The sequence below is a fragment of the Somniosus microcephalus genome, chromosome 33 (assembly GCF_052327205.1).
Source record: "Somniosus microcephalus isolate GS21.2 chromosome 33, FLI_Smic_1.0, whole genome shotgun sequence".
In the NCBI taxonomy this organism is placed as follows: Eukaryota; Metazoa; Chordata; class Chondrichthyes; order Squaliformes; family Somniosidae; genus Somniosus; species Somniosus microcephalus.
The window spans coordinates 3,221,145-3,292,194 of record NC_141019.1 but is presented as its reverse complement, the minus strand read 5'-3'; the positions used below and the strand labels follow the sequence as shown (position 1 = coordinate 3,292,194).

The following is a 71,050-nucleotide window of genomic DNA, read 5'->3' as shown; positions in this document are numbered from 1 at the left end:
AGAAAGGGGAAATAAAGTGCTGAAAGGATTGGGAGAGGCAGAGAGCACTAAAGTAAGAAATAGTAAGGTATTAGGTGGGATCAAACTAAGAGAGAACACAGGATGGTCTAAGAGAGTGCCTTTTGAGAGTTTGGGTAAGTGAGAGAGTTCGGGTAAGTGGGGTGTGAGGTGCTGTTTTTGTTCTGTTTTCATCTTGCTTTTCCTGCCAGCCTCAGGATTAGCAGACATCGCGGAGGTGGAGCAGCGAGGCGAGGCCCAGTCGAGGCAGCCGGGAGCAGCAGCGGGTGTCGAGTCGGAGCGGCGAGGCGAGGCAGCCTAAACAGGCTCCACAGGCAACATTCCAAGGGGAGGCCAGAATTCAAAAGTGACATCACAGCCAAGCTGGTAGGTGATTGGCTGGTTGGTGAGTACTTTTCCTTCCCTTTTAAAGCTTTATAAGTTGGTAAGTTCAATTAAATAGAGGTGTGATATTCATCATCTAGAATCGGGGCAGAGGGTATATAAAAATAATAATAATAAATTTAATTAATTACATAGAATGGCAGAGCAGGTGATGTGTTACTGCTGCAATATGTGGGAGCTGGTGGACACCATTGATGCTCACGGTGATCACATTTGCAGTAAGTGTTGGCTGCTCAAGGAACTCCGGCTCCGTGTTGATGAGCTGGAGTCCGAGCTTCAAACACTGCGACACATCAGGGAGGGGGAGAGTTACCTGGACTCTGTGTTCCAGGAAGTAGTCACACCAATTAGATTAACTAATTCAGATGTATTCCGTGGTCAGGGACAGGAGGGTGTGACTGTGAGTGAGGCAGGTATGGGGATCCAGGAGGTAGTGTTGGAGGAGCCGCAGCCCTTGCTCTTGTCCAACAGGTTCGAGGCTCTTACTCCCTGTGAGGACAGGAACAGGGACTGCAGGGAGAATGAGCAACCTGGCCACATCACCGTGGAACGAGGGGCCATTCAAGTGGGGGGAGTAAAAAGAAATGTTGTAGTGGTAGGGGATAGTATCATTAGGGGGATAGATAGGGTTCTTTGCAGCCGAGAGCGAGAGTCCCAAAGGCTGTGTTGCCTGCCCGGTGCCAGGGTTAAGGACATCTCCTCTGGACTGGAGAGAAACTTGGAGTGGGAGGGGGAGGATCCAGTTGTCGTGGTCCATGTTGGTACCAACGACATAGATAGGCCAAGGAAAGAGGTTCTGCTGAGGGAGTATGAGCAGCTAGGGGCCAAATTAAAAAGCAGAACCACAAGGGTAATAATCTCTGGTTTACTACCTGAGCCACAAGCAAATTTGGCTAGGGTAAATAAACTTAGAGAGTTAAATACGTGGCTCAAAGACTGGTGTGGGAGAAATGGGTTTTGCTTCTTGGGACACTGGCATCAGTACTGGGGCAGGAGAGAGCTGTTCCGTTGGGACGGACTTCACTTGGCCAGTGCTGGGACTAGAGTCCTGGCAAATCGAATAACTAGGGCTGTAGAGAGGGCTTTAAACTAATTAGTGGGGGGGGGGAGGTTTCAAGAGAGCGAAAAATAAAAATGTCAGTGGAGAAGGCAATAGAGCAAGGTAGCAGTGGGGGAATTAAAAACCAGAGCGTGTCAGGAAGGGACAGAATGTATAAAGATAAAGGTAGAGTAGTAAAGGGGGTAAAAGCAGGAATAAATTGTCACAAAACATATTTAAAAGTTCTTTATCTGAATGCACGCAGCATTCATAACAAAATAGACGAGTTGACGGTGCAAATAACTACACATGGGTATGATCTGGTGGCCATTACGGAAACATGGCTGCAAGGTGACCATGACTGGGAACTAAACATACAAGGGTATTTGACAATTAGGAAGGACAGACAGGAAGGAAAGGGAGGTGGGGTGGCTATGTTAATAAAGGATGGAATCACTGCAATAGTCAGAAATGATATTGGGTCAAAGGATCAGGATAGTGAAATAGTTTGGGTGGAGATAAGGAATAATAAGGGGAAAAAGTCACTAGTGGGCGTAGTCTATAGGCCTCCTAACAGTTGCAACTCTGTTGGTCGGAGTATAAATCAGGAAATAGTTGGGGCTTGTAATAAGGGAACAGCTATAATCATGGGGGATATTAACTTTCATATTGACTGGACAAATCAAATTGGGCAGGGCAGCCTTGAGGAAGAGTTCATAGAGTGCATTAGGGATGGGTTCCTTGAGCAGTATGTAACTGAACCAACCAGGGGGCAGGCAATCTTAGATCTGGTCCTGTGTAATGAGACAGGATTAATAAAAAAATGTCCTAGTATAGGATCCCCTTGGAATGAGTGACCATAACATGGTTGAATTCCGAATTCAGTTGGAGGGTGAGAGAGTTGGATCTCAAACCAGCGTACTAAGCTTAAATAAAGGAGACTATGAAGGTATGAGAGCAGAGTTGACTAAAGTGGACTGGGAAAATAGATTAAAGTGTAAGACGGTACATGAGCAGTGGTGTACATTCCAGGAGATATTTCACAACTTTCAACAAAAATATATTCCAGTGAGGAAAAAGGGGCGTAAAAAAAAAGACAGCCATCCGTGACTAAGTAAAGTAATAAAGGATAGTATTCGACTGAAAACAAGGGCATATAAAGTAGCCAAATCTAGTGGGAGGATAGAAGATTGGGAAGCATTTAAAAGCCAGCAAAGAATAACTAAAAGATTAATTAAGAAAGGGAAGATAGATTATGAAAGTAAACTAGCAAAAAATATAAAAACAGATAGCAAGAGTTTCTACAGTTACATAAAAAGAAAAAGGGTGGCTAAAGTGAATGTTGGTCCCTTAGAGGACGAGACCGGGAAATTAGTGGTGGGGAACATGGAGATGGCAAAAACGCTGAACAAATATTTTGTATCAGTCTTTACAGTAGAGGACACTAATAATATCCCAACACTGGACAAACAGGGGGCTATAGGGGGGGAGGAGCTAAACATGATTAAAATCACTAAGGAGGTGGTACTCGGTAAGATAATGGGACTAAAGGCGGATAAATCCCCTGGACCTGATGGCTTACATCCTAGGGTCTTGAGAGAAGTAGCGGTAGGGATTGTGGATGCATTGGTGGTAATTTTCCAAAACTCCCTGGATTCAGGAAAGGTCCCAGCAGATTGGAAAACTGCTAATGTAACGCCCTTATTTAAAAAGGGAGGCAGACAAAAGGCTGGAAACTATAGACCAGTTAGCCTAACATCTGTGGTTGGTAAAATGTTGGAGTCCATTATTAAGGAAGCAGTAACAGGACATTTGGATAAGCATAATTTAATCGGACAGAGTCAGCATGGTTTTACGAAGGGGAAGTCATGTTTAACAAATTTGCTCGAATTCTTTGAGGACGTAACAAACAGGCTGGATAAAGGGGAACCAGTGGATGTGGTGTATTTGGACTTCCAAAAGGCATTTGACAAGGTGCCACACAAAAGATTACTGCACAAGATAAAAAATCACGGGATTGGGGGCAATATACTGGCATGGGTGGAAGATTGGCTATCAAACAGAAAATAGAGAGTTGGGATAAATGGTTCATTCTCGGGTTGGCAATCAGTAACTAGTGGTGTTCCGCAGGGGTCAGTGCTGGGACCCCAACTCTTTACAATCTATATGAACAATTTGGAGGAAGGGACCGAGTGCAGCGTATCCAAGTTTGCCGACGATACAAAGATGGGAAGGAAAGCAGTGAGTGAGGAGGACATAAAAAACCTGCAAAAGGACATAGACAGGCTAAGTGAGTGGGCAAAAATTTGGCAGATGGAATATAATGTTGGAAAGTGTGAGGTTATGCACTTTGGCAGAAAAAAATCAAAGAGCAAGTTATTATCTAAATGGAGAGAAACTGCAAAGTGCTACAGTACAAAGGGATCTGGGGGTCCTGGTGCATGAAACACAGAAGGTTAGTATGCAGGTACAGCAGGTGATCAGGAAGGCCAATGGAATCTTGGCTTTTATTGCAAGGGGGATGGAGTATAAAAGCAGGGAAGTCTTGCTGCAGTTATACAGGGTACTGGTGAGGCCATACCTGGAATACTGCGTACAGTTTTGGTTTCCATATTTAAGAAAAGATATACTTGCTCTCGAGGCAGTTCAGAGAAGGTTCACTCGGTTGATTCCGAAGATGAGGGGGTTGACTTATGTGGAAAGGTTGAGTAGGTTGGGCCTCTACTCATTGGAATTCAGAAGAATGAGAGGCGATCTTATCGAAACATATAAGATTGTGAGGGGGCTTGATCGGGTGGATGTGGTGAGGATGTTTCCACTGATGGGTGAGACTAGAACTAGGGGGCATAATCCTAGAATAAGGGGCTGCCCTTTCAAAACTGAGATGAGGAGAAACTTCTTCACTCAGAGGGTAGTTAATCTATGGAATTTGCTACCTCAGAGAGCTGTGGAAGCTGCGACATTAAATAAATTTAAAACGGAGATAGACAGTTTCCTAGCTGATAAGGGAATAAGGGGTTACGGGGAGAGGGCAGGGAAGTGGACGTGAGTCTAAGTTCGGATCAGCCATGATCCTATTAAATGGCGGAGCAGGCCCGAGGGGCCGTATGGCCTACTCCTGCTCCTACTTCTTATGTTCTTATGGGTTTACAATGTATGTATGTGAACACCGAAGCGTAGTAAACAAGGTAACTGAGCTGCAGGCACAAATAACCACATGGGAATATGATGTTGTGGCAATAACTGAGACCTGGCTCACAAAAGGGCAGGATTGGGTATTAAATATTCCTGGTTATAAAGTGTTCAGGAAAGATGGGGAAGTAAAGATGGGAGGTGGTGTGGCAATATTGGTTAAGGAGAATGTTAGTGCTGGAGAGGGAGGATGTCCTCGACGGATCAAGGACAGAATCTATTTGGTTAGAGTTAAGAAATAATAGAGATGCCATTACACTACTAGGTGTATTCTATAGACCACCAAATAGTGGGAAAAATATGGAGGAGAAAATTTGCAGAGAAATTATAGAGAGATGCAAGAACTATAGAGTAGTAATAATGGGGAACTGCAACTATCCTAATATAGACTGGGATCGTAATAGCGTTAGGAGCAGAATTTCTGAAGTGTGTTCAGGAAAACTTTCTTGATCAGTATGTTTCCAGCCTGATGAAGGATGAGGCATTGCTGGATCTGGTTCTGGGGAATGAGGTAGATCAAGTGGAGCAAGTGTCAGTAGGTCGTCGTCATACGTGTCTTCACACTGTTCCCTTTGGGGAACTGTATGAAGTGGTGGAAGGATTTCTGGCCGCGATTAATGCTCCTACCGTGACCGTAACCATCTTCGTACCAGCCATTAGGGTGGTTAGTCCTATGGCGGGAGGGTTTTACGGGCTCCCACAACCCATACGGGGGGGGGGGCCACCCACACCCACAGACGCAAGTATCCCGCTGGATGTCAACCCAGAATTTAGAGCCGGAGCTCCGACTCCACTTGCCGGGACTGTCTGGAGCGGGGTTCGAAACCCTACGCCTTCTGGCTCAGTGGCGGGGATGCTACCGCTACGCCAAAGGCCCACTCCCATCAGTAGGTGAACATTTAGGGAACAGTGATCATAGTACCATAATGTTTAGATTAGCTATGGAAAAGGACAGGAAACAATCTAGAGTAAAAATGTTTAACTAGGGGAAGGCCAATTTCAGTGGGATGAGAACGGTCTGACCCGGGTAAACTAGAATCAATGATTGGCAGGCAAAACTGTAATGGAACAATGGGCTGCCTTTAAAGAGGAAATAGTTCAGGTACAGTTGAAGTACATTCCCTCGAGGGGGAAAGGCAGGGCAACTAAAGTCAGGGCCCCCTGGATGACGAAAGAGATAGAGAATATGATGAAGCAGAAAAAGAGTGTGTATGACCGATGTCAGGTTGCAAATACATCTGAGAATCAGGCTATATATAGAAAGGTCAGAGGAGAAGTGAAAAAGAAAATAAGAGGGGCAAAGAGAGGGTATGAGAATAGAATGACAGCCAACATAAAAGGTAATCCAAAAGTCTTCAATAGGCATATAAATAGTAAAAGGGTAGTAAGAGGACAGGTGGGGCCGATTAGGGACCTAAAAGGAGATCTATGCATGGAGGCAGAGTGTTGAGGTACTAAATGAGTACTTTGCATCTGTCTTCACCAAGGAAGAGGATGCTGCCATAGACATAGTAAAAGTAGTGGAGATACTTGATAGTATAAAAATTGATTAAAAAAGAGGAGGCATCAGAAAGGCTGGCTGTACTTAAAGTAGATAAATCACCAGGAGCGGATGGGATGCATCCTAGGATGCTGAGTGAATTGAGGGAGGAAATCACGGAGGTACTGGCCATAATCTTCCAATCCTCCTTAGATACGGGGGTGGTGCCAGAGGACTGGAGAATTGCAAATGTTACACCATTGTTCAAAAAAGGGTGTAAAGATAAACCCAGCAACTACAGGCCAGTCAGTTTAACCTTGGTAGTAGGGAAGCTTTTAGAAACAGTAATCAGGGACAAAATTAACAGTCACTTGGACAAGTGTGGATTAATTAAGGAAAGCCAGCACGAACTTGTTAAAGGCAAATCGTGTTTAACTAACTTGATTGAGTTCTTTGATGAGGTAACAGAGAGGGTTGATGAGGGTAATGCAGTTGATGTGGTGTACATGGATTTCCAAAAGGTGTTCGACAAAGTGCCACATAATAGGCTTGCCAGCAAAATTGAAGCCCATGGAATAAAAGCGACAGTGGCAGCATGGATACAGAAATGCTAAGTGACAGAAAACAGAGAGTAGTGGTGAATGGTTGTTTTTCGGACTGGAGGAAGGTATACAGTGGTGTTCCTCAGGGGTCGGTACTAGGACCACTGCTTTTCTTGATATATATTAATGACTTGGACGTGGGTGTACTGGGCACAATTTCAAAATTTGCAGATGTCACAAAACTTGGAAGTATAGTGAACAGTGAGGAGGAGAGTGATAGACTTCAGGAAGATATAGACAGGCTGGTGAAATGGGCAGACAGGTGGCAGATGAAATTTAACGCAGAAAAGTGTGAAGTGATACATTTTGTTAGAAAGAATGAGGAGAGGACATATAAACTAAAGGGTACAATCCTGAAGCGGGTGCACGAACAGAGAGACCTGGGGGTATGTGTGCATAAATCGTTGAAGGTGGCAGGGCAGGTTGAGAAAGCAGTTAAAAAGTTTCATGGGATCCTGGGCTTCATAAATAGAGGTATAGAGTACAAAAGTGTGGAAATTATGATGAACCTGTATAAAACACTGGTTCATCCTCAACTGGAGTATTGTGTCCAATTCTGGGCACCACACTTTAGGAAGGATGTGAAGTCCTTAGAGAAGGTGCAGAAAAGATTTACGACAATGATTCCAGGAATGAGGGACTTCAGTTACAGTTTGCCAACCTGAAAATGACCCATTTATCCCGACTCTGTTTTCTGTTATTTAGCCAATCCTCTATCCATGCTAATATATTACCCCCAGCACCATGAGCTCTTATCTTGTGCAGTAACCTTTTATGTGGCACCTTATCGAAAGCCTTTTGGAAATCCAAATACACTACATCTACTGGTTCCCCTTTATCCACCCTGCTTGTTACATCCTCAAAGAACTCTAATAAATTTGTCAAACACGATTTCCCTTTCATAAACCATGTTGACTCTGCTTGATTGTATTATGATTTTCTAAATGTCCTGCTACTACTTCCTTAATAATAGATTCCAGCATTTTCCCAATGACAATTAAATTTGCAGTTTTCCAATCGGCTGGGAACTCTCCAGAATCCAGGGAATTTTGGTAGATTACAACCAATGCATCCACTATCTCTGCAGCCACTTCTTTTAAGACCCTAGGATGCAGGGCATCAGGTCCAGGGGCCTTGTCAGCCTTTAGTCAAATTAGTTTGCCTAGTATTTTTTTCCTAGTGATAGTGATTGTTTTAAGTTACTCCCTCCCTTTTGCCCCTTGATTTTCCACTATTATTGGGATGCTTTTAGTGTCTACTGTGAAGACAGATGCAAAATATTTGTTCAAAGTCTCTGCCATTTCCTTCTTTCCCATTATTAATTTCCCAGTCTCATCCTTTAAGGGACCAATGTTTACTTTAGATACTCTCTTCCTTTTTATATACATGTAGAAGCTCTAACTGTCTGTTTTTGTATTTCTTGATAGTTTATGCTCATAATCAATTTTCTCACTCTTTATTATTTATTAGTCATTCTTTGCAAGTTTCTAAAAAATTTCCCAATCTTCCGGCCTACCACTAATCTTTGCAACATTGTATGCCTATTCTTTCAATTTGATACCCTCCTTAACTTCCTTAGTTAGCCACAAATGGTTCATCCTTCTCGTGGAGTCTTTCTTTCTCACTGGAATATATCTTTGTTAAGGTAGTTTGGGAAACTACATTAAAAGGTATGACAGTGGATGAGTAAAGAATTAATACATCATTTACAACAAATATACATTCCTTTAAGGCACAAAAACCCCACAGGAAAAGTGGTCCAACCGTGGCTAACAAGAGAAGTTAAAGATAGTATTAGATCAAAGGAAGAGGCTTATAATGCTACTAAAAAGAGTAGTAAGCCTGAGGATTGGGAGGATTTTAGAATTCAGCAAAGGAGGACCAAGAAATTGATAAAGAAAGGGAAAACAGAATATGAGAGTAAACTAGCAAGAGACATAATTACAGACTGTAAAAGCATCGCTAGGTATGTAAAAAGGAAAAGATTAGCGAAAGTAAATGTGGGTCCCTTACAGGCTGAGACAGGAGAAATTATAATGGGGAATAAGGAAATGGCTGAGAAATTAAACAAATACTTTGGGGTCAATTTTCATTGACCCGTGGAGTCGGGATTGGAGGCATGCGGGGGTTAAAGTCCCGAAATCAGGGGTCCCGACACCATCCCGCCCCCATGTAAGTTTCAAAGGAGGTGGGTACCCGCCCTGCACTGGGACCCGCCTACCTGAGGCGGGAAGGGATTAGTGCCAATTAACTGCCTGTTAACAGGTAGTTAACAGGCAGTTTTTAGCCTAATCCCTATTTTAAAGCTTGAAGTGTGGGATTCCCGACGGCTCCAAACCATGCCAAGTTAGAGGAGTCGGGCCGTCGGGTTGAAGGACTTGGAGGGGTCGAGATGTCAGTGCTCAGGTGAGTGATGTGTGCATGAGTGCAAAGGTAAGTGTGTTTGGTGTGTCTAAAGTATGTAAAGAAGTTTAAATTACCTGTACTTACCTTTTCAGCCTTCCTTCCTTTAGGTTCGGGGAGTCCATCATCTCACCGGCACAGAAAGCAGAATGGCTGCGATCTGTCAAAAGTGACAGCCTGCAGCTTTCTGTGCCGGTGAACATAAGAAGAACATAAGAACATAAGAAATAGGAGCAGGAGTAGGCCAATCGGCCCCTCGAGCCTGCTCCGCCATTCAATAAGATCATGGCTGATCTGATCCTAACTGCCAATCCACTATCACAGAACCATCTCCTGAATCTAACAGAATTAGACACACGAAATAGGAGCAGGATCAGGCTACACGGCCCCTGGGCCCGCTCCGCTACCCACAGGGCCATGACCGATCCGAACCTAGACTCATGTCCAAATTCCTGCCCGCTCCCCATAACCCTTTATTCCCTTTACTTCTAGGAAACTGCCTATTTCTGTTTTAAATTTATGTAATGATGTAGCTTCTACAGCTTTTTGGGGCAGCATATTCCATGGACCTACCACCCTCTGAGTGAAGTAGTTCCTCCTCATCTCAGTTTTGAAAGAGCAGCCCCTTATTCTAAGATTATGCCCCCTAATTCTAGTTTCACCCATCATCGGGAACATCTTCCCCGCATCCACCCGATCCAACCCCTTCACAATCTTATATGTTTCAATAAGATCGCCTCTCATTCTTCTGAACTCCAATGAGTAGAGTCCCAATCTACTCAACCTCTCCTCATATGTCCATCCCCTCATCCCCGGGATTAACCGAGTGAACCTTCTTTGTACTGACTCGAGAGCAAGTATGTCTTTTCTTAAGTATGGACACTAAAACTGTACGCAGTATTCCAGGTGCGGTCTCACCAATACCTTGTACAACTGAAGCAATACCTCCCTATTTTTATATTCTATCCCCCTAGCAATGAAAGCCAACATTCCATTGGCCTTCTTAATCACTTGCTGCACCTGCATACTAACCTTTTGAGTTTCGTGCACCAGGACCCCCAGATCCCTTTGTACTTCAGTACTTTCCAGTTTCTTGCCATTAAGATAATAACTTGCTCTACGATTTTTCCTGCCAAAGTGCATAACCTCACACTTTCCAGTATTGTATTCCATCTGCCAAATCTCTGCCCACTTACTTAGCCTGTCTATGTCCCCTTGCAGGTTTTTTATGTCCTCCTCACTCACTACTTTCCCTCCCATCTTAGTATCATCTGCAAACTTTGATATGTTACACTCGGTCCCCTCCTCCAAATCGTTAATATAGATTGTAAAGAGTTGGGGACCCAGCACTGACCCCTGCGGAACACCACTAGTTACTGATTGCCAGTCTGAGAATGAACCATTTATCCCAACTCTCTGCCTTCTGTTAGATAGCCAATCCTCTATCCATGCCAGAATATTACCCCCAATCCCATGATTTTTTATCTTAAGCAATAATCTTTTGTGTGGCACCTTGTCAAATGCCTTTTGGAAGTCTAAATACACTACGTCCACTGGTTCCCCTTTATCCACCCTATATGTTACTTCCTCAAGGAACTCCAGCAAATTTGTCAAACATGACTTCCCCTTCATAAAACCATGCTGACTTTGTCCTATTAAATTATGATTATCCAAATGTCCTGTTACTGTCTCCTTAATAATGGACTCCAAAATTTTACCTACCACAGATGTTAGGCTAACCGGTCTATAGTTTCCAGCCTTCTGTCTACTGCCCTTTTTAAATAAGGGTGTTACATTAGCAGTTTTCCAGTCTGCCGGGACCTTTGCCGAGTCCAGGGAGTTTTGGAAAATTATTACCAATGCATCCACAATCCCTACCGCCACTTCCCTCAAGACCCTAGGATGTAAGCCATCAGGTCCAGGTGATTTATCCGCCTTGAGTCCCATTATTTTACCGAGTACCACTTCCTTAGTGATTTTGATCGTGTTTAGCTCCTCCCCCCCTATAGCCCCCTGTCTGTCCAGTGTTGGGATATTCTTAGTGTCTTCAACTGTAAAGACTGATATAAAATATTCATTCAGTGTTTTTGCCATCTCCATATTTCCCACCATTAATTTCCCGGTCTCATCCTCTACGGGACCAACATTTACTTTAGCCACCCTTTTTCTTTTTATATAACTATAAAAACTCTTACTATCTGTTTTTATATTTTTTGCTAATTTACTTTCATAATCTATCTTCCCTTTCTTAATCAATCTTTTTGTTATTTTTTGCTGTCTTTTAAAGTTTTCCCAATCCTCTATCCTCCCACTAGATTTGGCTACCTTATATGCCCTTGTTTTTAGTTGAATACTATCCTTAATTTCTTTACTTAGCCACGGATGGCTGTCTTTTCTTTTACACCCTTTTCTTCTCAGTGGAATATATTTTTTTTGGAAGTTGTAAAATAACTCCTTAAATGTACACCACTGATCATGTATCGTCTTACCCTTTAATCTATTTTCCCAATCCACTCTACTCAATTCCGCTCTCATACCTTCATAGTCTCCTTTATTCAAGCTTAGCACGCTTGTTTGAGATCCAACCTTCTCACCCTCTAATTGAATATGGAATTCAACCATGTTATGGTCACTCATTCCAAGGGGATCCTTTACTAGGACATTTTTAATTAATCCTGTCTCGTTACACAGGACCAGATCTAAGGTTGCTTGCCCCCTGGTCGGTTCAGTTACATACTGCTCAAGAAACCCATCCCTAATACATTCAATGAACTCATCCTCAAGGCAGCCCTGCCCAATTTGATTTGTCCAATTAATATGATAGTTAAAATCCCCCATAATTATAGATGTTCCCTTATTACAAGCCTCAACTATTTCCTGATTGATACTCCGTCCAACAGAGTTGCCACTGTTCGGAGGCCTATAGACTACGCCCACTAGTGTTTTTTTCCCCTTATTATTCCTTACCTCCACCCAAACTGTTTCATTATCCTGATCTTTTGACCCAATATCATTTCTCTGTATTACAGTGATTCCTTCCTTTATTAACATAGCCACCCCACCTCCCCTTCCTTCCTGCCTGTCCTTCCTGATCGTTAAATAACCTGGTGGCCTAGAAATTCAGTAGCGTTCGCCAGCCGTTAACGCCTTAAGAGGGGTAGATTTCCAGCGCTAGGCACTTAGCGCCCGGGCGCAGTCCGATCTGCGCCTACGCCCAACTTCAGTTGACATTTAGCGCCGGCGCAAAGTGTTTGCGCCCGCTCAGCTGCGCGCGCAGCTTATGACGTCATTTCGTCGTGCAACGCTGTTTGTGCGCCCCAAACCGGAAATTCAGTGGCGCCCGCCCAATGTGGGCGTGGCGCTGTTAAGAAATGTGAACTGGAACGCAGCAGAGGCCCTGCGGGCCTCGGGGAGCGCTAATTAAAGGGCACTGAGACTGAACTATAAAGGCCAGCCATTTTGCTGCAATGACTTTAGTGCTTTGGATTTCTGGACAGAGACCAGGGAACAGACCTTACTGATTTGGGACAACATAGGAGAGGTATTTTTGGCTTCTGGCCAGAGCTTGGAAATTAGACTCATTGTGATTTCACTGTTTGCAAGTTTATTATGGGGGCTGCATGGGGTTCCAACCCTCAGTTCCAGCATTATGTGCGAAGGGCTCGCAGACGCTGTGTGAGAGGGCCAGCCATGCCTAGATGCAGAGGGGCCATCAGGCGTCGGCAACGTAGGCCTTACCCACTCAGGGAATACCGCCAGCAGGTGTCCTATCTCACCATGACTGCCGCGCATTGTGTTAAGAGGCTGCGCTTCAGAAGGGAGGTGGTTGCAGAGATCTGCCAGCTGCTTCACAGAGATCTGCGTCCACAGCTGATGTGCAGGACGTCTCTGTCGGTGGAAGTGAAGGTCACGGTGGCTCTGAACTTTTATGCAAGCGGCTCCTTCCAAGCCGCTGCTGGGGACATAGCGAACATCTCCCAGTTCGCCGTGCATCGCTGCATCCGGCAGGTCACCGATGCCCTTTTCGCAAGGAGACACCAATTCATCTCCTTCCCCATGACCCTAGAGAGGCAGGAGCAGCGTGCAGTCGGATTTGCCAGGATCGCCGACTTCCCCATGGTGCAGGGCGCCATTGACTGCACGCATGTGGCTATGCGGGCACCTATCGACAATGCCGAGGATTACCGCAACCGGAAGGGCTACCATTCCCTCAATGTACAGCTGGTGTGTGACCACAGGCAGCGCATCCTAGCTGTCAATGCCCGCTTTCCAGGAAGCAGCCACGATGCATTTATCCTGCACCAGACTACTGTGGCTGACATGTTCGAGGCACAGCCTCCACTAAGGGGATGGCTTATCGGGGACAAGGGCTACCCTTTGTGTACATGGCTCATGACCCCGCCCCGCGCGCCCAGGACCCCTGCGGAGGAGGCATACAACGAAAGCCATCAAGCCACAAGGAACATCATAGAGCAAACGATTGGCGTCCTCAAGCAACGGTTCCGCTGCCTGGATCATTCCGGCGGATCTCTACCATATTCGCCGGATAGAGTCTCCCAGTTCGTCGTCGTTTGCTGCATGCTGCACAACCTGGCTATCCGCAGGACTCAGGCACTGCCACCTCGCGTTGGACCACCACCTCAGGAGGACGAGCAGGAGGACCATGAGGAGGAGGAGGAGGAGGAGGAGTACCATCCCAGGAGGGAGCCACAAGGTCCAAGGGCCGTCCGCCGGCGGCTTATTGAACGACACTTCTAGGCCCCCTGTCAGGGAATGGCTTGTGGCAATGAACGCACCTGAATGCAGCCGCTCCGCAAGCCCTCAGCCGGTTAACGCAACAACCACTTGAAACATGACACATGGACAAGCTGAATAAATAAAAAGCTTTATTTAACAAACTCAGGGCCCTTCCCACATGAAACACAAAAACAGACAAGACCCCCAAAAAACAGTCTCAAACATATCTCACTCCCACAACCTGGGGAGGAATAACAAAAATTGTCCTTCCAATTGGCCTTCATCCTCGGCCTTACCAAAATAAGCCCCCCCGCTCCAGAACACAAACACCCCCATATAAAAAAACATTTGCCTTCATCTTCGGCCTTACCAAAATAAGCCCCCCCCTCCAGAACACAAACACCCCCATATAAAAAAAACAGTTGGCAACACACTCTACTTGGTGTGCCGAGAGGGCGAGTCCTTGTGCAGGCTTCTCCGGCCCCTGCCCGACCTGCTGCTCCACCTCAACCTGGGCCCTGTGGGTGTTGCAAGGCTGGGGGAAGGCTCCTGAGGGGCACAATGCGTGACGGCAGATGCCCTTGGGGGTCGGCCTAGACGAGGTCCGGCCCTGGAGGGGCGGGCTGCTGACTGCTGCAGCTGTGGCTGGCCAGCATCAGTCTCTCCAGCAGCTCGTCGCACCTTGGCTGGGGGAGTGGCAGTGGCAGCTGCAGCAATGGGGGCAAGCTGGCTGATGCCAGGCGCTCGCTGGTCGCCAGAGACACTGGCACTCGGCCGGCCTGGCACTGCAGCAAGCGCAGCAATCTGGTGAAGGCCAGACCGCTGTGCTGCAGCAGGGCGGCGGGTGCCCTGGCGATGCTTCCGTGACACAGCGAGTGTGGCAGAAGTGAGTGCGCGAACTGCCCTGGTCTGTGCCCGCATCAGATCAGCCAGTGTCTGGACGGCACCACTCATGAACTCGCGACTCGCGTCCTGTGCTGCCGCGAGTTGGTCGACACCCCTGGCCTGTGCTGCCGCGAGTTGCTCGACACCCCTGGCCTGTGAGTCCCCGAAATTGGCCACACTATGAGCCAGGGACTCAATGGCCTGAGGCAACTGTCCCACAACCCCCATGAACTCGTTGTGGCGCCGCTCCGAGGCCGCGGACATTTCATCAAGGAGGCGCACCTCCTGGGCGAGGACCGTCTCCGAACTGGAGGGCGGACTCTCCCTCTGGGGAGAAGGCCGCCGAGCTGCCCGACCCTTCCCGCGTGCCTGGACGCCACTGGGCCCAGCAACTGCCCTCCCGTGCAACACTTCCCCCCTCTGGGGAGAAGGCAGCCGTGCTGCCCGACCCTTCCCGCGTGCCTGGACGCCACTGGGCCCAGGAGCCACACCCCCCTGCAACACTTCCCCCTGGCTCTCCTCCAGGCAAGACGTGTCCCCTCCATTGCCATCCCCTGGCGCGGATGAGGGTTCCCCCCCGATGTGCCGCCTTCCTCTTGGTCCTCGTCGTCCTCCTCTTCCGAGGGACTGGCACTCTCAGCTTCAGGGACCTCCTCCTCACCAGCTGAAAGCAGGAAGGCACAAGAGTAGCTTTAGAGTGAGGACAGGGCGTCAGCGAGGGAGGCATGAGTGGTGCCATTATGTGCATTGGTGGGACAGTGGCAAAGGATGTAGATTTGAAGCGCAAGGGGAACCAGAGAGGTCCAAACGGTCATGTCCTTACCATTGGGTCCCAGCACAGGGTCGGCATCTCCAATATCAACGGGGCCAGTCACCCGGCCACGCACGAGTCAAGCCACGCTCTCCTCCAGCTGACTGAGCTGCTGGAACTGGGGACGGCCTCCCCCGGTGACAGTCTGGCTCTTCAAATTCCGCGCCAGCTTGGCCTGCAAGAGAAAGGACGGCCTCTAAGTACAGTGTGGTGCCCTGTTGTTGTGTGCACTGCCTCCCATGGTGGAATAGCTTGGCCAGTGTGGTGCCCTGTTGTTGTGTGCACTGCCTCCCATGGTGGAATAGCTTGGCCAGTGTGGTGCCCTGTTGTTGTGTGCACTGCCTCCCATGGTGGAATAGCTTGGCCAGTGTGGTGCCCTGTTGTTGTGTGCACTGCCTCCCATGGTCGAATAGCTTGGCCAGTGTGTTAAGTGCAGAGAGTGCTGTTGATGATCATGCCAGTGCCATAGCTGCGGGAGGAGGGCTGGCCATTAGGCCTTTGAGGTCCCTTTGCCCATAATGTGAGGTGCACATGCAAGGATGAGGAGGACACTGGAAAGGGTACTCACCCTGACCATCCGAGTGAGGTCGTTGTACTTCTTGCGGCATTGGTCAGCAGTCCTGGGGACATCGCTGTTGGCTGACACCCTCAGGGCGATTTCCCTCCAGGCTCTCCTGTACTGCCTCCTGGGAGCCTTCTTGCCACTGTCCGGGCACAAGATCTCTCTGTTCTTTTCCAACCCCCTAAGCAGCACCCTCAAAGCATGCTCTGAGAAGCACTGCGCTCGTTCACGGGCCTTCTGCATGGCTTCAGGCGCTATTTGGGTCCACCAGCAGTGTTCAGGCCTAGCTGCAGGGCTCCACTATCCAGGGCGTGGCTGCAGACAAAGTCGACCCTTCCCCCTTTAAGAGCTGGCCGGCGCCAGGGTGTCTGCTGTCAATCAAAACATGACCGCACCTGCGCTGCGCCCGGCCTCGGCGTTATCAGTCCGCACCGCCGGCTTAGCGCCTAAAGATAGGGGTGCAACGCCAGTTTTAGCGCTCGAGCAAACTCCTTGGCCAAAGCTACTGAATTTCGGCGAAGTGGCCTCCACTTTCCGGCGGGCGCTAACTTTAGCGCCCGCCCGACTTTACCGCCCCAAAAGTGGCTATACTGAATTTCTAGGCCGGTATGTTTAATTCCCAGGCATTGACACCCTGCAGCCATGTTTCTGTAATGGCCACAAGATCATACCCATATGTAGTTATTTGTGCCATTAACTCGCCTATTTTGTTACGAATGCTACGTGCATTCAGATAGAGAACTTTCAAAGATGTTTTGTGACACTTAGTTCCTGCTTTTGCCCTTTTTATTACTTTACCTTTTACTCCATACCTTCTGCCCCTTCCTGACACGCTCTGGTTTTTAATTTCCCCACTGCTACCTAAGTCTATGACCTTCTCTGTTGTCATTTTTATTATTTGCTCTCTAGGAACCTCCCCCCCCACTAGTTAGTTTAAAGCCCTCTCTACAGCCCTAGTTATATGATCCGCCAGGACTCTAGTCCCAGCACTGGCCAAGTGAAGCCCGTCCCAACGGAACAGCTCCCTCCTGCCCCAGTACTGGTGCCAGTGTCCCAGGAAGCAAAACCCATTTCTCCCACACCAGTCTTTGAGCCATGCATTTAACTCTCTAATTTTATTTGTCCTCGCCAAATTCGCTCGTGGCTCAGGTGAGATTTCTAACTGAGTCTGTGTAGAAGGACTCATGTTAGAAGTAAGACTGTCAGTGTTTGACAGCTTCAAACAGCTGTGAAACACTGATATTTCATCTGTCAAAATCTCTTGACAGATGAAATTTCAGTCTGTGATGTCACCTGTTGCAGGGTGGCCCTTAATTGGCCTGCTGAGCACGCTGGGCGTGCGCAACAAGGTCAATCAAGTTAAAATCGCGTGGATTGGCCGCATCTCGATGGAGGCGGGACTACAACCCCGAAAGTTGTAGTCCCGCCTCCTTCCCGACTTCTGAATGAAAATCACCCCCTTTTTGTCTGTCTTCACGGAAGACCCAAAAACACTTCCCAGAAATAGTGGACAACTAAGGGTCTAACGAGAACGAGGAACTGAAAGGTATTAATATTAGTAAAAAAGTAGTATTGGAGAAATTAATGGGACTGAAAGCCAATAATTCCCCTGGACCTGATGGCCTACATCCTAGGGTTTTGAAAGAGGTGGCTATAGAGATAGTGGATGCATTGGTTGTCATTTTCCAAAATTCCATAGATTCTAGAACGGTTCCTGCAGATTGGAAGGTAGCAAATGTAACCCCACTATTTAAGAAAGGAGGGAGAGAGAAAATGGGGAACTACAGACCAGTTAGTCTGACATCAGTAGTAGGGAAAGTGCTAGAATCTATTATTAAGGACGTGGTAACAGGGCACTTAGAAAATAATAATAGGATTGGGCAAAGTCAACACGGATTTATGAAAGGGAAATCGTGTTTGACTAGTAGAATAGATAAGGGGGAGCCAGTGGATGTGATGTATTTGGATTTTCAGAAGGCATTCGATAAGATGCCACACAAGAGGTTATTAAACAAAATTAGGACTCATGGAATTGGCGGTAATATACTAGCATGGATTGAGGATTGGTTAATGGACAGAAAACGAGAGAGTAGGAATAAGCGGGTCATTTTCAGGTTGGCAGGCCGTAACTAGTAGGGTACCGCAAGGGTCAGTGCTTGGGCCTCAGCTATTCACAATCTACATCAATGTAGACGGGACAAATATCCTTGCGGGGAGGTTTGCTGGCACTGTTCGGGGGGGTTTAAACTAACTTGGCAGGGGGATGGGATACAGAGTGGAGCTATAATAGGGGGTGATGTACAGCCAAATATAGAGGAAAAAACAAGTCAGAGTGGAAGGCAGAGCAAATATGTAGCGGCACAAGGGAGTATGGCAAGGCTGCATGGCATTTATTTTAATGCAAGGAGTCTTGCGAATAAGGTGGATGAACTGAAGTTGTTAATGAACACATGGGAGTATGATATTGTTGCTATCACGGAGACATGGTTGAGGGAGGGGCAAGACTGGCAGCTCAATATTCCGGGGTATAGAATCTTCAGGCGAGACAGGGGGGGGTTAAAGAGGAGGGGGTGTCGCAATATTAATTAAGGAGTCAATTACTGCTGTAAGGAGGGATGATATATTAACAGGTTCCTCTAATGACGCCATATGGGTTGAACTTAAAAACAAAAAGGGGGCAAGCACTTTGCTGGGAATGTACTATAGGCCCCCAAACAGTCAGGGGGAGATAGAGGAACAGATATGTAGGCAAATCTCAGAGAAGTGTGCAAATAATAGGGTAATAATAGTGGGGGATTTCAACTTCCCCAATATTAACTGGGATAGCCAGAGTGTGAAAGGCTTAAAGGGTGCAGAATTCTTAAAGTGCATCCAGGAGAGCTTTTTGAGCCAGCATGTAGAAAGTCCTACAAGAGAGGGGGTGGTACTGGACCTAATTCTAGGGAATGTGGCCGGGCAAGTGGTAGATGTGTTTGTAGGTGAGCACTTTGGTGACAGTGACCATAATTTGGTGAGATTTAAGGTAGTCATGGAAAAGGACAAGGATGGACCGGAAATAAAGGTTCTAAATTGGGGGAAGGCCGATTTTAATATGATAAGGCAGGATCTGGCCAGTGTGGACTGGGATCAGCTACTTGAAGGAAAATCCACATCGGAGCAATGGGAGTCTTTCAGAAAGGAAATTGAGAGAGTACAATGGCAACCTGTTCCCGTAAAGGTCAAGGGTGGGACCAACAAGCCCAGGGAACCCTGGATGTCAAGGGATATACGAGAATGGATTAGGAAAATAAGGGGGGCTTTTGGCAGATACAAAGGACTAAAAACAGAGGAAGCCCTAGAGGAGTATAAAAAGTGCAGGGGGATACTTAAAAAAGAAATTAGGAGAGCGAGGAGGGGCCATGAAATAACACTGGCGAGCAATATAAAGGAAAATCCTAAGGTGTTTTATAAGTATATTAAGGGCAAGAGGATAACTAGGGAAAGAGTAGGGTCCATTAGGGACCAAAGTGGCAAGCTGTGTGTAGAGCCAGAAGATGTAGGTGGGGTTTTAAATGAATTTTTTGCATCTGTGTTCACCATGGAGAAGGACGATGTGGACATAGAAATCGGGCAGGGGGACTGTGATATACTTGAACATATTAGCATCGAGAGGGAGGAGGTACTAGCGGTTTTAGCAGGCTTAAAAGTGGATAAATCCCCAGGCCCAGACGAGATGTATCCCAGGCTACTATGTGAGGCAAAGGAGGAGATTGCAGGGGCTCTGACACAAATTTTCAGAACCTCTCTGGCCACAGGGGATGTGCCAGAGGACTGGAGAACAGCCAACATAGTACCATTATTCAAGAAGGGTAGTAGGGATAAACCAGGGAATTACAGGCCAGTGAGCCTAACATCAGTGGTCGGGAAATTATTGGAAAAAATTCTGAGGGACAGAATTAGTCTCCACTTGGAGAGGCAAGGGTTAATTAGGGATAGCCAGCATGGCTTTGTCAAGGGAAGATCATGTCTGACCAATTTGATTGAATTTTTCGAGGGAGTGACTAGGTGTGTGGATGAGGGTAGTGCAGTGGATGTGGTTTACATGGATTTCAGTAAGGCTTTTGATAAAGTCCCGCATAGGAGACTGGTCAGGAAGGTAAGAGCCCATGGGATCCAGGGTGCCTTGGCACATTGGATCCAAAACTGGCTTAGTGGCAGAAGGCAGAGGGTGATGGTGGAAGGTTGTTTTTGTGACTGGAAGCCTGTGTCCAATGGGGTACCGCAGGGATCGGTGCTGGGTCCCTTGCTGTTTGTGGTCTACATTAATGATTTGGATGTGAATGTAAAAGGTATGATCAGTAAGTTCGCAGATGACACGAAAATTGGTGGGGTGTTAAATAGCGAGGAGGGAAGCCTCAGGCTACAGGACGATATAGATGGGTTGGTCAGATGGGCGGAACAGTGGCAAATGGAATTTAACCCTGAAAAGTGTGAGGTGATGCATTTTGGACGGACTAACAAGGCAAGGGAATACACAATGAATGGTAAGACCCTAGGAAAGACAGAGGATCAGAGGGACCTTGGTGTGCATGTACATAGATCCCTGAAGGCAGCAGAACAGGTGGATAAGGTGGTTAAAAAGGCATATGGGATACTTGCCTTCATTAGCCGAGGCATAGAATATAAGAGCAGGGAGGTTATGATGGAGCTGTACAAAACGCTGGTAAGGCCACAGCTGGAGTACTGTGTGCAGTTCTGGTCACCACACTATAGGAAGGATGTGATTGCTTTGGAGAGGATGCAGAGGAGATTTACCAGGATGTTACCTGGGCTGGAGAGCTTCAGCTATGAAGAAAGACTGGACAGGCTGGGGTTGTTTTCCTTGGAGCAGAGAAGGCTGAGGGGGGACCTGATTGAGGTGTACAAAATTGTGAGGGGCTTAGATAGGGTAGATAGAAAGGAACTTTTCCCCTTAGTAGAGGGGTCAATAACAAGGGGGCATAGATTCAAGGTAAGGGGCAGGAGGTTTAGAGGGGATTTGAGGAAAAACTTTTTCACCCAGAGGGTGGTTGGAATCTGGAACTCACTGCCTGAAAGGGTGGTAGAGGCAGGAACCCTCACAACATTCAAGAAGCATTTGGATGAGCACTTGAAATGCCATAGCATACAAGGCTACGGACCAAATGCTGGAAAATGGGATTAGATTAGACAGGGCTTGATGGCCGGCGTGGACGCGATGGGCCGAAGGGCCTCTTTCTGTGCTGTATAACTCTATGACTCTATGACTATGACTCTATGATTTGGATGAGGGGACCAAATGTAATATATCCAAGTTTGCTGATGATACAAAACTGGGTGGGAATGTAAGTTGTGAGGAGGCAAGAACATGGCAAATGGAATATAATATGGAGAAATGTGAAGTTATCCACTTTGGTATGAAAAATAGAAAAGCAGAGTATTTTTTAAATGGTGAGAGATTGGGAAATGCTGGTGTTCAGAGGGACCTGGGTGTCCTTGTACACGAATCACTGAAAGTTAACATGCAGGTACAGCAAGCAATTAGGAAAGCAAATGGTACGTTGGCCTTTATTACAAGAGGATTTGAGTATAAAAGTAAAGACGTTTTACTGCAATTATATAGGGCCCTGGTGAGGCCACACCTGGGGTATTGTGTATAGTTTCAGTCTCCTTACCTAAGGAAGGTTATACTTGCCATAGAGGGAGTGCAACGAAGGTTCACCAGACTGGTTCCTGGGATGGGGGGGATTGTCCCATGAGGAGAGATTGAGTAGACTAGGCCTATATTCTCTGGAGTTTAGAAGAATGAGAGGTGATCTCATTGAAACATACAAAATTCTTACAGGGTTTGACAGGGTAGATGCAGGGAGGATGTTTCCCCCTGGCTGGGGAGTCTAGAACCAGGGGTCACAGTCTCAGAATAAGGGGTCAGACATTTAGGACTGAGATGAGGAGAAATTTCTTCACTCAGAGGGCGGTGAATCTTTGGAATTCGCTACCCCAGAGGGCTGTGGAGGCTCAGTTGTTGAGTATATACAAGACAGAGATCGATAGATTTTTGAATATTAAGGGATCAAGGGATGTGGAGATAGTACAGGAAAGTGGAGATGAGGTAGAAGATCAGCCATGATCTTATTGAATGTCAGAGCAAGCTCGAAGGGCCAAATGGCCTCCTCCTATTTCTTATGTTCTTATGTTGAGCGTTATGAATTATCTCCTGAAAAGTCTGCCACTGCTTATCTACCATCTTACATTTTAATCTATTTTCCCAGTCCACTTTAGCCAATTCTGTCTTCATACACTTGTAATTGCCTTTATTTAAGTTTAAGATACTTGTTTCAGTCCCAAGTTTCTCACCCTCAAAGTGAATGTGAAATTCTATCATTTTCTGATCACTCTTCCCTAGAGGATCCTTGATCCTATGAGATCATTAATTAATCCTGTCTCATTACACATTGCCAGATTTAAGATAGCCTGCTCCCTGGTTGGTTCCACAATGTATTGTTCTAAGAAACTGTCCTGAATACACTCTATGAACTTGTCCTCAAGGCTACCTTTGCCAATTTGATTTGTCCAATCTATATGAAGATTAAAATCGCCCACGATTATTGCAGTACCTTTCTTACAAGCCCCCATTTTTTCTTGATTTATACTCTGTCCTACAGTGTAGCTACTGTTAGGGAGCCTATAGACCACTCCTACCAGTGACGTCTTTCCCTTATTGTTTCTTATCTCCACCCAAACTGATTCTACATCTTGATCTTCCGAGCCAAGATCATTTCTCACTACTGTACTGATCTCATCCTTTATTAACAGAGCTACCCCACCTCCTTTTCCTTTCTGCTTATCCTTCCGAAATGTCAAATACCCCTGAATATTCAGTTCCCAGCCTTGGTCACCTTGCAACCACTTCTATGTAATGGCTATAAGATCATACCCATTTATTTCTATTTGTGCCGTCAATTCATCTATCTTGTTACAAATGCTTCGTAACTTCAGATAAAGAGCCTTTAATTTTGTCTTTATACCATTTTTCCCTACTCTGACCCTATTTGCTGGTGCACTTTTCTGTTTGTATGCTCTATCCCTCCTGTCACACCCTGGTTATCATTACCCCTATCGCTACCATGCACTATTGCCTTGTCCTTTCTCTTTAACTTTCTAAGTTTCCCCTCACCTGAACCCTCCCCCCCCCCCCCACTATTTAGTTTAAAGCCCTATCTACAGCCCTAGTTATTCGATTCGCCAGGACACTGGTCCCAGCACGGTTCAAGTGAAGCCCGTCCCAACAGAACAGCTCCCTCTTTCCCCAGTACTGGTGCCAGTGCCCCATGAATCGAAACCCATTTCTCCCACACCACTCTTTGAGCCACGCATTCAACTCTCTGATCTTATTGACCCTATGCCAATTTGCTCATGACTCAGGTAGTAATCCAGAAATTATCTTTGTGGTTCTGCTTTTTATTTAGCCCCTAGCTGCTCATACTCCCTCAGCAGAACCTCTTTCTTAGTCCTACATATGTCATTGGTACCTACGTGGACCACGACAACTGGATCCTCCCCTTCCCACTCAAGTTCCTCTGCAGCCCGGAGATGTACTTAACCCTGGCACCGGGGCGGGCAACACGGGACATTCCTTTTCACTCCCCCAACTTGAATGGCCCCCTGTACCACAGTGCTGTGGTCAGTTTGCTCATCCTCCCTGCAGTCCCTGCTCTCATCCACAAAGGCTGCATGAACCTCGTACCTGTTGGACAATGCAAGGGCTGAGGCTCCTCCAATGCTACCTTCTGGATCCCCATACCTGCCTCACTCTTAGTCACACCCACCTGTCCCTGACCACGGACCAGATTTGAAGTATTTAACCTAAGGGGTATGACTGCCTCCTGGAACAAAGTGTCCAGGTAACTTTCTCCCTTCCTGATGCATCGGAGTGTCCGAAGCTCAGACTCCAGCTCATCAACTCCGAGCCGAAGTTCCTTGAGCTGCAGACACTTACTGCAGTTGTGGTTGCTGTGGATCACACTGGGGTCCATCAGCTCCCACATGCTACAGCTACAACACATCACCCGCCCTGCCATCTCTATTGTATTTTATTTAACTAATTAGGTTTTCAAGTTTTGAAATACTCAATTGTCTGTTAATAGTTTTTAATTTAGGTACTAACCTTGTTTAATTTATTAAATTTAATTATATGCTTTAGGTCTTTACTGTAACTTAGTCCACAGTCCTAATTTAACCCTAGTTGTTTATATATTTTTTTATATATCAGGCAGCACCTCTTACCCCCACCTCACCGGATTCCCTCACTCACCAAATTCCCGAGTTTAGTGCTCTGTAGAAGCAGTACTCCGTAAAACTGGACTCCGTGCTACTTACCTCCATTTGGCACTGAATCCTTCACTGAAACATATCTCACCCATAGGCGTAAAAACTCGTCTGCGTGAGCAGCACTCCTGAATGGGGTGAGCTGCTGGTGCTGGTCACGTCTCCACAGAAAAGAATTCTGAAAGTTACCTTTCGTTGCTGGCCGTGTGGGCCACTTAAGAATTCAGGGCCAGGCAGGCCCGACTCCTGTCTCGCTTATCACTGTCTAATTTCAGCAAGGGGTCCTTCAGTAGGCGTTAGGCCTGTGATTAACATATTCAAGTGGCCCAACGCCTATTTTAGGCGTCCGCCTGCGGTGCAGGCCCCACAAATTTAGCAGTGGGACCAACACCCGCGTAGATTGGTCGCAGGGCTTCCCGCTATGGAATTGGTACGCCCCAAAAAATGGGCACAACGCATACCACTTTCTACCCCTAGTTGGTTGCTCCTTTTCTTTGGTCACTTCATCGTGCCACGTACCATTCACCCGTCAAGAGAGCATAAGACGGGCCGAACAGCCTCCTTCTGTGTTGTATGATTCGATGAACTTGTTCCCAGCCTCGCTGCGTTGTGGTTCTGAGGCATGGTGATCGCTTTTTATGGTTGTTCTGTGGCACTCACACACAGAGAGGTATCCGTGCCAAAGCTTGAAGGAGAGGGACTGAGGTGCATTAGTCTGGGTTTGCTCAGACCTACAATGTGTTTCTGTTACTATCAGCTCCATCTTAGTGCTATGTATATTGATTATTAACTGCAGTTGATGATTAACTCCTGGGTATTCATACAGAGTGGGCTCTACAGAGTCTCTAAAGCAAAATATAGCTAACAATCACTCCATTAATGTATTTCTGTAATGACTCCCAATGTACTTCAATTGAGCGTTGTTACAATTATTGTACCAGTGACTTCTTGCCATGAGTTGCTTCTGTGAAAGTAGAAAGAACAATTTCCATGTTATTTAATGAAATTCCATTTGATATCTCATTCCATTTGACCGGATTCAATTTTGACTTATCGGAGGTACTTGCCTGCTCCTCGCTGCGCCCCGCTTCCTGCTGATCTTACCAGCCGTGGCTCAGTGGGCAGCACTCTCGCCTCTGAGTCAGAAGGTTGTGGGTTCAAGTCCCACTCCAGAGACTTCAGCACAACAATCCAGGCTGACACTCCAGTGCAGTGCTGAGGGAGGTGCTGCACTGTCGGAGGTGTCGTCTTTCAGATGAGACATTAAACCGTGGCCCCGTCTGCTCTCTAAGCTGGATGTAAAAGATCGCATGGCACTATTTTGAAGAAGAGCAGGGGAGTTCTCCCCGGTGTCCTGGGGCCAATATTTATCCCTCACTCAACATCACTAAAACATATTGGGGGAAAAGTTCAGTTGTTTGCGCCTCCCATTAGCGCCTTAAGAGGGCGCTAATGGGGCGCAAAGCAACTAGCGCCCGGGCCCGGCGATATTTGCGCCGCTCGCAAAATTAACTAGACATTTTGCGGCGGCGCTAAACACTACCGCCACGATCTCCTGCGCCGGCAGATCGTGACATCAGTCGAGTGCGCATCGCCCCGGTAGCGCCCGGGACCAGATGTTGAGTGGCGCCCCCTGCCTTACCGCCTGCCGCTAGCAATGACAGGTTGAGGGGAGCGTTATGCAGTCAGAAAGGGACTGGGGGAGCGCTACTTAAAGTTGACCGCTTCCTGCCTTTTTTTGTTGGTGACATTTTTGCACCACGCATTCTGAGAGAGAAAGAGAGAGAGAGAGAGATTCAACGCTGTGTGAAGGAGTTTTGGGTACTGAGCAGCACTTTGCAGGTTCATTTTGATTTGCCCTTCCTTGCTTCGCCAGCGCTCTGAGGTAGCGCCTCGCTGCTTGGCCTTTGCGCTTTAAGACAGGTGTGATGCGCCTAATTTAGCGCTCCAATCACCTCCAGGGGCGATAAAAGCCAAGCTTGCCGTCGGAGGCGATAATTAGCGCCAGGCGCTAAACTTTGCGCACGGCCGATAATGGCGTCCCAAACGGGGCGATACTGAATTTTTCCCCCATTATCTGGCCATTAACACATTGCTGTTTGCGGGAGCTTGCTGTGCGCAAGTTGGCTGACGCATTTCCTACATTACAACAGTGACTACACTTCAAAAAAAGTACTTCATTGGCTGTAAAGCGCTTTGGGACGTCCTGAGGTCGTGAAAGGCGCTGTAGAAATGCAAGACTTTCTTTTTACCAAAGCAACTTGCGGACATGCCTAGCTACAGAGCAAGCAAAAGCTGATTGGCAACTCGTGAAAGGCTGACAGCCCTGAATACAGGCCTATGTCGAGGGCCACTGGTTTAGGATGACTGAATGAGGTAAACTCCGTTTTCATTACACAGGATTCCAGGACTTTTCCCGTGGTTTTAGCATCACATTTGGCCTGTTGCTCTGTGAAAACCAAAAGCTGGTAAACCTGATAGTGACACTTGCAAACAAGCCATCTACAAGATGCACTGCAGCAACTCGCCAAGGCTTCTTTGGCAGCACCTCCCAAACCCGTGACCGCTTCCGCCTAGAAGGACAAGGGCAGCAGGCGCATGGGAACACCACCACCTCCAAGTTCCCCTCCAAGTCACACACCATCCTGACTTGGAAATATATCGCCAATCCTTCATCGTGGCCGGGTCAAAATCCTGGAACTCCCTCCCTAACAGCACTGTGGGAGCACCTTCACCACACGGACTGCAGCGGCTCAAGAAGGCAGCTCACCACCACCTTCTCAAGGGCAATAAATGCTGGATTTGCCAGCAACGTACACATCCCAGGAACAAATAAAGAAAAAGACCCGAAAATGCCCCCTTTTGAACATGAGTCTCCCTCTCCTCCCCACAAAAAAGACAGGACCGCAGCATAAAATGAATGCGTTATCATTTATTCTCCAATACAAATAAGACTTCTACTTATTGACTTCCACCAAAGATTTGTAAGAGCTCAGCAAACAGTGCAGAAGCGAACTTTGATGGACGACCTTTGTCTGATGTAACCTTTACAGGTCCCAGAGTGTACATTCCACTCATGTCGGGAACCAAATGTTACACACGCGATGCAGACGTCAGGCAGCTGCGTTCAACCTCCTTATATCTCGGTACTTCGTCACCACGGAGACGGGGCTTCACGGCCTCCATGGAAATATAGCTTTTTTGTATTCAAATACAGTCAGCACCAAAGAGATAATGTTCAACAAACATCGATTAATGAACCAAGAGCGGTGAGTAAAGCACAAACTGGACCATGTATGGGGGGTAGGGTGGCCAACCCTCCAGGATTGCTGGGAGATAAGCCATTGGGGCATTAAGTTAAAAATCATTTTCTTTCAACACTTTTGTTTGTTAGTTATACAAATGTTGGAGATGGGAAAGAAAAGGTTGTTTGACGGACAGTCAAGAGTCATCCAATCGGGTAACGAAGAGGCTGTTCGCTTTCCAATTGGCTAGGAAAGTTGTGCGCCGTGAGAATGGGCGTGTCGGGCGACCAATGGCGGGAGCCTGGGGGGCGGTGGAGGGGGGAGGTCATGTGATCAAACCTCCAGGAATAGAAGCAGGCCCCAATCCCGGACTTAAAAACCACAAAACACAGTGAATCCTTCCTCTGAGGAACCACAGTCTGTGTTTTACTTTGATCCATTTTTAATCACGGTTGACCCACACACACCCAGCCCCCCAACCCCGCGACTTCCTGAAAGTTTCCTTAAGGATTTAAAAGAAAATAATTCTCTTTTTGTAAAACTTTGGGGTCAGATTTTCCTCAGCACCGCCTGGGCCATGAAGTATCGTCTGGGTGCAGCACAGGGAGGGAAATGGACTGGGGGGGCATTGTCCGAGTGATTTTCCATCAGACGGTGGTTTAGGCCCAGGTGGGACTGACAGGAATCTACCCTGACATTTCATAATGCCGGGATAGGCCAGGAAAGTGGGAGAATGCCAGCACCCAATGTCATGGAGCACTATCAGATACAGACTTGAGTCCAAGCTATACCCAGTATCAGCTGTGTCTCAGTGGGTCGCACTCTCGCCTCTGAGTCAGAAGTTGTGGGTTCAAGCCCCCCTCCGAGAAACTTGAATACATAATCTAGGCAGACACTCCAGTGAAGTGCTGCACTGTCTTTCGGATGAGACGTTAAACCAAGGCCCCATCTGTCCTCCCTATCTCTGTACCCTCCTACAACCCTCCAACAACTCTGCGTTCCTCCAATTCTGGCCTCTTGTCCATCCCCTACTCCCATCGCTCCACCATTGGCAGCTGTGCCTTCAGCCATCTCGACCGCAAACTCTGGAATTCCCCCTCTCTCCTCCTAAACCCTACCTCTTTGACCAAGCTTTTGGTCACCTGTCCTAGTATCTCTTTATGTGGCTCAGTGTCAAATTTTGTCTGATAATGCTCCTGTGAAATGTCTACATTAAAGGTGCTATGTAAATATCCCATGGTACTATTTTGAAGAAGAGCAGGGGAGTTCTCCCCGGTGTCCTGGCCAATATTTATCCCTCAACCAACATCACTAAAACAGATTATCTGGTCATTATCACATTGCTGTTTGTGGGAGCTTGCTGTGTGTAAATTGGCTGCCGTGTTTCCTACATTACAAGTGACTACACATCAAAAAGTACTTAAAGCGCTTTGGGATGTCCTGAGGTCATGAACGGCGCTATAGAAATGCAACTCTTTCTTTCATAAAGTCCTGCCAGGTGGAGGTTGTGACATATCCCAGAAAGGGCGGTGGGGGGGGGTGAAACCTGGAGGGGAAAGCCACGCCCTTTTCTATAGGATTACATAGGACATAGGATATACGGCACAGAAACAGGCCATTCGGCCCAACCAGTCCATGCCGGTGTTTATGCTCCACTCGAGCCTCCTCCCGTCTTTCCTCATCTAAGTCTATCAGCGTAACCCTCTATTCCCTTCTCCCTCATATGTTTAGCTAGCCTCCCCTTAAATACATCCATACTATTCGCTTCAACCACTCCCTGTGGTAGCGAGTTCCACATTCTCTGTATTCACTCTATCAAAATTTTTCATAATTTTAAAGACTTCTATTAGGGTCACCTCTCAGCCTTTTTTCAAAAGAGAGACCCAGCCTGTTCATCCTTTCCTGATATGTATACCCTCGCATTTCTGGTATCATCCTTGTAAATCTTCTCTGCACCCTCTCCAGTGCCTCTATATCCTTTTTATAATATGGTGACCAGAACTGTACGCAGTACTCTGAGTGTGGTCTAACCAAGGTTCGATACAGGGTTAGCATAACTTCCCTACTTTTCAATTCTATCCCTCTCGAAATAAACCCTAGTGCTTGGTTTGCTTTTTTTATGGCCTTGCTAACCTGTGGCGCAACATTTAGTGATTTGTGTATTTGTACTCCGAGATCCCTTTGTTCCTCTACCCCACCTAGACTCACACCCTCCAAGTGATGTGACCTCCCTATTCTTCCTACCAAAATGTAATACCTCACATTTATCTGTGTTGAACTTCATTTGCCAATTATATGCCCATTCTGCAAGTTTATTAATGTCCTCCTGTAACTTGTTGCAGTCCTCCTCAGTATTGACTATCCCCCCCAATTTGGTGTCATCCGCAAATTTAGAAATTGTGTTTTTGATTCCTAATTGGTCAGGGGTTTCCCTTCACCAATCGCCATCCAGTAATACCCCCCGCCATTGTTTTTTTTAAATTGGAAAACTGAGGTGGAGGGAGAAGGCCAGTAGTACAGGACCACCATTGTTCTATCGCTGTAGAGTAACTAATGGGGCTAATTTCTTCCTTTACCTAGAATTACATAGAATGTACAGCACAGAAACAGGCCATTTGGCCCAACAGGTCATAAAGTCATAAGTCATAGAGTCATAACGGCACAGAAGGAGGCCATTCGGCCCATCAAGTCCGTGCCAGGTCTATGCCGGTGTTTATGCTCCACACGAGCCTCCTCCCACCCTACTTCAACTCACTCTGTCAGCATATCCTTCTATTCCTTTCTCCCTCATGTACTTATCTAACTTCCCCTTAAATGCATCCCAAAGTGCTTTACAGCCAGTGAAGTACTTTTTGAAGTGTAGTCACTGTTATAATGTAGGAAACATGGCAGCCAGTTTGCACACAGCAAGTTCCCACAAACAGCAACGAGACAATCTGTTTCAGTGGTGTTGGTTGAGGAATAAATATTGGCCAGGACACCGGGGAGAACTCCCCTGATCTTCTTCAAAATAGTGCCAGGGGATTTTTTACATCCACCTGAGAGAGCAGACGGGACCTCGGCTTAACGTCTCATCCAAAAGACGGCACCTCCGACAGTACAGATGCTTTGTGCTCAAGTCTCTGGAGTGGAACTTGAGCCCACATCCTTCTGACTCAGAGAGGCGAGAGTGCTACCCACTGAGCCAGGGCTGACACTAATGGTAGCTGCTACTAGTATATGATTTAAGCACTAAGGAAGGTGGCGTGTAACAGTCAATAGAGGAAGTTATAGACCTGCGTGATATTGCACACCAACTGCTCACTCAGCAAGTGTTAGGAGCACGGAAGGCTATGTGTGCGCAGTCGCCGGTGCCCTGCACTTGGGGGCAAGCCTGCAATCCCGGCGATGCCCAGAGACCCTGTGGGTCTGTTGTAGAACTGGTCAAAAGTGCCAATCGGGTGCTGAAACAGGCGCAGGATCCTAATTCAAATATATTCATCGGGCACCCACCGGTTTAAGGCAGGCACGCTGGACGCCTGAAAAGAAGCCCGGCTGAAAAGGGCATCGGGCACACTTCCAGCACTGAGCGGGCGGGCGAGGCTGTGACCCGGTTTTCAGGGTCCTAACGCCCCACATTTTCATTGGGAAGCAGGTGGGCGGCAGTTGAAAACTGCTCCCCATGGAGTCCTGCTGGACGTGTTCAATACTGTATGTGGCTGACTCCACATGCCTGATTCTAAATACTCCAATGGAAAAAAACACTCACTGTAACGAGCAGAAATACACAGGGCCTGACTTTTAGCAAGGGTTCTTTTTTCATGTAAATTTGGGGATTATCAAAGAATTGTGGGGAAACTCTGGTAAACTATTAAAATGAACGACATTTTAATAGTTTCAGGTTTTAAGAACATAAGAAATAGGAGCAGGAGAGGGCCATACGGCCCCTCGAGCCTGCTCCACCATTCAATAAGATCATGGCTGATCATTCAAACTCAGTACCCCATATCCCTTAATCCCTTTAGCCTCAAGAAATATATCTAACTCCTTCTTGAATATATTTAATGAGTTGGCCTCAACTGCCTTCTGTGGTAGAGAATTCCACAGGCTCACCACTCTCTGGGTGAAGAAATTCCTCCTCGTCTCTGTCCTAAATGGCTTACCCCTTATCCTTAGACTGTGACCCCTGGTTCTGGACTCCCCGACCATCGGGAACATCCTTCCTGCATCTAGTCTGTCTAGTCCTGTTAGAATTTTATAAGTTTCAATGAGATCACCTCTCATTCTTCTAAACTCCAGAGAGTATCGGCCCATTCTACACAATCTCTCATCATAGGACAGCCCTCTCATCCCAGGAATCAATCTAGTGAACCTTCGTTGCACCGCCTCCAAGGCAAGTATATCCTTCCTTAGATAAGGAGACCAGAACTGTGCACAGTACTCCAGGTGTGGTCTCACCAAGGCCCTGTACAATTGTAGCAAGACTTCCTTACTCTTATACTCCAACCCCCTTGTAATAAAGGCCAACAGGCCATTTGCCTTCCTTATTGCTTGCTGTACCTGCACGCTAGCTTTCTGTGTTTCTTGCACGAGGACACCCAAATCTCTCTAAACACCAACATTTGAAAGTTTCTCACCATTTAAAAAATATTCTGTTTTTCTATTCTTCCTACCAAAGTGAATAACCTCACATTTCCCCAACATTATACTCCATCTGCCACCTTACTGCCCACTCACTCAGTCTATCTATATCCCTTTGCAGACTCTGTGTTCTCCTCACAGCTTACTGTCCCACCTAGCTTTGTATCATCAGCAAACTTGGATACATTACACTCGGTCCCTTCATCTAGGTCATTAATATAGATTGTAAATAGCTGAGGCCCCAACACTGATCCTTGCGGCACCCCACTAGTTACAGCCTACCAACCTGAAAAAGATCCGTTTATCCCTACTCTCTGTTTTCTGTCCGTTAACCAATCCTCTATCCATGTTACTATATTACCCCCAACCCCATGAGCCCTAATCTTGTGTAATAACCTTTCATGTGGCACCTTACCGAATGCCTTTTGGAAATCCAAATATACTACATCCACTGGTTCCCCTTTATCTACCCTGCTAGATACATCCTCAAAAAACTCTAATAAATTTGTCAAACATGATTTCCCTTTCATAAAACCATGTTGACTCTGCCTAATCATGTTATGATTTTCTAAGTGCCCTGATAACACTTCCTTAACAATGGATTCCAGCATTTTCCCAACGACTGATGTCAGGCTAACTGGCCTGTAGTTCCCTGTTTTCTCTCTCCCTCCTTTCTGGAATAGCGGTGTTACATTTGCGACCTTCCAATCCACTGGGACCATTCTAGAATCTAGGGAATTTTGGAAGATCAAAACCAATGCATCCACTATCTCTTCAGCCACTTCTTTTAGAACCCTAGGATGTAAGCCGTCGGGTCCAGGGGATTTGTCAGCTTTTAGTCCCATTAGTTTCTCTAGTACTTTTTCTCTACTTATATTAATTATGTTAAGTTCCTCACCCTCATTAAACCCTTGGTTCCCCACCATTTTCGGTATGATTTTTGTGTCTTCTACTGTGAAGACAGATACAAAATATTTGTTTAACGTTTCTGCCATTTCCTTATTCCCCATAATAATTTCTCCTGTCTCAGCCTCTAAGGGACCAATGTTTACTTTTGCTACTCTTTTCCTTTTTACATACCTGTAGAAGCTCTTCCAATCTGCACGGGTGGTGTTGCAGATGTAAAGCAATTGTGCAAGGGTCACTGATTTGCAGTTTTCACTGAAAAGTGTATGGAATCATGGAATGCAAAACACCAGTAAACATCCCAGAATACTACATAGCAACAGTGGAATTTGACCTGATTCAATCACCGTTAGCCAGCGGCCTTGTACTGGTAGTGTCATGAATCTTATCGTGACTCATGAAGTAACACTGGGTGGCCAGCTGGTGGCGGCGTCCAAGGAGTATAAATACTTGGGCGTGGGCCCAGCTTGCTCAGGATGTTTCTGTAACCAGGAACTAGAAATCTCATGGTTTTGAAACAGTTGATTAAAGCCTTGTTTTATACTCAAACCAAGTGCCCAGTAGTCTTTTTACATCAGGTAGGGTCCATTCTCTCTTAGCCAATGGCTGGGGTGGGGTTAAGGAATGGAACAGAGACATTTGTGTCACAAGCAATTAAAGTGCTTGGTTGGTATTCATGGTCACCCATTGTACACCTCAACGCGCACTTACCCAACCCTACCCAGTATAAAGAGTTGGACTTCCAGTACTAAACGCAAGAACATAAGAAACAGGATTTGCGTACATGGAAAGCCAAATCTCTCTGCTTCGCCACAGTTCCTGCTTCTCACCATTTTGAAAATACTCTGATTTATCTTTCTTGGGTCCAAAGTGGATGACCTCACACTTCCCCACATGGAACTCTATCTGCCACAGTTTTTCCCACTCACTTAATCTATCAATGTCCCCTTTGCAACTTCCTGCTCCCATCTCCACTACTTACTTAGTGTAGGTTGTTCAGCGACAGGTCATTGAATCAACTAAAGCAGTGAGGGGTAGAAATTGTCCAGCGCACGATGTTTTGTTCCTTGGTGAATGTGTTTGGATGAAATTCTTGTTCTCGCTCCTTTAACAAAGTCACTACAACCATTTATTTTAAATTGTTACCCCTTAATAAGAAACAATGTCACCTTACTGGGGCTTGCTCTATGAGCTTTCATACTCATCAAGGTAAGGGACATCAGTGCTGGGGAATGGAACACATTTGCACCGTCAGTACCAAACTTTCCCAGGTCAGGTGTAGCACAGGCAGTTGTGCAGTAAGACGCTCTCTACTCTGCCCCAATGGCACAAGAGCATCTCTTACTGTGATACTTCCATTCCTTACAGCAGACTTTCCTGTGCTCTTTCTGAATGCAATTGCCAAATTAAGGACAGTTTTCTGCTTTGGACTCATGGCCATTAGGAACCGGGTCACAACTGCCAAAAGCTCATTTCACATAGGAGCCTTACAGCCAGTAGACAGAGGAGACTTTCATCTCATCAGTCTGGGCTGGATTTCCAGGTCCCGGGGGTGAAAAGGCAGTGTGCTAAACCACTGCGCCACCCAACATAGGTTGGCACATGCCATGTCTGTCACATCATACAGTTTTACTCTGTAAGGACTACAGCAGGGATGTCTAACCCGCTTCTAGATCCACCTGCTACTTGTTTTCTTACAACTGACCAATCAGTGTCCTATTGCTTGCATATTTTGGCCAATTGCGGCATGCTACCATAATAATGCTGGCCAGTCAGGTTCCGGCTAGTGGGCCAATCAGAGGCCGATATTTTAGGTGGCCTTTTGGAAAGGTCCGATCAGAGTGAGACATTTAATAGCAGTGACTTGGTCATCTGCCTCTCTCAAAGACAATTAGTTACACAACAGCTTTGGTCATATACATGGTAATAAATACAGCATTTTTACAGAGAGGCGCATCCCCCTGTCCCTCGACAGTAAGAAAAAGACATGAAAAAGTAAAATCAAACAAGAATGATTTAATTAGTGACACAGGAGCCAACAAGATGAAACTTTAATCCTCCTGTTCAAATTCTTCCGTGGCCTCGCCCCTCCCTATCTCTGTAACCTCATCCAGTCCTACAACCCTCCGAGATCTCTGCACTCTTCCAAGTCTGGCCTCTTGCGCATCTCCGATTTCCTCCACCCCACCATTGGTGGCCATGTTTTCAGCTGTCCAGGCCCTAAGCTCTGGAATTCCCTGCCTAAACCTCTCCGCCTCTCCACCTCTTTCCTCCTTAAAACCTACCTCTTTGGCCAAGCTTTTGGTCACCTGCCCTAATTTCTCCTTATATGGCTCGGTGTCAAATCTTTGTCTGATAACACTCCTGTGAAGCACCTTGGGACATTTTACTACGTTAAAGGCGCGATAGAAATGCAAGTTGTTGTTATTTAATGGTCCCAGCCACAGCCTACAACCATCTCCCTCCCTCCACCATGCTCCCAGCATACCTAGGCTGTGGGCCAGACCCACTCAGGGAGAGCCTGCAACTTGCCTCTGTAACGGAGGCCAGTAAATGATGGGCGAACTGGATATATATTGGCTACAGATGATAAAATCATTAGTAAATTGAGTATAAATAGCAAAATAAAAGCGGGTAAATGGGGTACATTACATGCCTACCGAGGAGGATTGGAGACCTGGGTGTTTGTTCAAACTTCAAAATGCTGTACCCTGCCACCCAGTCCAGAGTTCAACCTTAATGAAAACTTCTATTCTACCAACACACTTCGACACCACTGCAATTAATTCGTTTTTTCAAAGGGCTGTTCCAGGCTGGTTCTGCTGGGAAAACCTCACAAAGGGAGACACGCGATATACTTCCAATTCCATCTGGTCAAAGTGTCCCTCCGTTGAACCTTGCAACTATTTCGCACCCAATATGTCTCTGTCTCGAAAGGGTTTAACCTCGGAGGGGTGGGGGGCGGAGGGGTGGGGGGTGGGGGGGGGTAGTCATGCCTTTAAAAAAAAAGGTTCAGCTGTGACGTCAGCTGACCCTGGGCCAGGTTATTCCGAGCGAGGCAGTGGCTTGAACCTTGAGTTGAAGCCTTGATTACAGCAACAACTTGAATAAATCATCTACGCACTGAGCAGTGTCAAAGGGCAGGTTGATCATTCAATTTACTGTAGTCATATCATAAGGAAGAGAGTCAAGATTATGGTGGTAGATTGAGTGGCTAGCTTTGGACAAAGGAAACAGACTTTTATTGCAGCTGAATCTGGGACCAGAAGAGTCTGGTTTGCAGCAACAAAGTGATTCACATGGCAGAACATTACTGCTTCCCAGGGGCAGGCTATTCCAAGTTATCTCTAACCCAGAAATGCACTTGGAATGTGAGTACTTTTACAATTCAGCCATTTAAAGAGAGAATTCTTGGTTGCCTGTTTCTGGAATTCCATTTTTAGCAGTCTTTATGGGTAAAGAGCATTTTACATTCTAAATTCCCCAGCTAATCTGAGCGCTCTCCATGAGGTGACTGTATGAGCAGCAGTTCCTGCTGTTAAGTAAAACTCGGGCCCTAATCCTACACATTGGAGCATTTTGCTCAATTCTTAGAGTTCTCCGCTCTCTCGACATTGGGCATGACATAAAAGATTATTTTTGGTGTTTCTTTCTTCCCCTTTCCAGTGCAGTCCCATTTCTGTCTCTTAGTTCTTTATCATACACTTAAACCTGTTTTTCAAGTAAAAAAGCCCATGTTTCAGCTGAATGTTTGCCTCCGCTGACTTGGGGTACCGGAATTCTTTGTAGGTTTTCTCGTTTTCGTCGACCTTGCTCCAGGGCAGTTTGATCTTGGTGGCGTGGTCCACAGTGACATCATCACAGGACCCAACGTGGAGAATGCCCAGTCCATCGATGAAAAACTCTGCCAAAAGGAAGCACAAGATACAGCTGTTAGCCCGATCCAGAGTGGCACGTCGATAGAGAGAGCAAGCCAGGGTAGAACACGGGAAAGATCAACTTTACCATATTGGCTTGTCTCCAGGCAGTTCTCTCAACTGCTTTGGCCAAAGAATAAGCAGCAATAAGAGGACCAACTTTACGAGCAATGTCCTAGATGTTGCGCAACAGATTCAGCCTCTTCATTTTGCATGCGCAGCAGTTAAAATCAAATTGGAACGACCTTGTTTACTTTCCGACTACACAAGTCATTTTTTAATGCTTTGATTCTTTTTGAAGAGAGGATCTTGAAGCGGCATTTCCCCTTTAAAAGATGTTGCGGGTGAGGCTTTCCCTCTAAAGGGGGGGGGAGGAAATCAGCCTTGTGCCCCACTCCTGATTGTAATCCAGTAAAGTCATGGGAGGTGCATGCCAGAGGAGGACAGAATTGGCCTCAGCTCTAACTGTCTAAAGAAAGAAAGACTTGCATTTCTCCAGCACCTTTCACGACCACAGGACGACCCAAAGCGCTTTACAGCCAATTAAGTACTTTTGAAGTGTAATGTAGGAATCTGCGCACAGCAAGCTCCCACAAACAGCAACAAAATAAATGACCAGATAATCTGTTTTAGGTGCTGGCTTAGAGATAAATGGTGACCAGGATACCGGGGAGAACACCCCTGCTCTTCTTCGCATAGTGTTGTGGGATCTTTTACGTCCACCGAAAGACGGCACCTCCGACAGTGCAGTACTCCCTCGGCACTGCATGGGGAGTGTCAGCCTAGATTATTTCTAGGCTCACACATGAAGAATGGCCACTGTGCAAGGCACCAGAGGACAGCCAGAGCTACTAGAACTGTATCCCAACCAGGGTCAGGCACCGAGCCAAATAAGGAGATAGTAGGACAGGTGGCCAAAAGTTTGGTCAAAGAGGTTGGTTTTAAGGAGCGTCGTAAAGGAGGAGAGAGAGAGGCGTAGAGGGAATTCCAAAGCTTATGGCCTAGGCAGCTGAAGGCACAGCCATCAATATGGAGTGATTATAATCAGGGATGTGGAAGAGGCCCGAATTGGAGAAGTGCAGTGATCTCAGAGGGTTGTAGGACTGGAGGAGGTTACGAGGCCATGGAGGGATTTGAAAACAAGGATGAGAATTTTAAAATCAAGGCGTTGATGGATCGAGAGCCAACTTAAGTCAGCGAGTGCAAGGGCGAACGGGTTAGGATACGGGCAGCATCTGGCTTCATTCCACGCCACCTGTTACTAATCTGTTCTAAATGCGACGGTCTCTTACCTGAATGTGCTACCCTGGTCAGCCGGGGGTCAAACCCCACCCGCTGCACCTTGTCCGTGCGGGCCAGAAAGAAGTTGACTACACCGTCCGTGACCACACAATTCGGAAAGCCCTGCAGGACGTGGTAGTGGCCCATGCGTGTGTGCAGGCAGTCTCCCTCCTCTCCTCCTTGCTCCACGCTAATTTGGTGACGGAATGTGGTGGCAAACCCAGTTTTCTCTCGCACTGCCCCTCCAACCTACACAAAAGTCCAGGTGATTGCAAAATTAAACAAAAGGCCCATGAAATAGGCCCAAGTATGTCAAACATTAAATAAAATAATGGACAATTACAATAAAAACTCCATTTACTATGATAGCTTTACTATAAAGTGTAAATTCACTGATGCTGTGCTCGGCATGGAGTCTAACCCAAAGGGAGCATGGGTTGCCCTATAATGCTAAGGAACCGATCTGTGACCCATGCTCCCAGCCAGGGGCACAACATTTGCTGAACCTGCCCTTAAATCGCTGAGCCATTACGGACCTGCGGTCCTTCATTAGGATATTTATTAACTCCAACGCTTAAGGGTGGCACACTGCAGTAGGCAGCCAACTGGCTGTGCCAACTGGGTGGCAAGATACTCCTCTGTAACCACAATTTCCCATACAACAACAACTTGCTTGTCCCACAGCATGTCACAGGGTGAAGAGGTGGACACTGTAGAGGGAAGATCAAGGGCATGGTCGGAGTGGCGAGTTTTTAAGATGCTTTTGAAGACGGAGAAACGCAGTGACGCAAAGTGGTTTTTGGCGGGGATTCTAGAGGGTAGGAGCGTAGCAACTAAAGGATTGACCTCCAATGGTGGAACAGGGAAGAAGCAGGAATTGGAAGTCAGAGACACAAAGAAAGTGGGCTGGAATGTAGGTCTGGCGAATATATCCCAATCATGGTGGGGCAAAGTTGTGGAAGTGTTTGAAACGGATTTGTCTGGGACACTGGGAGTTGGTGGAGTCTGGCACAGACGGGGATGCAGGAGAGGACTTGAGCAACAAAGTCCTGGCTAGTTGAAGTTTGTGATGGGAGGAGGAGGCTGGCAAGAAGAGCATTTGAGAAATCGATTCTCGAGGTGATGAAGGCATGGATTAGGGTTTCAGCAGTGCTGGGGGTGAGGTAAGGGTGTCAGCAGGTAACGTTCCAGAGGTGAATTAATGAGGTTTTCGTGATGGACCAGATGTGTGAGGAACAAATTTAAGGTCATGCACCCATGGAGTCAGCCTCAATAGACAACTGAGGAAGTTGATGAAGTTGGAACCAAAGGGACGTAGATAAAGAATGGCCTTGGTTTTGCTGAAGTTGAACTGAATGAAATATCAACTCATTCAGAACTTGATGTACGAAAGTCCATCAGAGAATATAGCAACTGCTTCAGCGTCAATGGTGGGGGGGTGGAGGGGTAAACTCGTTGTTGGCTGATCCTGGCATGGATAGAAGGGAACTGAGGAGAGAGCCCTGGAGCACACCAAAAAATACCATGAGAGATGTAGGGGTCGATTGTCATTGACCCGTGGAGTCGGGATTGGAGGCGTGCGGGGGGTTAAAGTCCAGAATTCGGGGGTCCCGACACCATCCCGCCCCCAACCCGCCTCCATGTAAGTTTCAAAGGAGGCGGGTACCCGCCCCGCACTGGGAGCCGCCTACCCGAGGCGGGAAGGGGATTAGTGCCAATTAACTGCCTGTTAACAGGTAGTTAACAGGCAGTTTTTAGCCTAATCCCTATTTTAAAGCTTGAACTGTGGGAATCCCGACGGCGCCAAACCACGCCAAGTTGGAGGAGTCGGGCCATCGGGTTGAAGGACTTGGAGGGGTCGAGATGTCGGTGTTCAAGTGAGTGATGGGTGCATGAGTGCAAAGGTAAGTGTGTTTGGTGTGTCTAAAGAAGTTTAAATTACCTTTTCTTACCTTTTCAGCCTTCCTTCCTTTAGGTCTCGGGAGTCCCTCATCTCACCGGCACAGAAAGCAGAATGGCTGCGAACTGTCAAAAGTGACAGGCTGCAGCTTTCTGTGCCGGTGAGATTTCTAACTGAGTCTGTGTAGAAGGACTCAGGTTAGAAGTAAGACTGTCAGTGTTTGACAGCTTCAAACAGCTGTGAAACGCTGATATTTCATCTGTCAAAACGTCTTGACAGATGAAATTTCAGTCTGTGACGTCACCTGTTGCCGGGTGGCCCTTAATTGGCCTGCTGAGCCCGCTGGGCGGGCTCAACAAGGTCAATCAAGTTAAAATCGTATGGATTGGCCGCATCTCGATGGAGGCGGGACTACAACCCCGAAAGTTGTAGTCCCGCCTCCAACCCGACTTCTGAATGAAAATCACCCCCGTAATGACTGCAATGGAGTGGAACCATGAGCGATGATTCGTGGAGAAGAGGGGAGCAATCGACCACGTCGAAAGTGGCAGAAAGATCAAGGAGGGCAAGCTGGGGCAGCGAGCCATAGTTGCAGCCACATGGATGTCATGGGCTACTAGGTGGTCTTGGCGTTGTGGGCAGTCGGAAGCTGGATTGGAGCAACTCGAGCAGCGACTGGTGATTGTGTAGTTGGGTAACAACAATGTGCTCAAGCACTTTGGAGCGAAAGAGCAAGTTATAACTGGGGCTGTAGTTTGAGAAAATGGGGAGGTTGAGGGCAGGCCTTTTATTGGAGGGGATGATGATGCTGGTTTTGAAAAGGGTTGGTCAATGCCAGAGGACATGGAGAGGCCGACAATGTAGCACAGGACCAAGAAGCAGAAGTTGGATAACCAGGGGCTAATTTGAAAAGCGTTTGAGAGAGCAGGTAGTGGGCCTCATGAAGGAGTTAAGTTTGATGAGGGCTACACAGTAGATGGCGAGAAACTGTAGATTTTAAGGGGGTAGAGACTAGGATGGGAGGAAGAGTAACAGGAGTCAGGGGTGGAGACGAGGAGGGGATGGAGGAGGCAGTGACAGCTGAGCTAATGGTCTCAATTTTGGAACTCACAACGTCAATAAGCTCCTCACATTTCATATGAGATGAGGGTAGAGGATGTAGGGAAGGAGGTCAGAGGACATCGTTTATCATCAAGAGCAGCTTTGGTTGTTCTCGTCCTCCAAAACCACCCTGGCCAACAGGAGAATTTAGCTCGAAAGGGAGACGTGACACTGCTGGCGGTGGTCAAGCCAGCTCGGACAATAGACAACCTGGCACTATACACTGCGGCCTGAGCTCTGGCGAGGACAAACAAGGGTGTCAAAAGTAGAAGCAGGAAGTTGTGGAGCAGATCGATAGAGGTGCCAATGTCAGTGCAGATAACAGGCCAGAGGAGAAGACATTAGTGCAAGAACTAGGGGTAGTTTTCTCCATTGGTGGAAGGAGTTTGGAGCATTTGAAGAATTACAAAAAACATAAGATGGGGGAGGTGATTAGCAATTCAGTTCAGAATGCACTAGTAATAGGAGACTCAATAGTTAGGTAGTGGACACTATCTTTTGAAGTCCAGAGTCCCGGATGCTTTGATGCCTCCCAGGGGCTAAGGTAAAGGACATTCTGGAATGACTGAAAAATATTCTGGAAGGGGAGGAGAGCGTCTCGTCATTGTGGTCCATGTGGAAGCCAAGGGTACAGGAAAGGAAAAGCCTGACGTTCTATAAAAGGTTAGGAAGCAGGTTTACGAGTAGGACTTCAGGAGTGGTAATCTATGGATTACTCCCCCAGCCACGTGCTAGAATCGGGAAGATTAGGGAGCTCAACGCGTAGCTAAACAGGTGGTATCCATTTTATTGGTAACTGGCACCAGTTCTGGGAAAGACGGGAGCTATTCCCAAGGATGGGCTACATCTGAACAGGAAGGGTACTAATTTACTATCAAAATGGATAAATAGAGAAGTGATGAGTCTTAAGCACATAAGAACATAAGAAGTTAGAGCAGGAATAGGCCATACGGCCCCTCAAGCCTGCTCCGCCATTCAATAAGATCATGGCTGATCATCAACCTCACCTCCACTTTCCAATCTCCATATCACTTGATTCCCCTAGAGTCCAAAAATCTATCGATCTCAGCCTTGAATATACTCAACGACTGAGCATCCACAGCCCTCTGGGGCAGAGAATTCCAAAGATTCACAACCCTCTGAGTGAAGAAATTCCTCCTCATCTCGGTCTTAAATGGTCTTAAATTATCCTGAGACTATGAGACTATGGCCCCTAGTTCTAGACACTCCAGCCAGGGGAAACAGCCTCTCAGCATCTACCCTGTCAATCCCCCTCAGAATCTTGTATGTTTCAATGAGATCACCTCTCATTCTTCTAAACTCCAGAGAGTATCGGCCCATTCTACACAATCTCTCCTCATAGGACAATCCCTCTCATCCCAGAAATCAATCTAGTGAACCTTCGTTGCACCGCCTCCAAGGCAAGTATATCCTTCCTTAGATAAGGAGACCAGAACTGTGCCCAGTACTCCAGGTGTGGTCTCACCAAAGCCCTATACAATTGTAGTAAGACTTCCTTACTCAAACTCCAAACCCCTTGTAATAAAGGCCAACATGCCATTTGCCTTCCTTATTGCTCGCTGTACCTGCAGGTTAACTTTCTGTGATTCATGTACAAGGACACCCAAATCCCTCTGAACACCAACATTTACTAGTCTCTCATCTTTTAACCTAGGAAGGCGGGGGGGTGGGTGGCGGGCAGGGAGAATGCCCTGCCCCCCTCCCCCTCCGAGTATCAAATGGTAACTTTTAGAAATAGAAGCAGTAAATATACAAATAAGTGTTTTAGCAGAAAGGATGACATCCAGAGAAACATAGGCCTAGAAATTCAGTGCCCTTAGCACCGATTTTGCGGCGCTAGAGGGCCTAGCGCTGCAATTGGCGCCGGTTCCTAAATTGCCTGGGGCCCTTCCGCGGCGGTAGACCGGTAGTGCTGCGCCGGCACCGATGACGTCATCAGTGTGCGCAGCGTCCCGGTTGCCGTGGTAGCCCGGCCCCAAGCCGAAATTCAGTTGCGGCCGCCTCGCCAGTGGCAGCCGCAACTAGGACTCCGGCAAACGAGTGTTGCCGGAGTCTGCGCCGGCGCTTTAAGGAGGCGCGGCGGCCGGCCGCTTTCCCGCCGGCCGCCTGCCCGCAGCTCCCTCCCCGGACTTCACCCCCCCCCCAACAGATGCAAGCCCGGCACTTGTCCGAGGTGCCGGGCTCATTTTTGAGGAGATTTGCGCGGGCCGCGGCCGGGTGCAGGCAGCTCCTCCTTAACGGAAGGAGGAGGCCTGCACTTCCCGAGCCTGCCGCACCGCAGCGGGCGCCGCAGCGCCGGAATAGCGCCGCAATGCGGCGCGTTGCACCAGTTTTCAGGCGCTAAAACCCTTCAGTAGCGCCGGCAGCCGTTTGGGCGCGGCGCTACTGAATTTTTGGCGCGCGCAAAGGGACTTAGCGCCGGCGCTAACTTCCGGCGCTAAAGCCCTGGCGCAGCGCAAACTCAATTTCTAGGCCATAGAAACATAGAAGATAGGAGCAGGAGTAGGCCATTCGGCCCCTCGAGCCTGCTCCGCCATTCGATGAGATCATGGCTGATCATCCAAATTCAGTACCCTGTCCCTGCTTTCTCCCCATATCCCTTGATCCCTTTAGCCTTAAGAAACATATCCAACTCTTTTTTGAATATATTTAATGAACTGGCCTCCACCGCCCTCTGTGGCAGAGAATTCCACAGGTTCACCACTCTCTGGGTGAAGAAATTCCTCCTCATTTCAGTCCTAAATGGCTTACCCCTTATCCTTAGACTATGACCCCTGGTTCTGGACTCCCCGGCCATCATAAACATCCTTCCTGCATCTAGTCTGTCCAGGCCTGACAGAATTTTATAGGTTTCAATGAGATCCCCTCTCAATCTTCTAAACTCCAGTGAGTATAAGCCCAATCGACACAATCTCTCCTCATACGTCATTCCTGCCATCCCAGGTATCAGCCTGGTGAATCTTCGCTGCACTCCTTCCATGGCAAGAACGTCCTTCCTCAGGTAAGGCGACCAAAACTGCACACAATACTCAAGGTGCGGTCTCACCAAGGCCCTGTACAACTGTAGCAAGACATCCTTGTTCCTGTACTCGAACCCTCTTGCTACGAAGGCCAACATACCATTTGCCTTCTTAACCGCCTGCTGCACCTGCCTGCTTACCTTCAGCGACTGGTGCACAAGAACACCCAGGTCTCTTTGCACTTCCCCTTCTCCCAATCTATTGCCATTCAAATAATAATCTGCCTTCCTGTTTTTGCCACCAAAGTGGATAACCTCACATTTATCCACATTATAGTGCATTTGCCATGTTTCTGCCCAATCACCCAATCTGTCCAAATCATCCTGGAGTTTCTCAGCATCCTCCTCAGAGCACACACGCCCACCCAGCTTTGTGTCATCTGCAAATTTGGAGGTATTACATCTAGTTCCCTTGTCTAGATCATTAATATATATTGTGAACAGCTGGGGTCCTAGGACCGATCCTTGCGGTATCCCACTAGTCACTGCCTGCCACTCGGAAAACGACCTGTTTATTCCAACTCTTTGCTTTCTGTCCGCCAACCAGCTCTCTATCCAAGTCAATACCTTGCCCCCAATCCCATGTGCCTTAATTTTGCACGCTAATCTCTTATGTGGGACCTTATCGAAAGCCTTCTGAAAGTCCAAATACACCACATCCACTGGTTCTCCCTTATCTATTTTACCAGTTACATCCTCAAAAAATTCCAGTAGATTAGTCAAGCATGATTTACCTTTTGTAAATCCATGTTGACTTTGTCTGATCCTGTCACTGCTTACCAAGTGCTCTGCTATTACATCTTTTATAATAGATTCTAGCATTTTCCCCACTACCGATGTCAGGCTTACCGGTCTATAATTCCCCGCTTTTTCTCGAACAGATGAGCAGCGGCGGCAGGCAGCGAGAGGCGGGACCTGTGGGAGACTCGGCGGCGAGGTATAAAAGCGGCAGCGAGGCCAGGAGAGACCTCAGAGCAGCGGCGGCAGGCAGCGAGAGGCGGGACCTGTGGGAGACTCGGCGGCGAGGTATAAAAGCGGCAGCGAGGCCAGGAGAGGCCTCAGAGCAGCGGCGGCAGGCAGCGAGAGGCGGGACCTGTGGGAGACTCGGCGGCGAGGTATAAAAGCGGCAGCGAGGCCAGGAGAGGCCTCAGAGCAGCGGCGGCAGGCAGCGAGAGGCGGGACCTGTGGGAGACTCGGCGGCGAGGTATAAAAGCGGCAGCGAGGCCAGGAGAGGCCTCAGAGCAGCGGCGGCAGGCAGCGAGAGGCGGGACCTGTGGGAGACTCGGCGGCGAGGTATAAAAGCGGCAGCGAGGCCAGGAGAGACCTCAGAGCAGCGGCGGCAGGCAGCGAGAGGCGGGACCTGTGGGAGACTCGGCGGCGAGGTATAAAAGCGGCAGCGAGGCCAGGAGAGACCTCAGAGCAGCGGCGGCAGGCAGCGAGAGGCGGGACCTGTGGGAGACTCGGCGGCGAGGTATAAAAGCGGCAGCGAGGCCAGGAGAGGCCTCAGAGCAGCGGCGGCAGGCAGCGAGAGGCGGGACCTGTGGGAGACTCGGCGGCGAGGTATAAAAGCGGCAGCGAGGCCAGGAGAGGCCTCAGAGCAGCGGCGGCAGGCAGCGAGAGGCGGGACCTGTGGGAGACTCGGCGGCGAGGTATAAAAGCGGCAGCGAGGCCAGGAGAGACCTCAGAGCAGCGGCGGCAGGCAGCGAGAGGCGGGACCTGTGGGAGACTCGGCGGCGAGGTATAAAAGCGGCAGCGAGGCCAGGAGAGACCTCAGAGCAGCGGCGGCAGGCAGCGAGAGGCGGGACCTGTGGGAGACTCGGCGGCGAGGTATAAAAGCGGCAGCGAGGCCAGGAGAGGCCTCAGAGCAGCGGCGGCAGGCAGCGAGAGGCGGGACCTGTGGGAGACTCGGCGGCGAGGTATAAAAGCGGCAGCGAGGCCAGGAGAGACCTCAGAGCAGCGGCGGCAGGCAGCGAGAGGCGGGACCTGTGGGAGACTCGGCGGCGAGGTATAAAAGCGGCAGCGAGGCCAGGAGAGACCTCAGAGCAGCGGCGGCAGGCAGCGAGAGGCGGGACCTGTGGGAGACTCGGCGGCGAGGTATAAAAGCGGCAGCGAGGCCAGGAGAGACCTCAGAGCAGCGGCGGCAGGCAGCGAGAGGCGGGACCTGTGGGAGACTCGGCGGCGAGGTATAAAAGCGGCAGCGAGGCCAGGAGAGGCCTCAGAGCAGCGGCGGCAGGCAGCGAGAGGCGGGACCTGTGGGAGACTCGGCGGCGAGGTATAAAAGCGGCAGCGAGGCCAGGAGAGACCTCAGAGCAGCGGCGGCAGGCAGCGAGAGGCGGGACCTGTGGGAGACTCGGCGGCGAGGTATAAAAGCGGCAGCGAGGCCAGGAGAGGCCTCAGAGCAGCGGCGGCAGGCAGCGAGAGGCGGGACCTGTGGGAGACTCGGCGGCGAGGTATAAAAGCGGCAGCGAGGCCAGGAGAGACCTCAGAGCAGCGGCGGCAGGCAGCGAGAGGCGGGACCTGTGGGAGACTCGGCGGCGAGGTATAAAAGCGGCAGCGAGGCCAGGAGAGACCTCAGAGCAGCGGCGGCAGGCAGCGAGAGGCGGGACCTGTGGGAGACTCGGCGGCGAGGTATAAAAGCGGCAGCGAGGCCAGGAGAGACATACCAAACTCCAGTCTGTGAGCTCGGTAGTTGCAGGGAGGTAAAAAGTAATCGGGGTGTGACGTCACCAGAGAGCAGGTAAGTGATTGGCTGGTGAGTATTTCTCTCTTTTCATTACAAGCTTGAATTCTGTGGTGTTAAATTTCTAGGGGCTCTGTTGTGGTGAGGACAGTTGGTAAATAAAGCGCCCTAGAGTATACCTGTAACTGGGGTATTGAATAAATTTTTAGATTAATTAAAGGAGTAAGTCATGGCAGGAGAGCTCAGACCCGTGTTCTGCTCCTCCTGCTCTATGTGGGAAATCAGGGACGCTGCCAGTGTCCCTGGCGACCATGTGTGTGGGAAATGCATCCAGCTGCAGCTACTTGTAGACCGCATTGTGGCGCTCGAGCTGCGGGTGGATGAATTTTGGAGCATACGCGATGCTGAGAGGCTCGTGGATAGCACGTTTAGCGAGTTGTTCACGCCTCAGGGTAGGGCAGCACAGGGGGTGACCATCAGGTGGAGCAACAAAGGCAGGCAGGTAGTGCAGGGAACCCCTGCGGACATCCCCCTTTCAAACAAGTATACCGCTTTGGATACTGTTGAGGGGGATGACTCACCAGGGGAAGGCAGCAGCAGCCAACTTCCTGGCACTGGCGGTGCTCCTGCTGCCCAGGAAGGGGGGAAAAAGAGTGGGAGAGCAATAGTGGTAGGGGATTCTATAGTAAGGGGAACAGATAGGCGTTTCTGTGGCCGTAGACGTGAATCCAGGATGGTTTGTTGCCTCCCTGGTGCCAGGGTCAAGGATGTCACTGAGCGGCTGCAGGGCATTCTGGAGGGGGAGGGTGAACAGCCAGTGGTCGTGGTCCACATTGGTACCAACGACATAGGTAAAAAGAGGGATGAGGTCCTGCAGCAAGAATTTAGGGAGCTAGGTGAAGGATTAAAGAGCAGGACCTCAAGGGTTGTAATCTCTGGATTACTCCCGGTGCCACGTGCTAGTAAGTATAGGAATAGGAAGATAGAACAGATGAATGCTAAAGGGATGGTGCAGGGGGGAGGGCTTTAGTTTCCTGGATCACTGGGTCTGCTTCTGGGAAAGGTGGGACTTGTACAAGTCGGACGGTTTACACCTGAACCAGAGGGGAACCAATATCCTTGCGGGGAGGTTTGCTAGCACTGCTGGGGGGGGTTTAAACTAACTTGGCAGGGGGATGGGGTACAGAGTGGAGCTATAGTAGGGGGTGATTTACAGCCAAATACAGAGGGAAAAACAAGTCAGCTGGGAAGGCAAAGCAAATATGTGAAGGCAAAAGAGAATATGGCAGGGCTGGAAGGCATTTATTTTAATGCAAGGAGTCTTGCAAATAAGGTGGATGAACTGAAGTTGTTGTTGAACACATGGGAGTACGATATTGTTGCTATCACGGAGACATGGTTGAGGGAGGGTCAGGACTGGCAGCTCAATATTCCGGGGTATAGAATCTTCAGGCGAGACAGAGGGGGGTGTAAAAGGGGAGGGGGTGTTGCAATATTAATTAAGGAGTCAATTACTGCTGTAAGGAGGGATGATATATTAGCGGGTTCCTCTAATGACGCCATATGGGTAGAACTTAAAAACAAAAAGGGGGCAAGCACTTTGCTGGGAGTGTACTATAGGCCCCCAAACAGTCAGGGGGAGATAGAGGAACAGATATGTAGGCAAATCTCAGAAAAGTGCGAAAATAACAGGGTAATAATAGTGGGGGATTTCAACTTCCCCAATATAAATTGGGATAGTCAGAGTGTGAAAGGCTTAGAGGGTGCAGAATTCTTAAAGTGCATCCAGGAGAGCTTTTTGAGCCAACATGTAGAAAATCCTACAAGAGAGGGGGCGGTACTGGACCTAATTCTGGGGAATGTAGCCGGGCAAGTGGTGGAAGTGTCAGTAGGAGAGCATTTTGGCGACAGTGACCACAATTCGGTGAGATTTAAGGTGGTCATGGAAAAAGACAAAGACGGCCCGGAAATAAGGGTTCTAAATTGGGGGAAGGCCGATTTTAATATGATAAGGCAGGATCTGGCCAAATTGGACTGGGAGCAGCTACTTATAGGAAAATCCGCATCAAAACAGTGGGAGACTTTCAGAAGGGAAATAGAGAGAGTACAACGCCAACATGTTCCTGTAAAGGTCAAGGGTGGGACCAACAAGCAAAGGGAACCTTGGATGACAAGGGACATACAAAAATGCATTAGCAATAAAAGGGGGGCTTTTGGCAGTTACTAAAGACGGAAGAAGCCCTAGAGGAGTATAAAAAATGCAGGGGCATACTTAAAAAAGAAATTAGGAGGGCGAGGAGGGGCCATGAAATAACACTGGCGAGCAAAATAAAGGAAAATCCTAAGATGTTTTATAAGTATATTAAGGGCAAGAGGATAACCAGGGAAAGGGTAGGGCCCATTAGGGACCAAAGTGGCAATCTGTGTGTAGAGCCAGATGATGTAGGCGGGGTTTTAAATGAATTTTTTGCATCTGTGTTCACTATGGAGAAAGACGATGCAGACATAGAAATCGGGCAAGGGGGCTGTGACATACTTGAACATATTAGCATCGAGAGGGAGGAGGTGCTAGCGGTTTTAGCAGGCCAAAAAGTGGATAAATCCCCAGGCCCAGACGAGATGTATCCCAGGCTGCTGTGGGAGGCAAAGGAGGAGATTGCAGGGGCTCTGACACAAATTTTCAGAACCTCTCTGGCCACAGGGGATGTACCAGAGGACTGGAGAACAGCTAACGTAGTACCATTATTCAAGAAGGGTAGCAGGGATAAACCAGGGAATTACAGGCCAGTGAGCCTAACATCTGTGGTAGGGAAATTATTGGAAAAAATTCTGAGGGACAAAATTAGTCTCCACTTGGAGAGGCAAGGATTAATCAGGGATAGTCAGCATAGCTTTGTCAAGGGTAAATCATGTCTGACAAATCTGATTGAATTTTTCGAGGGGGTGACTAGGGGGGTGGATGAGGGAAATGCTGTGGATGTGGTTTACATGGACTTCAGTAAAGCTTTTGACAAAGTCCCGCATAGGAGACTGGTCAAGAAGGTAAGAGCCCATGGGATCCAGGGTGCCTTGGCGCGTTGGATCATAAACTGGCTGAGTGGCAGGAGGCAGAGGGTGATGGTCGAAGGTTGCTTTTGTGACTGGAAGCCTGTGTCCAGTGGGGTACCTCAGGGATCGGTGCTGGGTCCCTTGTTGTTTGTGATCTACATAAATGATTTGGATGAGAATGTAAAAGGTATGATCAGTAAGTTCGCAGATGACACGAAAATTGGTGGGGTGGTAAATTGTGAGGAGGAAAGCCTCAGGCTACAGGACGATATAAACGGGTTGGTCAGATGGGCGGAAAAGTGGCAAATGGAATTTAACCCTGAAAAGTGCGAGGTGATGCATTTTGGACGGACAAATAAGGCAAGGGAATACACAATGAGTGGTAGGACCCTAGGAAGTACAGAGGGTCAGAGGGACCTTGGTGTACATGTACATAGATCCCTGAAGGCAGCGGAACAGGTAGATAAGGTGGTTAAAAAGGCATATGGGATACTTGCCTTCATTAGCCGAGGCATAGAATATAAGAGCAGGGAGGTTATGATGGAGCTGTACAAAACGCTGGTGAGGCCACAGCTGGAGTACTGTGTGCAGTTCTGGTCGCCTCACTATAGGAAGGATGTGATTGCTTTGGAGAGGGTGCAGAGAAGATTCACCAGGATGTTACCTGGGATGGAGCGCCTCAGCTATGAAGAGAGGCTGGACAGGCTGGGGTTGTTTTCCTTGGAGCAAAGAAGGCTGAGGGGGGACCTGATTGAGGTGTACAAAATGATGAGGGGCATAGATAGGGTAGACAAAGAGGAACTTTTCCCCTTAGTAGGGGGGTCAATAACAAGGGGGCATAGATTCAGGGTAAGGGGCAGGAGATTTAGAGGGGATTTGAGGAGGAACTTTTTCACCCAGAGGGTGGTTGGAATGTGGAACTCAATGCCTGAAAGGGTGGTAGAGGCAGGAACCCTCACAACATTCAAGAAGCATTTGGATGAGCACTTGAAATGCCATTGCATACAAGGCTATGGACCAAATGCTGGAAAATGGGATTAGACTGGACAGGGATGGATGGGCGGCGCAGACACGATGGGCCGAAGGGCCTCTTTCTGTGCTGTAAAACTCTATGACTCTATGACCTTTTTTGAATAGTGGGGTAACATTAGCTACCCTCCAATCCATGGGTACTGTTCCAGAGTCTATCGAGTTCTGGAAGATGACCAGCAATGCATCTACTATTTCTAGGGCCACTTCCTTAAGTACCCTGGGATGTAGATTATCAGGCCCTGGGGATTTATCGGCCTTCAGTCCCATCAATTTTCCTAACACCATTTCCCTACAAATACTGATTTCTTTCAGTTCCACCCTTTCATCAGGCCCTATGTTCCCTGGCATCTCTGGGAGGTTATTTGTGTCCTCCATTGTGAAGACAGAACCAAAGTATGAATTTAGTTGATCTGCCATTTCTTTGTTTCCCATTATAAATTCCCCTGATTCTGACTGCAAGGGACCTACGCTTGACTTCACCAATCTTTTTCTCTTCACATATCTATAAAAGCTTTTACAGTCAGTTTTTATGTTCCCTGCAAGCTTACACTCATATTCTATTTTCCCTTTCTTAATTAATCCCTTTGTCCTCCTTTGTTGAATCCTAAACTGCTCCCAATCCTCAGGATTATTGCTTTTTCTGGCCAATTTATATGTCGTCTCCTTGGATCTTATGCTATCCCTAATTTCCCTTGTTAGCCACGGTTGAGTCACCTTTTTTTGTTTTATTTTTATGCCAAACTGGGATGAACAAATTCTGTAGCTCATCCATTCGGTCTTTGAAATAAAGGGAGTTAAGAAAGAGAATCAAATCAACCAGTTATAATCAGGAAAATGACTGAGATAAAGCTGTTAACGTGGAAAAAAATTCAAGGAAAAAGGAGTAGTGTTAAATATGACAAAAAATAGTGCATGTATTGCAATGTTCAGTGCGGGAAGTAAACTGGGGAATTTGAAGCAATTATGTCACAGGAAGATACAGATCTAACAGCACTAACAGAAACTGGGCTGCAAACAGGGCAGGACTGGAAGACAAACGTATCAGGTTATGATATTTTTTAGGAGGGACAGATTATGTAAGAAAGCAGAAGGAGGAATGCCTGCTGAAGGAGAGGACTGATGTTCACAAAGAGGTTCAGAGTGAGTAAGGTCAGAGATCAAAGATAAAAAGGGACTGTTCCATTAGTGGGATGCACTGGAGACCCCGGGGGAAAAATTCGGATGGTTCGCGCCTCCCGTTAGCGCCTCCGCGGGGCGCTAGGAACTTAGCGCCCGAGTGCGGCAATTTTAGCGCCGCTCGCGACATTGACCAGTCGGTTTGTGGCGGCGCTAAACACTACCGCCACAATCTCCTGCGCCCGCAGATCGTGACATCAGTCGAGCGTGCAACGCCCCAGACCGGATATTGAGTCACGCCCCCTGCCTTAGCACCTGCCGCTAGTAACAACAGGTAGAGGGGAACGTTTTCAAGTCGGGAAGGGGCTGGGGGAGTGCTATTTAAAGGCAGGCGCTTCCTGCCTTTTCTTGTCAGCAACATTTTTGGTAGACGCAGGTTGAGAGGGAGAGATATGTCTGGAGAGATTTAACGCTGTCCTGAGGAGTTTCGGCCCTCAGCACCACTTTTGAGGTTCCTAAGTGCTGAGCTCTTTCCCTGGGCCTATCCATTAGTGCCTCCAACATAATTACTTTCGAGGTCTCTCCAGGCCGAGATTCAAGGCTGCAATGAGCAGGCTGTGGCTGGCCAGCAAGATGGCCCCTCCCCTTTAAGAACTGGACGGCGCCTGAGCTTCGCCCGCGCTCTGAGGTAGCGCCGTGCTCCCCGACGTTAGCGCCTTGAGAGGTGTGTAGCGCCTGATTTAGCGTTCAAATCACCTCCAGGGGCGATAGAGGCAAATTTTGCAGTCGGAGACGATAATTAGCGCCAGGCGCTAAACTTTGCACCCGGTCGATATTAGCGCCCCAAAATGGGCGCTACCCAATATCCCCCCCCCCCCTCCTTAACTGAGGGAGGGAAATGGAATAGGAAAAGTGCAAACAGATCAGGAAGACAAATAGGAATAACAAAAGAGAAAATGCTGGCAATACTCAGCAGGTCAGTCAGCATCTGTGGAGAGAGAAACAGAGTTAACGTTTCAGGTCTGGGACCCTTCTTCAGAACTGCTCTGGAGTGTCAGCCTAGATTTTTGTGCTCAAGTCTCTGAAGTGGGACTTAAACCCACAACCTTCTGACTGATGTGAGAGTGCTGCCCACTGAGCCATGGCTGACAGAATGTGATAAAAATAGAAGAAAATATGAGAAAATAAAGAAAGGCACAAGGAAAGATAAGGAGATAATTTCAAAAATATTAAGAAGGGCAGCAAAGTATTCTATAAATCTATCAGTAAAAAGAGAATTGTTGAATGTGAAGTGGGACCACTAAGGGGAAGGAGAGTGAGTTAGTCGAGGATAGACGGAAATTGGTAGGGATACTTAACAAGTCCTTCACTTCAGTGTTTACAAAAAAGAGAAGGAAATTGGGGAGGAGGCGAAACCTGAATTGGCTGAAAGTGAAATTTTTTTTTTTTTTATTCGTTCATGGGACCTGGGCGTCGCTGGCGAGACCAGCATTTATTGCCCATCCCTAATTGCCCTTGAGAAGATGGTGGTGAGCCGCCTTCTTGAACCGCTGCAGTCCGTGTGGTGAAGGTGCTCCCACAGTGTTGTTAGGGAGGGAGTTCCAGGATTTTGACCCAGCGACGATGAAGGATTGGTGATAGTCAGGATGGTGTGACTTGGAGGGGAACTTGGAGGTGGTGCTGTTCCCATGCGCCTGCTGCCCTTGTCCTTCTAGGTGGAAGAGGTCGCGGGTTTGGGAGGTGCTGCCGAAGAAGCCTTGGCGAGTTGCTGCAGTGCATCTTGTAGATGGTCCACACTGCAGCCACGGTGCGCCGGTGGTGGAGGGAGTGAATGTTTAAGGTGGTGGATGGGGTGCCAATCAAATGGGCTGCTTTGTCCTGGATGGTGTCGAGCTTCTTGAGTGTTGTTGGAGCTGCACTCATCCAGGCAAGTGGAGCGTATTCCATCACACTCCTGACTTGTGCCTTGTAGATGGTGGAAAGGCTTTGGGGAGTCAGGAGGTGAGACACTCACCGCAGAATACCCAGCCTCTGACCTGCTCTTGTTGCCACAGTATTTATGTGGCTGGTCCAGTTAAGTTTCTGGTCAATGGTGACCCCCAGGATGTTGATGGTGGGGGATTCGGCGGTGGTAATGCCATTGAATGTCAAGGGGAGGTGGTTAGACTCTCGCTTGTTGGAGACAGTCATTGCCTGGCACTTGTGTGGCGTGAATGTTACCTGCCACTTGTCAGCCCAAGTCTGAACATCATCCAGGTCTTGCTGCATGCGGGCATGGACTGCTTCATTATCTGAGGAGTTGTGAATGGCGCTGAACACTGTGCAGTCATCAGCGAACATCCCCATTTCTGAACTTATGTTGGAGGGAAGGCCATTGATGAAGCAGCTGAAGATGGTTGGGCCTAGGACACTGCCCTGAGGAACTCCTGCAGCGATGTCCTGGGGCTGTGATGGTTGGCCTCCAACAACCAACAACCACAACCATCTTCCTTTGTGCTGGGTATGACTCCAGCCAGTAGAGCGTTTTCCCCCTGATTCCCATTGACTTCAGTTTTCCTAGGGCTCCTTGATGCCACACTCGGTCAAATGCTGCCTTGATGTCAAGGACAGTCACTCTCACCTCACCTCTGGAGTTGAGAGATAATGTACGAAATGAAAAGTATTAGAAAAGTTATTTAAGCTAAAGAAGGACAAAGTGGACCTAATGGAATACATTCAAGGTTCCTGAGGGAAATGGGGGCCCTAGAAATTATATTTCAGGGCTCTATTGAGAGTGGATGTGTTTCTGAGGACTGGGGAGTGGTCAATGTAATATCCATCTTCAGAAAGGGAGACAGAGCTAGCCCAAATAATTACAGACCAGTTGTTCTAACATCTGTGGCAGGGAACAGTTTGGAATGTTTTAATTATAGATGAAATTGCTAAATATCTGTATCTAGAGAAAATAATTAGAAGCAGCCAACACGGATTTCTGAATGGAAGATCGTGCTTGACAAACCTGATAGATTCTTTGAGGAGGTGACAGCTATGGTGATGGGGAAATGCAGTGGATACAGGGACTTTCAGAAAGTCTTTGACAAGGTACCACGCAGGAGACTATTGGAGAAGATTAAGGGATATGGAATTAGGGGGAGGGTAGCAAATTGGATTACAAACTGGTTAGAAGGGAGGAAACAGAGAGTAGAAGTTAAGGTTTCTCAGAGTGGGTGGAAGTGGGTAGCAGTGTCCCACAGGGTTCTGCTCTGGGACCACTTCTGTTCACTGTATACATCAATGATTTGAATACAGGGCTAGAGGGTGTGGTGTTGATATATACAGACAATACTAAAATAGTAAATAACTCCGAGAACCAAAAGAAGCTGCGAAGATATTGATTAGATGGTGGAATGGGGGAAAGCTGGGTGATGTGGACGAGCAGAGGGATTTGAGGGTTCGGGTTCACAAGACTTTAAAAGCAGCACCTCAAGTGGGTAAGGTTATAAAAAAAAGCTAATGGAATAGTTGTTTTATGGCAAGAGATACAGAATATAAAAGGTGAGATGTAATGGTGAATCTATAAAACCTTAATTAGACCACAGTTGGGCTATTGGAAGGATGGTGAGGCAATAGAGAGGGTACAGCACAGATTCACTTGGATGCTGCCTGGTGAGGCGAGGAAAGACTTGAAAAATTGGGGGTGTTTTAATTAGAACAGAGGAGATTACGGGTGATTTGATAGAAGTGTTTAAAATTATGAAGGGATGGGACAGGGTAGATAGAAACAGCCTTTTCCAGTGGTTGAGGGGTCTAGAGCAAGGGGATATAGATACAAGGTTAAAAGTAAAAGATTTAGGACAGAGAGCAGGAGAAACTGTTTTACACAGAGGGTTGTGAGGCTGTGGAATTCACGACTGGAGTTAGTGATTGAAGCGGAGACCATGTCGACATTTAAGAATAGGTTTTATAGGTTGAAGGAAAGGAATATGGGAACAGAGCAGGTACATGGGATTAGGAAGGTAAACATCAACACAGACTAATCAGGCTGAACAGCCTGTTTCCGTGTTGTAATTTCTATGTAATTCTACGTGCAAGAAGAAATAGGTGAGCATGTGAGAAACAGCCTTGTTGGTGAATGAGACCTTCAGGCTCTCGTTTGATAGTGAGTATGAGAGGTGTCTGTGTATCTGAGTAAGGGCGTTTATATGGAGGTTGGGGAAGCGAGGAGGGCTGAGTAATTGGAGATGTGGTAACGTGAACTCAGGTACAGATTAAAGTACCAAGAATAAGAAGTCACTTGGAGCAAAGATTCAGTGAGGACAGAAGGGAAGGTATTTTTGTAATGATCTTGAAGGAGAGGTGGGAAGGCTGAGTATGGGGACAGAGGAAGATGAGACCTGGATGAGTGCCACACTGCACCTGTGACAGTTTGGGTGGGGGACATGGTGGAACGTGTAGCCTGGCAGGGTGGGTGGAATGTGTAGCCTGGCAGGGTGGTTTTGATAAGAGGGAAGGAGTAATTATCAGCAAGCCAGGTCATGGCTAGTGATATACCTATCAATTCGTCCAATGAAAAGCGACGAGTTAGGAAAGTAACTATAGGTTTTTATTGACTAAATAACAGAGCCCACCCTCATGGGTGATCGGATCCAGCAAGGAGGAATACCAGCCAGTCGACTACCTTTATACCTGGGCAGGTAGGTGGAGCCATGGGCGGAGTCAGTGATGGTCAGCCCAGGTATAACAGTGTGACAAGAGGCGACCTCGTATAGTGATACAACAGTGAGAACAATATAACAGTGATAACTATAGTGTAACGATAGTGAACGATAAAAGTGGTTTACCACATTCACCCCTTCTTTAGATTTGAGTCCGGCGGGGTGAAGTGTACTACCAGTTCTGGTATGTCAGTCTGTCCGGAGGCCTCGTAAGCCTCTCCGATCGTCGCAGCGGCGGTGTTGCATTATCCGGTGTTAATGCTGGTGTCTGCGTGGTCGGCGAAGGTTCGTGGGGTTCCGGCATGCCGTCTACCTGGGCTGGAATTGGGGGGGTGGTGGGGGGGGGTAAAGGTGGTGTCTCCGGAGTGCCTGAGGGTGCGAGGTCTCGTAAGGAGACAGTATCCTCCCGCCCGTCTGGGTAAGCCACGTAGGCGTACTGGGGGTTGGCATGCAGGAGGTTCACCATCTCGACCAGGGGGTCCATTTTATGGGCCCTCACGTGCTTTCGCAGCCTGACGGGCCCCGGAGAGGTCAGCCAGGTTGGTAGAGTGGTTCCCGTAGTCGACTTCCTGGGGAAAACAAACATTCGTTCATGGGGGGTGGCGTTAACGGCAGTGCAAAGTAGTGACCGGATGGAATGCAGCGCTGTCAGGAGGACTTCCTGCCAGCGGGAGGTTGGGAGGCCCTTAGACTTTAAGGCTAAGATGACGGCCTTCCAGACAGTCGCGTTCTCTCTTTCCTCCTGGCCGTTCCCTCGGGGGTTGTAGCTGGTGGTCCTGCTTGCTGCAATACCTCTCGCTAGTAGGAACTGGCGGAGTTCATCGCTCATGAAGGAGGAGCCCCGGTCACTATGTATATAGTTCGGGAACCCGAACAAGGCGAAGAGTTCGTTCAGGCATTTAATGACCGTGGTACTGGTCATGTCTGGGCAGGGGAAGGCAAAGGGGAAACGGGAGTACTCATCAACGATGTTGAGGAAGTACACATTACGGTCGGATGACGGTAGGGGCCCCTTAAAGTCGATGCTCAGGCGCTCGAAGGGGCGGGTGGCCTTGATCAGGCTTGCTTTGTCCGGCCTATAGAAGTGCGGTTTGCACTCGGCACAGGTCTGGCAGTTCCTGGTCATGGTCCTGACCTCCTCGATGGAGTAGGTCAGGTTGCGGGCCTTAATGAAATGGTAAAGTCTGGTGACCCCAGGGTGGCAGAGGTCGTTGTGGAGGGTCTGAAGTCTATCAATATGCGCGCTGGCGCATGTAATTCGTGAAAGAGCATCAGGGGGTTCGTTCAGCTTACCTGGCCGGTACAAGATCTCATAATCGTAGGTGGATAGCTCGATTCTCCACCTCAAGATCTTGTCATTCTTGATTTTGCCCCTCAGCTTGTTATTAAACATGAAAGCGACCGAACGCTGGTCGGTGAGGAGGGTAAATCGTTTGCCTGCCAGGTAATGCCTCCAGCGTCGTACTGCCTCCACGATCGCCTGGGCTTCCTTCTCGACCGACGAGTGTCGGATCTCAGGGCCCTGTAGGGTCCTTGAGAAGAAGGCCACCGGCCTCCCCTCCTGGTTAAGGGTAGCGGCTAGGGCGAAGTCGGATGCATCGCTCTCCACTTGGAAGGGGATGGACTCATCCACTGCGTGCATTGTGGCCTTGGCTATGTCTCCCTTAATGAGGGAGAAGGCCGCGCACGCCTCCTCCGTGAGGGGGAAGGATGTGGACTTCATGAGGGGTCTGGCTTTGTCCGCATAATTGGGCACCCATTGGGCATAGTAGGCGAAGAGTCCCAGGGTTCTCTTAAGTGCCTTAGGACAGTGGGGGAGGGGTAGCTCCATGAGGGGGCGCATTCTTTCGGGGTCGGGGCCGATGACTCCGTTCTCTACTACACAGCCGAGGATAGCAAGGCGTGAGGTGTTAAACACACATTTCTCCTTATTGTAGGTGAGGTTCAGCCGTTGGGCCGTACGGAGGAATTTCTCCAGATTCACATCATGGTCCTGCCGGTCGCGGCCGCAGATGGTGACGTTATCTAGATAAGGGAACGTGGCCTGCAGTCCGTTCTGGTCGACCATCCGGTCCATCTCCCTTTGGAAGACCGACACCCCGTTGGTGACACCGAAGGGGACCCTAAGGAAGTGGTAGAGGCGCCCGTTCGCCTCGAAGGCGGTATACTGGCGGTCCTCCGGGCTGATAGGGAGTTGGTGGTAGGCCGACTTAAGGTCGATGGTCGAGAATACTCAGTATTGTGCAATCTGATTGACCATGTCAGATATGCGGGGAAGGGGGTATGCGTCCAGCTGGGTGTACCTGTTTATGGTCTGGCTGTAGTCGATGACCAAGCGATTTTTATCGCCGGTCTTAACGACCACGACCTGGGCACGCCAGGGGCTGCTGCTCCCCTCGATGATGCCCTCTTTCAGGAGGCGCCGCACCTCATAGCTAATGAAGGCCCTGTCCCCGGCACTGTACCGCCTGCTCTTGGTCGCGACAGGTTTGCAGTCGGGGGTTAGGTTAGCGAACAGGGAAGGTGGCGGGACCTTGAGGGTGGATAGGCTGCAGGTGTTACGCGGTGGGCGGTTTAACATCCGCTGGTTGTCGACTGTGAGTGGGGGGAGGGGTCCACCGTATGCTAGGGTGACACTTTGGAGGTGGGATTGGAAGTCCAGCCCTAGTAGGACGGCAGCGCAGAGCTGGGGGAGGACGAGGAGTTTAAAGTTTTTATACTCCGTACCCTTAACCGACAGGGTCACAACACAGTAGCCGCTGATGTCCGTGGCGTGGGACCTTGATGCCATCGAGATTCGGTTGCGCGTTGGCAGGACGGGGAGGGAGTAGTGGCTCACCGTGTCTGGGTGGATGAAGCTCTCTGTGCTTCCGCTGTCGAACAGGCAGGTCGTGGCGTGGCCGTTTACTTTGATGTCCATCATCGGCTTGGACAGGTGATGCGGGCGGGCTTGATTCAGAGTGACGGAGGCTAGTGTGTAGCTGAGCGAGTCGTTGTCGTCTGCGGGTGAGGCGGTCGTCGGGTCTGGAGGCACGGTGGCAGTCGAGCGTGGTGGGTAAAATGGCGTCTCCCACGAGGTTGGACAAAATGGCTGCCCCCATAACTCACATGAGGCACTATTGGGGTCGGTTGCCTTGATCAAAGATGGCCGCCCCCATGACTCACGTGTGGGGATGCTGGCCTCTGTTGCCTTGAAGGAAGATGGCCGCCCCCACAGTTCGCATGAGGCACTGCTGGCCTCTGAAGATCCACTTCTGCAGGCCTTAGCAAGGTGGCCTTTCTTCCTGCAGGTTGAGCAGGTGGAGTTCCTAGCTGGGCAGCGCGACCTCGGGTGTTTCTCCTGGCCGCAGAAAAAGCAGCCGCGGGGGTCCGATGTCGGAGCCGGTACCGGGGGTGGCGGTCCCGATCGGGTCCGGGACGCCGACGCTGAGGTAGGTCCCGGGGGCGGCGCGGTGAAGGGTATTGCGGTAGGGGTCGGGCCCGAGTCCCAGGGTCGCGAACAGTACCTGGAAAACGCCTCCTGGTCCCGATGGGCCACCTCCAGGGAGAGAGCGAGGGCTGCAGCTTTGTCCAGGTCGAGGTCCTTTGCTTCCAGTAATCGCTGCCGTGAGTAGTCGGACCGTAGGCCTTTCACGAAGGCATCGCGGACGTTGTCTTCCGTATTTTCTGCCGCCGTTACTGCTTTAAAGTTACAGTCTCTGCCGAGTGCTTGTAGCACCCGTAAAAATTCCTCCACCGGCTCCCCTGGCAGTTGCGGGCGGGACCTTAGGAGGTGCCTGGTATACATGGGGTTTACCGGGGTTTGGTACTGTCTTTTCAGCCGGTTGATGGCGTCCTCGTATGTTTTAAGGTCCCGGATGAGCGCGAATACTTTAGGGCTCAGTTGGGCGTTCAGAACTCTTAGCTTGGATCTCTGAGGCACGTTGGATTCTTCCAGGTAGGCTTCAAAGCAGCCCAGCCAGTGATCGAAGTCGAGGGCTGCGTTCGCTGCCCGTGGATTTAGATCCAGGTACGGTGGTCTGAGGGCTCGCAGCCAAGCCGGCTGTTGTGATTGTTGCGGCTCGGCGTCTGAAGGCTGCTGTGGCTGTTGTGGCGGGGCGTCTGGATGAGACATCTTAAAATTTAGTCAATAAAATTGATATACCTATCAATTCGTCCAATGAAAAGCGACGAGTTAGGAAAGTAACTATAGGTTTTTATTGACTAAATAACAGAGCCCACCCTCATGGGTGATCGGATCCAGCAAGGAGGAATACCAGCCAGTCGACTACCTTTATACCTGGGCAGGTAGGTGGAGCCATGGGCGGAGTCAGTGATGGTCAGCCCAGGTATAACAGTGTGACAAGAGGCGACCTCGTATAGTGATACAACAGTGATAACAATATAACAGTGATAACTATAGTGTAACGATAGTGAACGATAAAAGTGGTTTACCACAGCTAGCAAAGTCCTTTTTGATGAGGAATTTTACAGGGCAATGCAAAGGGGGTGGGCAGCTGGAGCTGGTGGGAGGGAGGGTCAGAGGGGCCAAAGGGATAGAGAGAAAAAGGGGTTGGAGGTTAAACTCTGAGGACCACAGCAGATGTGTTAAACACCTGGAGAGAGGGAGAAGGGAAGCTGGCTTTCTTCAGAGCTACGTAAAGGCAAATCCAGTGATCCTGTGCTTCTAGTGGAGAGCCACAATCAAAGGGACTGCCAGCTGAGTGCTGTATTCCTACCACTGGTTGTTGCTCCCTTCGATTGTATCTCCCCACTGGGAACTGGTTGAATTTATCCTTTAGTATCCAGCAGAAAGGAAGTCGTTTATTTGCAGTCTGGAGCTTTGAAATGGTTCAGAAAGCTTAGGCCGTCACTTCAAACTGTCCCTGTCGAGTGCGGGGACCATGTTACGTGGTCACTCATACACATTGAAACCAAGCCGTGATGACCTCCAGGGTGTGTGGGAAGCATGAGAATGTGAGCAAGCAGACACCGAGTCAGGAGCGCTGTGTAAAAGGCAGACGGTTGGCATGTATGCCAGTTTTAGGACTCCAATGCGGGATTCACTGAGGAAAAAGTAGGTAAAGTGTCTGATGTAAAAAGACTACTGGGCACTTGGTTTGAGTATAAAACAAGGCTTTAATCAACTGTTTCAAAACCATGAGATTTCTAGTTCCTGGTTACAGAAACATCCTGAGCAAGCTGGGCCCACGCCCGAGTATTTATACTCCTTGGACGGCGCCACCAGCTGGCCGTCCAGTGTTATTTCATGAGTCATGATAAGGTTCATGACAGTGATCATATTCTATCTGAGCAAGCTTTAATGATAGACCATTAAATGTAAAATGACCCTGGGTGGCAGACCAAAGCAGTACCACACAGACCTTTATTCTATTCCAGTGATTAATCCTTCCTATCCTGTCTAATTGGTATTTTACCCCATTCACTGGATGATTGCATCCATTCCACTAAATGTAACAATAGGTATCTGTAACCAAAGAGCTTTCCCCGATAGCTCAATGGGTAAGTGCACTCCCCAGTGTGGTACACAACCATGCAGACTCGGAAGGTCCCAGATTCACGCTCTGATCTGTTCTGAGCTAAGTCACCTCAGTTGGGGCAGTGGTATAGCTTATATACATATATATACATATTTGGCCTTAGTGGTGCCAGGCCCAGCAGGGCAACAATGTACCCACATTTACAATCCTCATCGATCCACAGACTCCTGCTGAAAAGTGTGTGTGTGTGTGTGTGTGTGTGTGTGTGTGCGGATGCCAGTTGAGGGCAGGATTGTGTTTAGCAGTGACAACCTCCCATGATCAAATAACCTGCTGAAACTCACGGTCAAGTCTTACACATGGGCAAGGAACGGGAGGTCACCAGTTGCTGCCACCTGGATGACGAGACCAAGATTGGGACTTCACCATGTGGGGAATTGCGGGTAAGTGACCGGCGCTGTTTCTAAAGCAGAAGTCTAGCAAGTGGTGGCAATATAGGGTTGCACGATTCCATACAAAGTTACTTTACTATCAATGAAAACACTGAACTTAAGCTTTTTTGCCTGTCCGCAGTGCAGCCATCTTACCAAATCCAGTGTTGTTTGCTCTAAAATGTCCACCAGTTTTTCAACCTTGGTGTTTGCTGTAAAAATGAAGTCATCATCGACCCAGAGCAGATATTTTGTTGTGACTTGGGAAATAGCCAAGTTACGCCCAGCAAACCAACCCTGCAGAGATCATAAATCTGTTAGTTCTCAATAGACTCATACCACATAGAAATAAGACTCTCATTACTTTCCTTCTATAAACATCCACCTTCAAGAAAATGTCAGTGACACAGTTTGTTCTTTTGAATTCCTGTTTTTCCCATCACTTATTTTGAACTGGTTTGCAATTGGTAGCAGAAAGTTTGCCTGGTGGGAGCTGCAGGATATATGTTGGCTAGTCGGAAGGAGTGGATGGCAAATTCTGACGAAAGGTCATCGACCTGAACCGTTAACTCTGTTTCTCTCTCCACAGATGCTGCCTGACCTGCTGAGTGTTTCCAGCATTTTTCCTTTCAGATTTCCAGCATCCGCAGTATTTTGCTTTTGCACTACTGTTATATGGGTTCTGTTTGATTCATTAGATGGGCGTGTCAAGTCTCACTCAGATTGGGTTAAAAACAAAACTTCTTTTGATGCATACATCACAAAGTTCAATTTAATGAATTGGCCGCAACTGCCCTGTGTGGTAGAGAATTCCACAGGTTCACCACTCTCTGGGTGAAGAAATTTCTCCTCATCTCTGTCCTAAATGGCTTACCCCTTATCCTTAGACTATGACCCCTGGTTCTGGACTCCCCCGCCATCGGAAACATCCTTTCTGCAACTAGTCTGTCTAGTCCTGTTAGAATTTTATAAGTTTTGATGAGATCCCCTCTCATTCTTCTAAACTCCAGCGAGTATAAGCCCAATCGACCCAATCTCTCCTCATACGTCATTCCTGCCATCCCAGGGATCAGCCTGGTGAATCTTCGCTGCACTCCCTCCATGGCAAGAACATCCTTCCTCAGATAAGGCGACCAAAACTGCACACAATACTCCAGATGTGGTCTCACCAAGGCCCTGTACAACTGCAGCAAGTTACTGAACTAGTAATCCAGAGTCGAGTTCAAATCCCACCACGGCAGCTGGGGGAATTTAAATTCAGTTAATTAAATAAATTTGGAATTAAAAAGCTAGTATCAGTAATGGTGACCAGGATTGTCGGAAAAATCCAATATTCCTCCAAAAACTCCTCCCACTGCTCAACAACTCTCAGAACCGAAATGTAAATACCTTTTGCAATCCCTTCATGCGCAGCTGTGTAATAAGTTTAAATAAAGAAACAACCAAGCCACAATCCCTGTAATTAATGCTCCTTTCGTCTTCTCTTCAGTGAGTTGTTTGGTAGCAATAACGCAAGAACATATTTATACTTTGAATTATTCATGATTGCATTATGATTAATAATTAAAGTTCCAGTATTCCTTTTCAAAGACATCTGCTTGTTAGCTTCATAAATGTTGAACCTGTCTCTGTCTCTCACACACACAGTGAAATGAAATAACTGGGACAAAATTCTAACAGCAAACAAGAGTTTGGGATCGACTCTCACTGCCTTTGCCTGCCGTTAAGGAACAAGAAAAAAAGCACAGAAACAGGAATTAGAACAAGAGGCACAAGAACAGGAACAGGGACAGGAACAAGAAAGAAAGCACAGAAACAGGAATAGGAACAATAAGCACAAGAACAGGGACAGGAATCAGGAAAAAAGATTGACTTGGATATGGGTGCCTTCCCGGTCTCGCTGCAGAGTTTCTGGCAGTGCCGCCTTTTTCCTGATATTATGACCTTGTATGGGGTGGACAGAAATTGCACCCATCCGAGCCCGCAGTGGGCCTTTCTCTTTGTGGATCATTGAGGCCTGGACTAATGATCGGGCAACTTGAGTTCAAATCCCACCGTGGCAGTTGGGGGATTGAAATTCAGTTAAGTAAATAAATCTGGAATAAAAAGCTAGCGTCAGTAATGGTGACCATGGAAACCCATCTGGTTCACTAATGTCCTTTAGCGAAGGAAATCTGCTGTCCTTACCCGGTCTGGCCTATATGTGACTCCAGACCCACAGCAATGTGGTTAACTCTTAACTGCCCTCTGAAATGGCCTAGCAAGCCACTCAGTTGTATCAAACCCCTATGGCAAAGTCAGCACTGTGGGAGCACCTTCACCACACGGACTGCAGCGATTCAAGGCGGCGGCTCACCACCACCTTCTCCAGGGCAATTAGGGATGGGCAATAAATGAACATAAGAACATAAGAAATAGGAGCAGAAGTCGGTCATTCGGCCCTTCGACCCTGCTCCGCCATTCAATGAGATCATGGCTGATCTTCTGCCTCAACTCCATTCACCGGCCCTATCGCCATATCCCTTGATGCCCTTACTAGTCAGAAATCTATCGACTTCTGTTTTGAATATACCCAATGACTGATCCTCCACAGCCCTCTGGGGTAGAGAATTCCAAAGATTCACCACCCTCTGTGTGAAGAAATTTCTTCTCATCTCAGTCCTGAATGGCCGACCCTTTATCTTGAGGCTGTGGCTCCTGGTTCTAGACTCCCCAGCCAAGGGAAACATTCTCCCAGCATCCACCCTATCAAGCCCTGTAATAATTTTTTATGCTTCAATGAGATCCCCTCTCATTCTTCTGAATTCAAGAGAATACAGGCCTAGTTTACTCAATCTCTTCTCATACGACAGTCCCGCCATCCCAGGAATCAATCTCGTGAACCTTCGTTGCACCCACTCTATGGCAAGTATATCCTTCCTTAGGTAAGGAGACCAAAATTGTACACAGTACTCCAGGTGTGGTCTCACCAAGGCCCTATATAATTGGAGTAAGACTTCTTTACTCCTGTACTCAAATCCTCTTGTAATGAAGGCCAGCATACCATTTGCCTTCCTAATGGCTTGCTGCACCTGCACATTCACCTTGCCAGCGGCGACCCACATCCCAGGAACGAATAAATAAAAAAAAACAAACGTATAATGATCTCATAGTGCTAACTACAACAACCAACAACTTGCATTTATGTAGCGCTCTTTAATGCAGTAAAACGCCCCAAGGTGCTTCACAGGCGCGATTATCAAACAAAATCTGACACCGAAACACATAAGGAGATATTAGGTCAGGTGACCAAAAGCTTGGTCAAAGAGGTGGGTTTTAAGGAGAGTCTTAAAAGGAGGAGAGGTGGAGAGGATTAGGGAGGGAATTCCTCCCGCTACGGCCGCCAATGGTGTAGTGATAAAAATAGGGGATGCGCAAGAAGCTGAGATTGGAGTGATTCTGTGGCAGTAAAGCAGTATGTCACATTAAGGTTCAGACAGTCAATTGAATGGAACTCGTCTCTCGTCAGCCGTGGCTCAGTGGGCAGCACTCTCACCTCTGAGTCAGAAGGTTGCGGGTTCAAGTCCCACTCCAGAGACTTGAGCACAAAAATCTAGACTGACACTCCCAGTGCAGTACTGAGGGAGTGCTGCACTGTCAGAGGTGCCGTCTTTCAATTGAGGCGTTAAACCTGCTCTCTCAGGTGGGCGTAAAAGATCCTATGGCACTATTTCGAAAAAGATCAGGAGCGTTCTCCCCGGTTTCCTGACCAATATTTATCCCTCAATCAACATCACTAAAACAGATTATCTGGTCATTAACACATTGCTGTTTGTGGGAGCTTGCAGTGCACAAATTGGCTGCCACATTTCCCACATTACAACACTTCAAAAGTACTTCATTGGCTGTAAAGCGCTTTGGGACATCCTGAGGTCATGAAAGGCGCTATATAAATGCAAGTCTTTCTTTTTTCTTTCTGGTTCAGATGGAGTATCAGACATAGCTATAGATCCAGAACAATCTATTTAACAAGTCTAATTAGGGATGGATATTCTCAGAACTGCAGATTCTGGGCTCTGAGATTACTAGTGAAACTGTGATAGTTAGCTGTTAAATTGGGGACAAAAGAGCTTTCATTCTCTATTTGTATGCATCTTTAAAAAAAAATTCATTTTGTGTGGTTGGAAAAGATTGTTTCATTTTAATTTGTTCCTGTTTTGTACAAAATGTGACGAGCAATTAATTAATATATATATTGTAGCAGTACCACTGAGTGTCCCTCACTTACCTACATAATTCCCTTTAACTACGTTTGTATAGAGTTTGCATGTTCGGGCCGTGGCCCCTTTAAGAACGCGACCTAACACGATGACGCGGGTAAACGCGAGCTGGCCCAGCTCGGCCACCCGCTCCCGCGACAATCGCCGGGCTGGCTCGGCCTCTCGCTCCCGCGACTTCGGCCGCAACGGCCAGCTGCAGTGCCGGGTGCCGGGTAAACGCAAGGGGAGAGAGAGGGGGAGAGAGAGGGGGAGAGGGAGGGGGGGGAGAGGGAGGGGGGGGAGAGGGAGGGGGGGGAGAGGGAGGGGGGGGAGAGGGAGGGGGGGGGGGGGGGGGGAGAGGGAGGGGGGGGGGGGGGGGGGGAAGAGAGGGAGGGAGGGAGGGAGGGAGGGAGGGGGGGGGGGGAAGAGAGGGAGGGAGAGAGGGAGGGAGGGGGGGGGGGGGGAAGGGAGAGAGGGAGGGAGGGGGGGGGGGGGAAGAGAGGGAGGGAGGGAGGGGGGGGGGGAAGAGAGGGAGGGAGAGAGGGAGGAGGGGGGGGAAGAGAGGGAGGGAGGGGGGGGGGGGGGAAGAGAGGGAGGGAGGGGGGGGGGGGGAAGAGAGGGAGGGAGGGGGGGGGGGGGAAGAGAGGGAGGGAGGGGGGGGGGAAGAGAGGGAGGGAGGGGGGGGGGAAGAGAGGGAGGAGGGGGGGGGGAAGAGAGGGAGGGAGGGGGGGGGGAAGAGAGGGAGGGAGGGGGGGGGGAAGAGAGGGAGGGAGGGGGGGGGGGGAAGAGAGGGGGGGGGAAGAGAGGGAGGGAGGGGGGGGGGGAAGAGAGGGAGGGAGAGAGGGAGGGAGGGGGGGGGGGGGGGAGAGAGGGAGGGAGGGGGGGGGGGGAAGAGAGGGAGGGAGGGGGGGGGAAGAGAGGGAGGGGGGGGGGAAGAGAGGGAGGGGGGGGGGAAGAGAGGGAGGGGGGGGGAAGAGAGGGAGGGGGGGGGGGAAGAGAGGGAGGGGGGGGGAAGAGAGGGAGGGAGGGGGGGGGAAGAGAGGGAGGGAGGGGGGGGGGGAAGAGAGGGGGGGGGAAGAGAGGGAGGGAGGGGGGGGGGAAGAGAGGGAGGGAGAGAGGGAGGGAGGGGGGGGGGGGGGAGAGAGGGGGGGAAGAGAGAGAGGGAGGGAGGGGGGGGGGGGAAGAGAGGGAGGGAGGGGGGGGGGAAGAGAGGGAGGGGGGGGGAAGAGAGGGAGGGGGGGGGAAGAGAGGGAGGGGGGGGGGAAGAGAGGGAGGGAGGGGGGGGGGGAAGAGAGGGAGGGGGGGGGAAGAGAGGGAGGGAGGGGGGAAGAGAGGGAGGGGGGGGGGAAGAGAGGGAGGGAGGGGGGGGGGGAAGAGAGGGAGGGAGGGGGGGGGGAAGAGAGGGAGGGAGGGGGGGGGGGAAGAGAGGGAGGAGGGGGGGGGAAGAGAGGGAGGAGGGGGGGGGGGGGAAGAGAGGGAGGGGGGGGGAAGGGAGGGAGGGGGGGGGGGAAGAGAGGGAGGGAGGGGGGGGGGAAGAGAGGGAGGGAGGGGGGGGGGAAGGGAGGGAGGGGGGGGGGGGAAGAGAGGGAGGGAGGGGGGGGGGGAAGAGAGGGAGGGAGGGGGGGGGGAAGAGAGGGAGGGAGGGGGGGGGGAAGAGAGGGAGGGAGGGGGGGGGGGAAGAGAGGGAGGGAGAGAGGGAGGGAGGGGGGGGGGGGGAAGAGAGGGAGGGAGGGGGGGGAAGAGAGGGAGGGGGGGGGGAAGAGAGGGAGGGGGGGGGGAAGAGAGGGGGGGGGGGGGAAGAGGGAGGGAGGGGGGGGGGGAAGAGAGGGGGGGGGAAGAGAGGGAGGGAGGGGGGGGGGAAGAGAGGGAGGGAGAGAGGGAGGGAGGGGGGGGGGGGGGAGAGGGAGGGAGGGGGGGGGAAGAGAGGGAGGGGGGGGGGAAGAGAGGGAGGGGGGGGGGAAGAGAGGGAGGGGGGGGGAAGAGAGGGAGGGGGGGGGAAGAGAGGGAGGGAGGGGGGGGGGGAAGAGAGGGAGGGAGGGGGGGGGGGAAGAGAGGGAGGGAGGGAGGGGGGGGAAGAGAGGGAGGGAGGGGGGGGGGAAGAGAGGGAGGGAGGGGGGGGAAGAGAGGGAGGAGGGGGGGGGGGGAAGAGAGGGAGGGGGGGGGAGAGAGGGAGGGGGGGGGGAAGGGAGGAGGGGGGGGGGGGAAGAGAGGGAGGGAGGGGGGGGGGGAAGAGAGGGAGGGGGGGGGGGGAGGAGGAGGGGGGGGGGGGAAGAGAGGGGGAGGGGGGGAGAGAGGGAGGGAGGGGGGGGAAGAGAGGGAGGGAGGGGGGGGGAGAGGGAGGGAGGGGGGGGGGGGAAGAGAGGGAGGGAGGGGGGGGGGAAGAGAGGGAGGGAGGGGGGGGGAAGAGAGGGAGGGAGGGGGGGGGAGAGAGGGAGGGAGGGGGGGGGTGAGGGAGGGAGGGGGGGGGGGAAGAGAGGGAGGGAGGGGGGGGGAAGAGAGGGAGGGAGGGGGGGGGAGAGAGGGAGGGAGTGAGGGGGAGGGGGGGGGGGGAGAGGGGGAGGGGGGGGAGGGGAGGGAGGGGGGAGAGAGGGAGGGGGGGGGGAAGAGAGGGAGGGAGGGGGGGGGGATGAGAGGGAGGGAGGGGGGGGGGGGGAAGAGAGGGAGGGAGGGGGGGGGGGGGAAGAGAGGGAGGGAGGGGGGGGGGAGAGAGTGAGGGGGGGGGGGGGGAGAGGGAGGGAGGGGGGGGGGAAGAGAGGGAGGGAGGGGGGGGGGAAGAGAGGGAGGGAGGGGGGGGGGGAAGAGAGGGAGGGAGGGGGGGGGGGGAGAGGGAGGGAGGGGGGGGGAAGAGGGGAGGGAGGGGGGGGGAGGAGGGAGGGGGGGGGGGAGGAGGGAGGGGGGGGGAGAGAGGGAGGGAGGGGGGGGGGAAGAGAGGGAGGGAGGGGGGGGGGGAGAGGTGGGAGGGGGGGGGGATGAGAGGGAGGGAGGGGGGGGGGAAGAGAGGGAGGGAGGGGGGGGGAAGAGGGAGGGAGGGGGGGGGGGAAGAGGGAGGGAGGGGGGGGGGAAGAGAGGGAGGGAGGGGGGGGGGGAAGAGAGGGAGGGAGGGGGGGGGGGAAGAGAGGGAGGGAGGGGGGGGGGAAGGAGGGAGGGAGGGGGGGGGGAGAGGGAGGGGGAGGGGGGGGGAGGGGGAGGGGGGGGGGAAGAGAGGGTGGGTGGGGGGGGGGGTTGTGAGGGAGGGGGGGGGGGAGGAGGGAGGGAGGGGGGGGGAGAAGAGAGGGAGGGAGGGGGGGGGAAGTGAGGGAGGGAGGGGGGGGGGGAGAGGGGGGGGGGGGGGGAGAGTGGGAGGGAGGGGGGGGGGAAGAGTGGGAGGGAGGGGGGGGGGATGTGAGGGAGGGTGGGGGGGGGGAAGAGAGGGTGGGTGGGGGGGGGTTGAGTGGGTGGGAGGGGGGGGGAGGTGGGGGGGGGGGGGGGGGTGTGGGGGGAGGGTGGGGGGGGGGAGAGAGGGTGGGGGGGGGGGGTTGAGTGGGTGGGTGGGGGGGGGGTTGTGTGGGTGGGTGGGGGGGGGGATGTGTGGGTGGGTGGGGGGGGGGTTGTGAGGGTGGGGGGGGGGGGTGTGTGGGTGGGTGGGGGGGGGGAAGAGTGGGTGGGAGGGGGGGGGGTTGGGGGTGGAGGGGGGGGGGGGTTGTGGGGTGGTGGGGGGGGGTGAGGGTGGTGGGGGGGGGTTGTGGGGTGGGAGGGGGGGGGGTTGTGTGGGTGGGTGGGGGGGGGTTGTGAGGGTGGGGGGGGGGGGTTGTGTGGGTGGGTGGGGGGGGGTTGTGTGGGTGGGTGGGGGGGGGGGAGTGTGGGTGGGTGGGGGGGGGGAAGTGGGGGTGGGGGGGGGGTTGTG

General features: G+C 49.6%; 1 protein-coding gene and 1 long non-coding RNA gene across 2 annotated transcripts; one reads left to right on the top strand and one right to left on the bottom strand.

Annotated features, from left to right (window-relative positions):
• Positions 1-35,205: 35,205 nt before the first annotated feature.
• LOC147096935 (uncharacterized) lies at positions 35,206-60,805 on the bottom strand. The gene is made up of 3 exons (XM_085972599.1): positions 59,858-60,805; positions 38,419-38,656; positions 35,206-37,113 (listed from the first exon to the last, which is right to left on the bottom strand). The coding sequence occupies exons 1-3, from the start codon at positions 60,803-60,805 to the stop codon at positions 36,896-36,898; spliced, it is 1,404 nt and encodes a 467-aa protein (XP_085828725.1). The 3' UTR covers positions 35,206-36,895.
• A 303-nt stretch (positions 60,806-61,108) lies between these two features.
• LOC147096934 (uncharacterized) lies at positions 61,109-67,174 on the top strand. Its single transcript, XR_015074446.1, has 2 exons — positions 61,109-62,941; positions 64,577-67,174. It is a non-coding gene; the product is annotated as an uncharacterized LOC147096934 (long non-coding RNA).
• Positions 67,175-71,050: the final 3,876 nt, after the last annotated feature.

Bases quoted from the DNA above. Each gene is read 5' to 3' on its own strand.
- LOC147096935 (XM_085972599.1), bottom strand. From the start codon at position 60,805: ATGTATACCAGGCACCTCCTAAGGTCCCGCCCGCAACTGCCAGGGGAG. The intron at 38,657-59,857 runs GTGAGCCACTAC...ACTTTTGTGTAG, and splicing joins GCTTCATCCACCCAGACACG to GTTGGAGGGGCAGTGCGAGA. The intron at 37,114-38,418 runs GTAAGAGACCGT...TCCTTTTGGCAG, and splicing joins GACCAGGGTAGCACATTCAG to AGTTTTTCATCGATGGACTG.